The sequence below is a fragment of the Staurois parvus genome, unplaced genomic scaffold (assembly GCF_062004578.1).
Source record: "Staurois parvus isolate SC_StPar_1 unplaced genomic scaffold, SC_StPar_1.0 ptg000794l, whole genome shotgun sequence".
Taxonomy (NCBI): domain Eukaryota; kingdom Metazoa; phylum Chordata; class Amphibia; order Anura; family Ranidae; genus Staurois; species Staurois parvus.
Genome location: NW_028318590.1, coordinates 1073271 through 1144795, shown reverse-complemented (window position 1 = coordinate 1144795; position 71525 = coordinate 1073271). Strand labels below are relative to the sequence as shown.

Below are 71525 nucleotides of genomic sequence, written 5' to 3'. Positions count from 1 at the left end.
AGGAAAGAGAGGGAAAGGGAAAGAGAGGGAGAGGGAAAGGGAAGGAAAGGGAAGGAGAGGGAAAGGGAAGGAGAGGGAGAGGGAAAGAGAGGGAGAGGGAAAGAGAGGGAGAGGGAAGGAGAGGGAAAGGGAAAGAGAGGGAGAGGGAAAGAGAGGGAGAGGGAAAGAGAGGGAAAGGGAAAGAGAGGGAGAGGGAAAGAAAGGGAAAGAGAGGGAGAGGGAAAGAAAGGGAAAGAGAGGGAGAGGGAAAGAAAGTAAGAGGGAAAGAGAGGGAGAGGGAAAGGGAAAGAGAGGGAGAGGGAAAGAAAGGGAGAGGGAAAGGGAAAGAGAGGGAAAGGGAAAGAGAGGGAGAGGGAGAGGGAAAGAGAGGGAGAGGGAAAGAAAGGGAGAGGGAAAGAAAGGGAGAGGGAAAGGGAAAGAAAGGGAGAGGGAAAGGGAAAGAGAGGGACAGGGAAAGGGAAAGAGAGGGAGAGGGAAAGAAAGGGAGAGGGAAAGAAAGGGAGAGGGAAAGGGAAAGAGAGGGAGAGGGAGAGGGAAAGGGAGGGAGAGGGAGAGGGAAAGGGAAAGAGAGGGAGAGGGAAAGGGAAAGAGAGGGAGAGGGAAAGAGAGGGAGAGGGAAAGAGAGGGAGAGGGAAAGGGAAAGAGAGGGAGAGGGAGAGGGAAAGGGAAAGAGAGGGAAAGGGAAAGAGAGGGAGAGGGAAAGAGAGGGAGAGGGAGAGGGAAAGAGAGGGAGAGGGAAAGGGAAAGAAAGGGACAGGGAAAGGGAAAGAGAGGGAAAGAAAGGGACAGGGAAAGGGAAAGAGAGGGACAGGGAAAGGGAAAGAGAGGGAAAGGGAAAGGGAAAGAGAGGGAAAGGGAAAGAGAGGGACAGGGAAAGGGAAAGAGAGGGAGAGGGAAAGAAAGGGAGAGGGAAAGGGAAAGAGAGGGAGAGGGAAAGGGAGGGAGAGGGAGAGGGAAAGGGAAAGAGAGGGAGAGGGAAAGGGAAAGAGAGGGAGAGGGAAAGGGAAATAGAGGGACAGGGAAAGGGAAAGAGAGGGACAGGGAAAGGGAAAGAGAGGGAGAGGGAAAGGGAAAGAGAGGGACAGGGAAAGGGAAAGAGAGGGAGAGGGAGAGGGAAAGAAAGGGAGAGGGAAAGGGAAAGAGAGGGACAGGGAAAGGGAAAGAGAGGGAAAGAAAGGGAGAGGAAAGGGAAAGAGAGGGAGAGGGAAAGGGAAAGAGAGGGAAAGGGAAAGAAAGGGAGAGGGAAAGAAAAAGAGGGAGAAGGAAAGAGACTGGGAGTGTGGGTGGGGCAGACACAGGAGGAGAGGGCTGGGGGAGGAGGAGGGGCTCCCCTTCACTTCTTCATATAACTGACATATGCCACAGCGATGTACAGAGAGCACTAATCCATTTACATTAGTCTGTGTATCAGAGGAGGTCAACTTTATCCTCATCAGTCACACACTATTCTACATTTGTAGACCCGACATGCTCCACAGCTTTGTATAGACAACACGGCCCCGGCTGTATCAGTTCCTCACCTGGGGAGCTTACACTCTAAAGTTCTCAACACAGTTGCACAGTATTATCATTATCCACAGAACTATACAGACAACACTGCACCAGTTGCATCAAATCCTTGCCCCAGAGGAGCTTCCACTCTAAAGAGCCACCAGAGTATCTCGCAATGATTAATCCTGATATGACTCTTAATATGATGACTAATAAAATATAAATATTGACTAATAATATTAGTGAAAATACAAAATTTAAGGTGTGATCGCTTCTATTGATTTTTTTTATTTCTGATCTTTTTAGGTTTACACTGGAGCTAACACTTATAGCCACATAAGAGTGCATGCTCCTCTGCCTCACAAACATGCGGGACCATCTTTGGTGGCTTTCCAGCTGAGTAAGACAAAGGATGATAAATTGTTTTCTTTCTAAGATGAGATGACGACGACAGTGAATTACATCCCGGGTGATCCTTCTGTATCCGACTCCGTCCTGTCATCCTCTTCATGTCTGCTCTCTGCAGTTCCATCATCACAGTGTCCTGGGAGTTCCAAGAACTACATTGGCACATTTATATCTGATATGTCTTTTCATTGTTAATCTCAAGTAAAATTCTCTGTTATGTGTATGTGGGGCTGGATTCACTTATCGGAAAAGGCAGGCTTGGGCCTATAGGTTTTATATCTTTATATAGGTCAATCGGGCCAAGCTGGCCCAAACAAACTATTTCCATTTGTAACTGCTACCGCTTTAATGCCCCAATCTGTTATCCAAGCCCACTGGCCAAAATGTTTGCAGGTGCTGCTTGAGTTGAATATTAGGACTACAACAAAATGGCGCCTGTCTGCACACTGCCTCAGCATATAGTGAACTCCTCTTAGTAAAATAGAGCTTGGTCTCCTACCAATGAGAGAACCCGCCCTAACATGTTTCGCCCAGTAGGGACTTAATCATGGCAGCCATTACTAAGACATATGGCTGCTGTCAGTGCTGTATAAACTACATATGCATCAGCTACATACATTATACAGTGTTTTGTTCCAATGGTGGATTTCTTGTCCTTCACCTGGAACAAAATAGAACATCAGTCATTCCCAGGAAGCCTTGTATTTTTTATGAATGAATAGAAGGCTTCCTCTGGCTAAGATGGAGATCTGTGACACCATCCACCCACCTCTCCAACTCAGCCAATCAGAGGAAGCCTTATATTTAGAAAAATAAAAGGCTTCCTCTAAATGGCTGAGCTGTGCTCAGTCTGACTTGCTTTTTTCCAGAATACGGGAGTCCCCATATCGCTGCCAGAACACAATTCTGTATAATGTACAATATGTAGCTGATGCTACATTTGTACAGTGGGAACATTTCTTCGTCATGGAAATAGTCTTTGGAACCACAACGAGCAATATAACATAAATGGAGGTTTTATGCTACCAACGTAATGTGTCCCTCCATATGTACCCGAACACATATGACCCTAAATGTGAGAACCACCTGGTACAGCGAATCTTTATTATGGTCCCGCAGTAGGACCCTTTTACATGTTCTGCCTCAGGTCCCCATTCTACCCTAGCATTAGAATCTCCCTTTACATCAGAGCTCCTCTTTACAGTACATCGGAATCTGCAGGGTTTGTCTTACAGTGCAAGGGGGAACTCTGCGGACCCTAATGTAAGGGGGAACTCTGCGGACCGTGATGCAAGGGGGAACTCTGTGGACCCTGATGCAAGGGGGAACTCTGCGGACACTGATGCAAGGGGGAACTCTGCGGACACTGATGTAAGGGGGAACTCTGCGGACACTGCTGCAAGGGGGAACTCTGCGGACACTGCTGCAAGGGAGAACTCTGCGGACACTGCTGCAAGGGGGAACTCTGCGGACACTGATGCAAGGGGGAACTCTGCAGACACTGATGTAAGGGGGAACTCTACAGACACTGATGCAAGGGGGAACTCTGCGGACCCTGACATAAGGGGGAACTCTTTGGACACTGATGCAATGGGGAACCAACGTAATGTGTCCATGCATATGTACCCGAACACATGTGACTCTAAATGTGAGAACCACTTGGTACTGCGAATCTTTATTATGGTCCCGCAGTAGGACCCTTTTACATGTTCTACCTCAGGTCCTCATTCTACCCTAGCATTAGAATCTCCCTTTACATCAGAGCTCCTCTTTACAGTACATCAGAATCTGCAGGGTTTGTCTTACAGTACAAGGGGGAACTCTGCGGACCCTGACGGAAGGGGGAACTCTGCGGACACTGACGCAAGGGGGAACTCTGCGGACACTGACGCAAGGGGGAACTCTGCGGACACTGACGCAAGGGGGAACTCTGCGGACACTGACGCAAGGGGGAACTCTGTGGACCCTAACGTAAGGGGGAACTCTTCGGACACTGATGCAATGGGAGAACTCTGTGGACCCTGACGTAAAAGGGATCTCTGTGGACCCTGACGTAAAAGGGATCTCTGTGGACCCTAACATAAAGGGCAATGTTGCGGTATTGATGCAAAGGGGAACTCTGATGTAAGAGGTTCTCTGGTTGAAGTCTGAAAAGTTTCCCTTTGCATTATAAGGGTGGACTCTGCTGAATCTGATGTAAGGGGGGAATTCTGTAAACTTGGGTGTAAGGGGGGGCTCATACATCAGAGTTCCCCTTTTACACCAGAGTCTGCACAGTGACTGCACTAAGATAAAGGGGTTCACTGATGGAAGAGGGGAGTAAGGACACTGATAAAAGGGGGGAGCTTTATATCAGTTTCCCCCTTACTTTAGGGTTTCCACTTGCCCCTAACATCAGTGACCCCTCATAGTGTGACTGACTGCCCTACAGAGCTGTCTTACACTGCCCTCCTGTGGCTTTGGTCCTGCTCTCCCGTGCATCCTCCATGCAGTCTCTTTCGCACACACCTGCCCCTAAGCTTCCTCCTCCCTCCCCCCGCGCACCTGACCAGCGGCAACCCACCCACTCAAGGTGAGCCCAGCTGAGCTCAGATGATTACTAATCGGTCAGCTCTGGAACTGCGCATGCACATTTATGGAGCCAGCCAACTAGTAATCAGCTGACCTCGGCTTGGGGGGGGGTGTTTGGGTTCGCTGGGCAGTCCACTGCTCAGGTGCGTAAAGAGGGGGTGCAGGGGGGGAAGGAAGCTCAGGGACAGGTGTAATTTTAATGGGCATTTTTCTGCTGTTTACTGATAGCAAAAAAGTACCCATTTTTACTGGCAACACTGCTTGGGGCCCCCCAGTAGTGGAACACCAGGGCCTGGTCACAAGTGCAACCTTTTGCAACCCTGGTAGTTCTGCCAGTGGTTCCTAACTCTAAACTGTCTGAGCTCCAAACTTTATTGCGCTTCTTCTTCCCCCTTACATAACTGAGTAAATTTTTCCTTTTTTAAAATTAGTGTAGTGCTACCCCGAAGGAGTCGCTGGTAATAGCTGGTTCTTCCCAAATAATACAGAGGTTGCCCATCCCTACAAGTACCAATCCATGCACACCAGCTCCAATAACTCAGGCTCGAGGATGTCTTTTTGAAATGTATTGCTTGAAGAACTTTACACAGGAGAAGGGTTAGGGCATGGGGTACTGCACAGTGACAGGAGGACAATCTTCTCTAGGTTCACACACCAGGTTTCTCCTGAGGATGGAAATGGCAAGTTCTCCGAGACCCCTATGTGAGCTGTCTCTGTCTAAGCTACCTCTGGCACTAACAACCCAAAAGCGCTCAGTCACCAGTACAGGGTCATTACTTGCAAGTCCTCAGGACAGCTGCCCCCTTCCAGTTTCCTCTGACATGGTCCAGTGAGGGAGACAATTCTTTTCGAGAAGATCACTCCAGGTCCTCAGCTCTGCCACAGCTGAGACCTCAAAGAGCAGCCCCTTGGTCCACAGGCTGCCTCCTACGGCAGCAGTCCTAGAGGCTTTGGAATCTTCCTTTCCAAAGAAAGAGCAATCTCCTCAGGGCTCCAGGCTATTTATCGCCTCCTCAGCCACCTTCTGGATACTCCTTTCCAGGAATTGGCTAGGGCGTGATAAATATCCAGGCTGATCATTTAAATCTCACTCACCGTGTTCTGGAAACTTCTTCTAGAGGCAGGTGGAGCAATCCACCTCCCAGCCTGTGAAACCCAGAACAAATAATCACTGCTCCCTTGACTACAGAAGGACCCAGAAATTAAATTTGCCTAGCATTCTACTCTAGGAGGGTGATACATTAGTCACACTTCCTGCTTTTCTTGCTAAGGCCTCTCCTGCTACCTCCTGGGAAGTCCACGGGGTCCGCACAGTGGCTAAATGGTTAGCACTTCTGCCTGACAGCACTAGGGTTGATGCTTCGAATCCCAACCACGGCATCACCTGCCTGGAGGCTGCATGTTCTCCCTGTGCCTGCGTGGGTTTCTGCCAGATACTCCGGTTTCCTCTTGCACTCCAAAGACATGCTGGTAGGTTAATTGGAACCTGTCTAAATTGGCCCTAGTATGTGTATGTATGAATGTGAGTTAGGGACCTTAGATTGTACAACCCCTGAGGGTTAGGGACCTTAGATTGTACACCCCTTGAGGGTTAGGGACCTTAGATTGTACGCCCCTTGAGGGTTAGGGACCTTAGATTGTACACCCCTTGAGGGTTAGGGACCTTATATTGTACACCCCTTGAGGGTTAGGGACCTTAGATTGTACACCCCTTGAGGGTTAGGGACCTTAGATTGTACACCCCTTGAGGGTTAGGGACCTTATATTGTACACCCCTTGAGGGTTAGGGACCTTTGACTGTACGCCTCTTGAGGTTTAGGGACTGCTGTGACTGTACAATATATATGTAAAGTGCTGAGTAAATTGACGGCGATATATAAGTACCTGAAATAAATAAATACTACCAGAAAGTGTTTTGCTAAATGGCAAATGCGCAGTATGTGTCAGGAATGGACTTGCCAATAGTGGTGGGACTCACCTGCCTTGTGGGCTGCAGTACCAGGGCTGGCCAGCGGGTGCTCTCAACAACCAGAGGTTCACTTCGGCAATTAGCCATCGCCTGGGGCTGATTGCAGGTGTATTTAAGGGATGGCCAGACCTGCAGTCTGTGCCTTGGTGTGTGTTTTTCCATGGGCCCCTGTATCTTGTAACCTGCATTCCTGTTCCTGTTTCTGCCTGACTTGTTGCCGACCCTGCCTGATCCTGACCTCTGCTGACTTCTCCTGTTTGATCCCTGGCTTGTGACCCCGACCATTCTCTGCCTGACCCCCTGTACCTACCTGTCCGTTAGTTGCTGTACCCGGCTCGTGACCTGACTACTCTCCGCCTGCTCCTCCTGTACCTACCTGCCCGATAGTTATGGACCTGGCCTGCCTGACTACGTTGTGCTCTATATGTGTATGTACCTGTGTATCTGTACCAGTTTAGGTTTGGGTTTGTTTCACCTTGTTGTATGTATTTGTGTTAGCTTGGGGTTTGGTGCACTGCGTTTATATTTGTATTGTTAGTCTTAATAAATTGTATTATTTACCATATCTGAAGCCTACGTTTCCCTGTGTCAGTCCACACACTTCTGGTCATACCCGCATCCCTGACAGTATGAGTTTCCCTGCATGTGCAGATGTGCCTTAGGTCTGTAGGACCTGGCCAAGACCTGAAGCACACCTGAGCACACACGGGGGGGTACCATGCATGCATACACATGGTGCCGGTGTCTACAAAGTCCTAGATACCAGAACTCAGCAGCCTGTGCGTCTATGCAGGAATTTCCTGTGCATGTACTGCAGACCTCTGATGGATCCCAGAGGCTGGTGGCAAAGCTGTGCATGCATGGGATAAGTAAAGATGGTAGGGCATAGGAGAAGCTGCAGGACAAGAACACTGTGGGAGTGCAGATCTGCTTTAGGATCAGGTATGCATTGGGAGGTAGCCATAAAAGGTGACGCTTGCACATAAGTGTGATGGCCCAGTATAGGTATTGGAGAAAGTTTCACGTCATGGGGATCAAGTTTCCGGCTTTGTGGCCCTCTAGGACTGGGTTGTCCTGAAGCCACTGCAAAAGAATGTATTTTTTTGTAATACATTCAGAAGTGCAGCAATGCACTAGAAGCCTAACACCACTTAAAAAGACCCTAGTCCAGGAGTCTCCAAACTTTTCAAACAAAGGGCCAGTATATGGTCCTTCAGACTTTAGGAGGGCTGGCTTAGGGCCAGTGAGGATAGACAATATCCTGGCCCCAGCATCAGTGAGAATAAACATGGCCGCAAGGTTGTTGGTCAATAGGAGGAGTAGTGCCCTATCATTGGTATTAGTGGGAAGAATTGTACAGCATCATTGGTTCTAGTGGGAAGCAGGGGCGGACTGACAACTCATGGGGCCCCCAGGCAATAGGGGATCATGGGGCCTCTGTGTCCTCACCCACACTCAAACCACACCCAAAAAAGCCTATGAATGGTACTAGGGACATCTCATGGGGCTGCCTACTGACCCTGGGCCCTCGGACAGTGCCCGAGTGCCCGAATGGTCGGTCCGCCCCTGGTTTCATTGGTTTCAGTGGAAGAAGTGCTGCCCCATTGTTGGTCTCAGTGGGAGGACTATGGCCCAAACGGTCGGATAAAGAGTAGCAAAGGGCCATATCCGGCCCTCGGGCCATAGTTTGGAGACCTCTGCCCTAGACCATTTACTTCAAAAACAAAAACCCATGGGTCATTCTGTCAGAGCAAAAACCACAGCCTATATACAGTCATTTATTGATGGTGACTTATTCAGTGGCAGCAGTGCCTCTTTACTTCAGGACCGCCCACCCGCAATGTACTGCGGATGGGCGGCCCGCACAGGGTACGTTGCTGCCTGTTTCCAGGTACAAGGTGCAGAACTTGTCAGCAGATCCCAGCCAATGATTCATGGCTGGGACCTGCTGATCAGCTGTGTCCAATTACGGCCCAGAGCCCTGTGTTGACAAACAACACAGGGCTCTGAACAGAGGGAATGATTGCTTTGTTTCTTTTCACTACAAAGCAGGGAGAAGAAACGATTGGATATTTAGTAAAAAGCAGCACATATTGCACACATTAACACTAGTTAGGCACACAATTAGCCCCTTGATTGCCCTTAGATGCTAACCCCCTTCCCAGCCAGTGTCATTACTGCAGTGACAGTGTATATTATTAACACTGATCACTGTATTAATTTCACTGGTGATATCAGTGGCAGTTAGTTCCCACAAAGTGTCAGTATCAGATTGCCCGCCACACATCACAGTCCCACTATAAGTTGCTGATTTACACCATTACTAGTATAAAAAGAAGAATAAATACAAATTCCAGTATATATACGATAATTTGTAGTCGCTATAACTTTCTCGCAAGCCAATTAATATACACCTATTTGGATTTTTTTTTATACTAAAGACATGTATTAGAATCACGTTGTCCTAAATGTATGGAGAAATTTGACTTTTTCTATTTTTTTCTTGAATGAATGTTTTATGGCAGAAAATATTGGGGGTTTAATTTGCAGCCTTTTTTTGTTTATATAATAAAAAATAAAAAAATAACCAGTGGTGCTCAAATACCACCCAAAGAAAGCTCTATTTGTGTGAAAAAAATTATATAAATTTAATTTGGGTACAGTGTTGATGTCATCATGGGTAAAGACGTCATCTATGCAGTTCAGTTTTGGGCACCATTTTGCAAGCAGGGTGCTTACTTCCAGTATGTGTGACCAGCACATGCAGTTGAGCTCTCGCCCACAAACAGAGCCTAGGTGCCACCCATTGGTTCCTGTGCTCAAGCTCACACCTTGTGCATGCATGCAGACCATAGGCCTCTCTGACTCATCCTCCTGGTCACCAGTCCTGGAACCATATCACCTGGGGCACCTCTCATGAACGGCCCTGCGATTTGCTGTGGTCCAGGTTAGGGCTTGGGGAATCCACTCAGAATCCACTTGGAATCCATGTTACATGGGGGCATGATACCTGAGGGGGGTCTTCTCTCCAAATGGGTGATTCCTGTCCCATGACCACCACCCACTCCTAAGCCAACCAGGCTTTCACAGTCTCATACCCTTTAATCCTTCTTCAAACTTTAGGTTAGCTCACAACATTCATTAAATACATGTAAGCAGGTTGAAATTAGTTAGACAGGTGCCGTCTGGAGGGTTAATGCCTTTCCCCTGTTCTTTAGTTTTTGAGTGAAATCTCTAAGCTCGACCCACTGAGCCTGTGATATAAAAGAGGGCCAGTGGTCTGCAGAAGAGATCATGTAGATGATGGAGATAATTTTCACCGAGGAGAGCTGAGAGCCCAGAGCCCTTAAGAAAGAACCGCGTAACGGAGAGGACCAGGGAGCCACACCCAGGAGGAGTACAAGGATGCCACTGTCTGCCACCAAGATGTGAGTTCGATAGACCTTGGGGTTCACCCTGAAGACACCAGCTGCTAGAGAAGCCTCTGATGGACTCGGTAATTACATGGACTCTAGGGCTTTGGTAGAAGGCTAGAGTCAGTGGGTGGATGGAAAATTTGCCTTTTTCCTGGTCTGAAGTTACTCAAAGGGGCGTAATGTAAGTAACTGGCACATATTTGCACTTAGTCTACAGTTTAGGTCACTAGCACATGTATGAAGAGTCAGCACGCTAAGAGTCATTCTAGTGCAAGTTATACATGTGGTCGCCATGAGAAACGAAGGTACAGTCAGGAAGCAACCTGTCGTAAATGTGTACCTGTTATACAGTTGCAAGAAAAAGTATGTGAACCCCTTGGGATTACGTGAAGTTTTGCATGAATTGGGCATAAAATGTGCTCTGAACGTCATCTAAGTCACAACAATAGAAGAACACAGTCTGCTGAACATAATACTACACAAACATTAGATGTTGCCATGGTTTAATTGCACATAACATGTAAACATTCACAGTGCAGGGAGGAAAAAGTATGCGAGGCCCTAGCTTAATGACTTCTCCCAGAGCTAATTGGAGCCAGGAGTGAGCCAACCTTGACTCCAATCAGTGTGATGATATTGGATGTGTTGCTGACAGCTGTCCTGCCCTTAAAAAACACACACCTGTTTTGGGTTTACTGGTTTCAAGAAGCACTGTCTGATGTGAACCATGCCTCGCAGAAAAGAGCTCTCAGAAGACCTACGATCAAGAATTGTTGACTTGCATGAAGCTGGAAAGGGTTACAAAAGTATCTCCAAAAGCCTTGCTGTTCATGTGTCCACGGTAAGACAGACTGTCTACAAATGGAGAAAGTTTAGCACTGTTGCTACTCTCCCTAGGCGTGGTCGTCCTGTAAAAATGACTGCAAAAGCACAGCGCTGCATGAATGCTGCATGAGGTAAAGAAGAATCCCAGAGTGTCAGCTAAAGACCTACAGAAATCTCTGGCACATGCTAACATTTTTGTTGACACATCTACAATAAGGAAAACATTAAACAAGAATGGAGTACATGGGAGGACACCACGGAGGAAGCCATTGCTGTCCAAAAAGAATATTGCAGCACGTTTGAAGTTTGCAAAAGAGCACCTGGATGTTCCACAGCACTACTGGCACAATATACTGTGGACAGATGAAACCAAGATTGAGTTGTTTGGGAAGAACACACAACACTATGTGTGGAGAAAAAAAGGCACAGCACACCAACATCAAAACCTCATCCCCACTGTAAAACATGGAGGGGGGAGCATCATGGTTTGGGGCTGCTTTGCTGCCTCAGGGCCTGGACAGATTGTTGTCATTGATGGGAAAATGAATTCCAGAGTTTATCAAGACATTTTGCAGGAAAACGTACGACCATCTGTCCGCCAACTGAAGCTCCACACAGGATGGGTGATGCAACAGGACAATGACCCAAAGCATACAAGTAATTCAACAAAACAATGGCTGCAACAGCACAGAATACGCCTTCTGGAGTGGCCCAGTCAGAGTCCTGACCTCAACCCCATTGAAATGCTGTGGCATGACCTTAAGAGAGCGATTCACACCAGACATCCCAAGAATGTTGCTACACTGAAACAGTTTTGTGAAGAGGAGTGGTCCAAAATGACTCCAGATCGTTGTGCAGGTCTGATCTGCAACTACAGGAAACGTTTGGTTGAGGTTATTGCTGCCAAAGGAGGGTCAACCAGTTATTAAGTCCAAAGGTTCACATACTTTTTCCTCCCTGCACTGTGAATGTTTACATGTTATGTGCAATTAAACCATGGCAACATCTAATGTTTGTGTAGTATTATGTTCAGCAGACTGTGTTCTTCTATTGCTGTGACTTAGATGACGTTCAGAGCACATTTTATGCCCAATTCATGCAAAACTCCACGTTATCCCAAGGGGTTCACATGCTTTTTCTTGCAACTGTAGGTGGAATTGCCTCTAGACACAAGGGAGATGTTGTTGGGGAAACCAAAAATAAGGGGAAAGATGTTGTCCCAACGCGTTTCACATATAGTTTCTTCAGGGGTTCAGGGGGTACAGGTAGCTGTAGCTGTGAAAAAACAATCCAATAATATACAGATCACATCACTGACAAAGAGCCGGTATTTTCTCGGGCCCCCTGTTCCCAGGGCCCATGACTGTGTAAGCAGCACCATGCTCTCCGACACACCCGGGCTGAGGAGGGGATAGTTATTGGAATATATGGAATACTACGAGAACCAAAGAAAGAGAAAATGGCAGTAATCACATCAAGTATGTGAAACAGTTGTAAATGAATGTATACAATTGGTATTAATCCAGTGAATGACCCCCAATCCTTATACTGGCAAAGGTGCTATCTAGGGGGCGATGCTGGGACAACGGTTTGGCAGTCTTTGTCAACCTCTCCCTTAGGCTCCTATCACACCAATGCCTTTTTTTAGTGCTTTTTGCAGAAACGCACTACAGTCCAAGTAACATGGTTTCCTATGGAACACGTTCACATCTGCGCTTTTTTGAGCAGCTACATTTTAGGAAAGGGTTGGGGGCTTTTTTAAAAGCAAAAAGCAACATTTTTGCTACAATAGAGTTCAATGGAGAAGCTGCTGAAATGTATGGTAGTACATCTTTGCTGTGTTTTGCACTTTTATTCTGCCTAGCAACAAAAATAATTCCACTTTATTAAAACAAAAGAAAAAGCTGAACAAAACACAGGAAAAAATCAGGAAAAATGCGTTTAGAAAAGCGAAAAACAAAATGCAAAAAGCACTGGAGAAAGCATCAAACGTAAAATACATATATGTGAACCAAGCCTTACTGGCCAGTACTCGGGGCCTAAATCTGGCACTGGAGAGCTCAGAAGTAAGGGTAGATCTAGACGTACATCTACATCCCCCTGGCCCCTGAAGCCCATTCCGTGTTCGGATCGCACTGACAGGAAGAGATTTGACGCCTCCGTGCCACTTCTTTTAACCCCATTTTTGCCAACAAATGCCTTGCAACTGCGTGCAATGCGGGCGTTTGCATTGCTTCCCCATTGACTTCAATGTGTAGCCCCTGACAATCGCTACAAGTTGGATTAACTTTGCAGTGGGGGCAAAATGAAACATCACGGCCGGTACATGTAAACACCCCCATCCCCTGCTAAATGTAGCTCAATAGGGGCGGGTGGTAGGTGGCAAAAATGTGGCTCAACCACTCATTTTTGCCAACTGCAAGTCTAAACGAGGCTCAGGTCCCTCTGAACTCGGGTCTAGGTGTCTGAATGGTGTCCCCAGTAAGCAATACTGTTCCTTTAAGTAGGGTGTAGTAGGGTATGGCCAGCAGTGCCTCCTATGGTGATGACCTGTCTGCTCCCACCCCATGTCCAGGGCTCAGCGATATCAACCCTGAAAGGGCTGAACCATCGCAGGTTGCAGGGTGGTTGTGGGCGCGGTTCCCATTCACCTGAATGGCTCACATTTGGCAATAGTATTACTACGAATGTGGGGGCGGTAATTTTTGCTGCATCATATGGCACCTACATCATGTTTTCCTTTAGGTGGGCGGTCAGGAAAAGAAGGATGTAATACCAGAGACCTCAGATTTACCTCCAGAGATCCATAGGTTCCTCATACCATTCCACTGATTTTCTTAGCACAGACTTTGATTTGTATGACGTCATTTCCAATGCCTAGTATCAGTTTTCTCCTGAGAATGGCCCATCACATGCAGGGTGTAGTCATTATTGAACACACCCCCCCCCACCCTCTTTGTGGAATGGTACAGCCCACAGGTATATAAGCCCAGGTACTGGGTGATATGTATTAGTCTACTGAGAACTTTACAAAGATGAGTGAGACTGCACAAGCATTAACTGGGGGACTGAGTGAGCCCAGGGCACCTACTATAGAAGATCAGGCCATCCTTGATGAGGTAAGTGGTTGGGGATCCAAAACTAAGGACTGGTTCATGTCAGGTGTGAAGATCTGCATTGGGACCCTGAGAAGCCATTGACCTGTGTCATGTTTACACCATACAAGTGTGTTCATTAAACTGCATTACATTGTCAGCTTGGAGTTGCATGAATTGTGTGTTGAGAGCTTTGCAATGCATTGTAACAATGTGATCCAGTCTGCATGTTATGTGCACCTGCTGGTATCAATGGGCCCCATGAGGGAGCTCCAATGGGCCCCATGAGGGAGCTCCAATGGGCCCCATGAGGGAGCTCCAATGGGCCCCATGAGGGAGCTCCAATGGGCCCCATGAGGGAGCTCCAATGGGCCCCATGAGGGAGCTCCAATGTACTCTTTATTAGCTTGACATTGTGAATTAGTCTTGTAGTCACCTATAGTTTACAATGGCAGAAACTGCAATTCCCAAAGGCTGCCAATGTATGGTGGACATGGATGGTCCTTTTTAATAAGATTCTTGGGACCTCCTCCTTCTCCAGATCCCTGAAATGTAAACCACAATGGAAGTGGAATGATCTAACCTGGTGCAACTGTGCATGCCAACCAATCAGCTTCCATCTTCAGCTTGTTCAGTTGAGTCTTGACAATGAATGTTGGATGCTGATTGGTTACTATTAGTGAAGGGCTAAACACCCCCAACTGTAGCTTGGTTCATGGTTGACCTTGTGAACCTAATGAAAGTTTGAATTTCAGAGGGAACAATTTACTAAGTGGTATCTTACTGCCTCTGAGTATGGGGGAAGATGGTATGCAGCTACTACTAAAATACCACGGGAGTTGTAATAAGTCATGTGGCATTTTAGTAGTGAAAACATATATTTTTTTTTCAGCTAAATGTAAATTGCTCTTCAGGTGTGGTATGGAATTTTAGGGGAACCCCCATGCTAATTTTTTTTTCTTGTGGGTCTGTCTGGGCCATTCCAAACCTAAATTATTATTTTTTTTTTTTACTTTTTCAGGTGGAAGAACAGTATGAGGACCAGTCTGGGACAAGCCCTGAGGAATTTAGGGTTGTCCTCGTCAGTACTCAGGTTGTTGCTGGAATAAATTACTTTTTCAAGGTAAAGTTTTGGGTATTATGAAACTTTGTCAGTTTAAGGCATAATATGCTAATGTCCCACTGTCCCTGATTCAGAGGGTGGAACATAATTTCCTCTGTAGTGCCACCATTTTCAGTGGTCCAGGGCTTTATATTTTAGACAGGAACCCAGGAAAGGTGGTGGGGGGGGGGGGAGGGGTACACTACTCCACCTGCAGAAGTGAGTGAATTTCTTCTGCTAGAAAGAGAACTGGGGGCAGAAAAGTGATGCCTGGTGGAGGCTTCATCCTAGTATAACCACTTTGACCCGAGAACATCATGACATCCTACAGGTGGGAAATGGGTTAATATATTGGAAATATCCAATGTCTGTCTTGCCCCTGGGGGAACAGAAGCAGAGGCACATGTTCTGGTGCCCTACAGGCAAAATGGATGCAGGACACGTGGCGATTTACTACAACTGGTGGTCTGGTGCAGCTGTGTATAGTAACCAATCAGCTTCCAGGATTTCAGTTCGATTGAACAAGTTGAAGCTGATTGTTGCAGCTGTGCATGGCAGCCAGATTCTGTGTGCACCCAGGGGCGGATTGACCATTTGGAAACTCGGGCACTGCCTGAGGGCCTGCAGTCAGTAGGGGGCCCCATGAGATGCCCCTGGTACACTTTTTTTAATAGGCTTTTCTGAGTTTGGGCAAGGACACATGGGCCCCATGCTCCCCCTATTGCCCGGGGGCCCCATGAGTTGTCAGTCTACCCCTGTGTGCACCAGTCTTGCTAAATCTCCCCCATTGCACAGCCTCAGCACCTGCAGCTGGCAAACTCTAAATGCTTCTATTCAGTATAGGGGAGAAAATGGCAGTTGGCTAGAATTCAGCAGGAGAAGACTTTGCCTGGTTGCTATATTCTCCCCTGGAGTCTAGCAGAAGCATTTGGTCTCCTGGCTGTCACTTCTCCCCTCTGCACCCCCCAGCAATGCCCCCCCCCCATATGCCACTCAGTGCAAATCTCATGATTCAGACTGTTAGCCAGGGAAAGTTCAACTAGTTTTGAATCCAAAGATATATAATTTTTTTTTTTAGCTTAACAAATCTGATGTGGTGGATTGGTTTCCTTTTAGGCTTTTTTTTTTTTTTTTTTTTTTTTTTTTTTTTACCTGGTGATCTAGCCAGCAAGTCTGGCTCCCCCCTATACAGGAGGTGTCACTAGTGAAAACAGAGGGGGGGGGGGGGGGGGGGGAGTCTTAACTAATGCAGCAGTCACATCTTAAGGATTGGTAAACTGCAATATATTTTTGGGTTTTGTATTTAACTCCAGACATAGTATTGTGATCCTGTATTCTGAAACATCTCTCTGGGCAGACTGACTGGCATTCTATATGAAAACCACAATGTGATCCAGATGTTCTCCCACTTGGCTGGATCATGACATCCACCATATAGTGCACAATTGCCCCCGCTGCCTCCAGCTCCAGTGCTCTCCCTAGGACACGTCCCACCACCTCATGTCTGGATATGGTTGCAGAGGAGAGCACTGGAGCTGGAGGCAAACTAGTGCTGCCCCCATACTCCTAACCCCCCCCATCCCACACTGCTGCCCCAACTTCACCCCATCAGATGACACCACCCCCTCGCCCCCTCCATCACTACTGATTGGCCCCTACAATGAATGCTCCACACCTCCATTAGGTTTTGGTCCCTTCTCTTCACTCCACTAACATTATGGTCCCCTTATTCTTTACCCCCCCTCGATCTGAGCTACTGTCTTCTGCCCCACACTCCTCCCTCTGCTGCAGTCACCCACACTGCAGTCTTCCACTCTCATCTCATACTTCTACCACCCCAGTTGCACCCACACCCCCACCACCTGGACTACAAATGGCTGACATATTCCAGTTCTGACCAGAACACTGATAGTCATCAGTCTGTACCAGAGGAGCTTACACTCCAATGTCCCCCCCACAGGCACACAATTATACACTTCTATAGTTCTGATATATACCACAGTGCTGTATAGAGAACACTGATTGTCAGATGACTGCACCAGAGGAGCTTACACTCTAATGTCTGCAACAGTCATACACTATTAATGCTTCTGCTTTTATAGCCTCAGAGCTTACACTCTATTGTATCCCCAGAGTTGCACTTTCACTTTTATAGCTGACCTATTCCACAGCGCTGTACAGACAACATTCCAGCAGTTGTCAGTCCTTGCCCCACAGGAGCTTGCAATCTAAAGTCGCCCCCCAGATATCTTGGAACTGTTCTTCTGGTAGAACACTGAATAATATAACTCTAATATCAATGAAAACACAAAATTAAAGGTGGAATTAACTTTTCTACTCTTTCCAGGTGGACATTGGAGAGGACGCTTATATCCACGCTCGAGTCTTCCTATCTATGCCTGATACAGGGGAGGTACCCACTTTGGTGTCTTTCCAGACTGATAAGAAAAAGGACGATAAACTGGAATATTTCTAGGATGGAGAAGAGAACCATGTAGTGGTCACGTGATCAGGAATGCCACCTCCCATCTTTTTCCAAAAACTCCAAGGACCAGCAAGAAGGAACTAAAGAACCTGAAAATACAGATCTGATCTTCCAGAAATGCACAACATTTGTGGATGAAGATGTTCTGAATTCACACCTCAACTCTAATGGTGGCTATAACATTGATCTGTATCCATTTGTAAAATTCTGTTCAGTGTTTAACTTTTTGTAATGACAACTCTGAAAAGTACAATAAACCTTTTGACAAAGTTTGTTGCCTAAATTTGCCGATACATGTAAGGCCGCACTGCACATTCATGCACCTTAAACTGAGTTCTCTACTTTATTCTGGTCCCCCCCTTGCATAAGTGAAATGTTCATTTTTATCACCTTTAGTGCTGCCAAAAGTGCTCCTGCTTTTCTTGCCTAGGCTCCCACTACAGGGCCATAGATGAGAGTATATCACCAGTCCTCCTGTATGGGGCCCAGGCCAGAAGGGAGGGTCCAGGCAGCTGGGTGAATCAGATGTGAGCAGGGAGGGTGACTTTGGGGAAATTACTGGCACTGATCCCCTGTTGGCTGTCTGCAGCAGATGAAAACTGGATTCTTTATTACCTGCTGACTTTCTGCTACTGCAGAGCAACACTAGATTAGTTCCAGTAATTCACGGGTGTCAAACTGGTGGCCCTCCAGCTGTTGCCAAACTACAAGACCCATGAGGCATTGCAAGATTGATAGTTATAAGCATGACTCCCAACAGCTGGAGTCACCAGTGTGACACCCCTGCTAGTAGTTGAACCCCCCCCCCCCCCCCCAACCGCTGTTCTGGTAAATGTCATTTGCCAGCACTGAGTACTGATCACTCACTGTGTTCATTTATAACTGAAGCACATTTAAATGTTTGAGGGAGGCCCTGTCAGGTAGGTTGTATGGGGCCCCATGGTTTCTAACAGCAGCCCTGCCCACTACCACCTGGGAAGCCCACATCCAGGAGGTAGTCTTTCTGCCGAGGGATGCATGTATATGGGAGGGAATAACCATGCATACACAGGTGTCCCAGATTCTGGTGCCCAGAGGTATGTGACCAAGCCGGGTCCCAAGGCTTGTGGCACATGTGCAGGATATGTAATGATGGGACTGGCAGCCTCAAGCTGCTATGTGATCTTGCATGGCTTCCTGTGGGTCAAACATGAAGACCACTTTAACTGATACCTACAAGTGAGCTTATGAGGCTTAAATCCAACAGATTAAAAAAAAAAAATACATCAGGGGCCTATATAGCTAATAGAAAAGATAGATGCAGGATACCCTCATATCCGATGCCAAATTGTTGCGGACTCCACCCAATGTAGAAAAATAGGTGTGATCACGACACTCCTAAGAAATTCATAGAGGAAGGATAGATTCCCCCTTAAGTTTCAAATGGGACCATACAGCTTAGTTGTGGCTTTATTGAAAAACATGTATAGTCAAATGTGAGCTAAAACACCAACAGTCACCTCGCAGAAGTTACTTGCCAACCACAGATAGCCGAAAGACTGCTACACTGCGGCCGGCCATATGACATCCTCCCAGAATGTGCTCTCCTGTACGCCCCTAGGGGCACACACCTGGCAATCTGTGTCCTACGGACACAGCTGATTTGGTAAAAGGCCAAACACAGCAGCCTTTTACCACGTGATCAGCCGTGTCCAATGACACGCTGATCACCAGGAAATTCAATTGCCGGTTCTCGGCTACACTCTCCTCGCGCTGTCAGAGCGTGAGGAAAGTACTGCTGAGAACTGGCAGTTGTCAGAGCGGGGAGTGGCACCGATCATCAGGGCACTGATCATTGGTGCCCATCAGTGCAGTGCTGCCAGTCAGTGCCACTTATCAGTGCTGCCTCATCAACACACATCAGCGAAGGAGAAAAATTACCTGTTTGAAAAATTTTATACTAGAAACTTTTTTTTTTTTTCAAATTTTTTTGCACCTTTTTTGTTAGCGCAAAAAGTAAAGCGCCCAGTGGCGATTAAATACCACCAAACAAAAGCTATTTGTGAGTTAATTATAATTTCATATGGGTACAATCTTGCATGACCGCGCAATTGTCAAAGTGCGACAGCGCTGAAAGCTGAAAATTGGCCTGGTAAGGAAGGGGGTATAAGTGCCCTGTAGGCGAGGGGTTAAAAGGACAATGTAGTCCACCTAAGCAGCTGCTCACTTGGCCACATTCATACATGAAAGGGGGGGGGGGGGGATAGCATCCAAAGTACTAGTGAGATTGTTCACTTGTATAGTTTGTTGATGTTTGACAGAGAAATCATGCAGAACACTTTTTTTTTTCATTACTTAATACACCAATTTTTCATTTACTATCAGTTTCCATGACTAATTTTTCAAATTATCCTTCTCACCCTTCAGTCACCTACTAATCCTTTACTTTTTTGTCTTTCCTTTCCTCTTCCTATGTTCCACTGTTACTCTAGATAACAGATAATTACTGTTCTCAGCTCTTCCTCTTTTACATTCCGATCAGTTCTATATATGTCATGGGTATCTTAACCACTTGCCATCTGCCTGCTGTTTATAAATGGCAGGGAGGTGGCACTCCAGGGGCGGGTTGTCGTTCATAAATGGCACCCGCCATTTCTAGCTGTGCGCGCTCCCTGGGACCGTGCAGCACCAAGATCTGGTGCCCGCTGTGTCCTCTGGACACAGTGAAACACCGATCGTTGGACGGGACCTCTCCCGATCATGTGATCACTGATTGGCCAGTCAGTGATCACATGCAAAGTAGTAAGCAAGATGTCACTTGTGACATCATTGCTTACTACGTGTGAAATCTGTGAATGATCACAGAGGTCACATGGTACAGGGCTATTCACAACAAGCCTTGTACCATGTGACAAGCTGTGACCAATCACAGCTCACTCATTAGTATCTCAATGGACAGACAGAGAGAAGGAGAAATGATTTTTACATAGTTTATGGGTGTAAAAGCAATCACTGTTAAAAAAAAAAAAAATCTTCATCACCCCCCACAAGTAGTATAGTGTCACCATGGTGACACCGTACTGCTAGGGTGACAGTATGTAAAAAAAAAACAAAAAAACAAATAATATAAAGTTTAAAAATTATAATTTTTGGTTATGAACTAATTTTGCTTTTTTTTTTTTTAATAAAAAGATAATGGAATACATTCCGGCCAAGATTTATGATGAAATATTTATTTGCAAAATTTTATAAGAAACACTTTTTTTCAAATTTTTTTTGGAATTTTTCATTTACATAGCAAAAAAAAATAAAAATCCCAGCGGTGAATAAATACCACCAAAATAAAGTTTTATCTGTCTCAAAAAAATGATAAAAAATTCATATGGGTACAGTGTTGCATGACCGCGCAATTGTCATTCAAAGTGTGATAGTGCTGAAAGCTGAAAATTGGCCTGGACAGGAAGGTGGGGGAAAGTGTCCGGACAGGAAGGTGGGGGAAAGTGTCCGGACTGGAAGGGGGGGGAAAGTGTCCGGACTGGAAGGGGGGGAAAGTGTCCGGACTGGAAGTGGTTAAAGACCTTCCATCTATCCTGTATTTTCTTCAGTCTTATCCTCATGTTATACACCGTGTTCCAAATTATTATACAAATGATATTTTTCTCATTTCCCTCAATAATTGATGTAAATAACAGTCGGCATAATTCTCAGGTTACAACTAGAAGAGGACAATTCACATTTTATTGAACAAACCTCCTAATGATAACAGGATTTTTGTTCCAAATTATTCCGCACAGTAAGTTTCAAAACACTTTATAGGTTGTAAAAAACTGAAAATCGTCATTTGTTGTGTTTGCAGCATATTTACTGAAATCAAAAGCTATTTCAATTAAACTTTTAACAACATTGTAACTTTGTAAACATTTGAAGCGGTCACGTTACATTGTAACATAGGAGCCCTTATCTGATAGCAGATCACAAGTCTGGCATCCATTGATCTTGGGAGTTTTTGGACAGTTTCTGCTTGAATTTGTTTGCAAGATGTCAGAATAGCCTCCCAGAGCTGCTGTTTGGATGTAAACTGCCTCCCACCCTCATAGATCTTTTGCTTGAGGATGCTCCAAAGGTTCTCAATAGGATTGAGGTCAGGGGAGGATGGAGGCCACACCATGATTTTCTCTCCTTTTATCCCCATAGCAGCCATTGATGCAGAGGTATTCTTTGCAGCATGAGATGGTGCATTGTCATGCATGAAGATGATTTTATTACGGAAAGCAGAGTTCTTCCTTCTGTACCAGGGAAGAAAGTGGTCAGTCATAAACTCCACATACTTTGCAGAGGTCATCTTTATGCCTTCGGGGACCCTAAAGAGGCCAACCAGCTCTGTTCCCATGATTCCGGCCCAAAACATGACTCCACCACCGCCTTGCTGATGTCGCAGCCTTGTTGGAACAGGGTGGCCGTCCACCAACCATCCACTAGTCCATCCATCTGGACCATCCAGGGATGAAGGGCACTCATCAGTGAACAGGACTGTTTGAAAATTAATTTTTCTGCCCAATGCAGCCATTTCTGCTTGTGAGCATTGGTTAGTGGTGGCCGAATAGAAGGTTTATGCACAGTTGCAGGACTCTGGAGGACTCTACACCTTGATGTCTGTGGGACTCCAGAGGCACCAGCAGCTTCAAATATCTGTTTGCTGCTATGTAATGGGATTTTAGCAGCTGCTCTCTTGATCCAATGCATGAATCTGGCAGAAATCTTCCTCAATGTGCCTTTATCTGCACCAACCCGTCTGTGCTCTGAATCAGCCACAAATCTCTTCATAGTGCGATGATCACGCTTACGTTTTCGTGAAATATCGAATGTTTTCATACCTCGTCCAAGGCATCGAACTATTTCACTCTTTTCGGCAGCAGAGAGATCCTTTTTCTTCCCCATATTGCTGGAAAATGGTGCTCTGCTTAATAATGTGGAACGTCGTCCTTTAGTAGTTTTTCCTTAAATTGGGCTCATCGGCCAATCTAATTATCACAGGTGTCCCAGATTGTTTTCAGTGATCAAAAGAGCCCTGACACACAATGCCATCCATGAGTTACACTGAAAAACAAAATATTTAATCTTTGTGACACGTAAATAGAATTTGCATAATAATTTGGAACAGGGTGTAGTTCCATCTTATATATACAGTTGCAAGAAAAAGTATGTGAACCCCTTGGGATTACGTGGAGTTTTGCATGAATTGGGCATAAAATGTGCTCTGAGCGTCATCTAAGTCACAACAATAGAAGAACACAGTCTGCTGAACATAATACTACACAAACATTAGATGTTGCCATGGTTTAATTGCACATAACATGTAAACATTCACAGTGCAGGGAGGGAAAAGTATGTGAACCTTTGGACTTAATAACTGGTCGACCCTCCTTTGGCAGCAATAACCTCAACCAAACGTTTCCTGTAGTTGCAGATCAGACCTGCACAATGATCCTGGAGTAATTTTGGACCACTCCTCCTCACAAAACTGTTTCAGTGTAGCAATATTCTTGGGATGTCTGGTGTGAATCGCTCTCTTAAGGTCATGCCACAGCATTTCAATGGGGTTGAGGTCAGGACTCTGACTGGGCCACTCCAGAAGGCGTATTCTGTGCTGTTGCCGCCATTGTTTTGTTGAATTACTTGTATGCTTTGGGTCATTGTCCTGTTGCATCACCCATCCTCTGCGGAGCTTCAGTTGGCAGACAGATGGTCGTACGTTTTCCTGCAAAATGTCTTGATAAACTCTGGAATTCATTTTCCCATCAATGACAACAATCCGTCCAGGCCCTGAGGCAGCAAAGCAGCCCCAAACCATGATGCTCCCTCCGCCATGTTTTACAGTGGGGATGAGGTTTTGATGTTGGTGTGCTGTGCCTTTTTTTCTCCACACATAGTGTTGTGTGTTCTTCCCAAACAACTCAATCTTGGTTTCATCTGTCCACAGTATATTTTGCCAGTAGTGCTGTGGAACATCCAGGTGCTCTTTTGCAAACTTCAAACGTGCTGCAATATTCTTTTTGGACAGCAATGGCTTCTTCCGTGGTGTCCTCCCATGTACTCCATTCTTGTTTAATGTTTTCCTTATTGTAGATGTGTCAACAAAAATGTTAGCATGTGCCAGAGATTTCTGTAGGTCTTTAGCTGACACTCTGGGATTCTTATTTACCTCATGCAGCATTCTGCGCTGTGCTCTTGCAGTCATTTTTACAGGACGACCACGCCTAGGGAGAGTAGCAACAGTGCTAAACTTTCTCCATTTGTAGACAGTCTGTCTTACCATGGACACATGAACATCAAGGCTTTTAGAGATACTTTTGTAACCCTTTCCAGCTTCATGCAAGTCAACAATTCTTGATCGTAGGTCTTCTGAGAGCTCTTTTCTGCGAGGCATGGTTTACATCAGACAGTGCTTCTTGAAACCAGTAAACCCAAAACAGGTGTGTGTTTTTTAAGGGCAGGACAGCTGTCAGCAACACATCCAATATCATCACACTGATTGGAGTCAAGGTTGGCTCACTCCTGGCTCCAATTAGCTCTGGGAGAAGTCATTAAGCTAGGGCCTCACATACTTTTTCCTCCCTGCTCTGTGAATGTTTACATGTTATGTGCAATTAAACCATGGCAACATCTAATGTTTGTGTAGTATTATGTTCAGCAGACTGTGTTCTTCTATTGTTGTGACTTAGATGACGTTCAGAGCACATTTTATGCCCAATTCATGCAAAACTCCACGTAATCCCAAGGGGTTCACATACTTTTTCTTGCAACTGTATCCTCTATTTATCCATTCCTCTATTTTTGGAATTTCCTGTTTCTGATACAATCTAGGGATCACATCTTTAGCTGCATTTAATAAATAAAATATTGTATTTAAGTCAGAATTATGGAATAAACAAACCCAAGGATCTTTCAATACACTAATCCCTGTCATCTCCTGTATTTGTATTACTCCTTTGCAAAATTCTTGTATTTTAGGAGACTCCCACCAAATATGTGCCGTTGTTCCTTTCATCCCATAACCCCTCCAACATAAAAGTGAATTCTATAATCGTAAATTATGTGCCACACTTGAGGTAATATAGCACCTCGCTAAACATTTATAATTCACTTCTATTCTATTCATATCCACCTAATTTAAATATTTTTTTTTTCCTGTTCATTTAATTTTGTTCCAGGTTTCTTTTCCTGCTTATCTATAAATGGTGGCAGGACAGTTCCAGATAACTGATGATTTTATATATACGAGAGGTAACTTGCTTTCGCATAGTATCCAGATGAAAGAGTTTTTCAATTGGATACATATCCTTCTGCGTTCTTAGTGGCTGCTGGAGCAATGCAACAAAATGTCTTAATTGATAGTAACGCCACTCATCCAACATAGAAAATATTTCTGTCTTATCCTTTAAATCTAATAAAGAACACAAATCCCCCATTATCAGTGTCTAGGGGCGGACTGACGATTTGGAAACTCGGGCATTGCCCGAGGGCCCGGGGTCAATAGGGGGCCCCATGAGATGCCCCTGGTACCTTTTTCATAGGCTTTTTTGTGTTTGGGCAAGGACAGAGGGGCCCCATGATCTCCTATTGCCCGGGGGCCCCATGAGTTGTCAGTCCGCCCCTGTCAGTTTCTTTTAGATGTGCCTTTCTATCCTTTTATCTGCTATATTTTCTTTTCCCTGAGGGAAAAAAAAATTCTGTTCACCCAGGTGGTATTAATAAGTTGTACTCCCAACCCTTTTGTTTGTGAATTCTGTCCCATACCCTAAAAACATACCGTGTTAAAATACTTGTGTTTTCAGACAAATTTTGATGGTGTTGTGGAAGCCAAATATTCATATCTAATTGTATCCCGCTCAGTATATTTTCTATCTTTATCCAACTTTTCCTCCCTGGGTTGTAAATCCAGTCTACTATTCATAGAATCATCACAGAACAATAGTATCTTCTAAAATCCAGTACATTTAGTTCCCCATTCTCTCTCTACATAGTAGTTCATATTTAGCTCTTGGTTTTTTATTCACACATATATATTTGAGTATAATTTTTTTTTATGGTCTGGAAAAAAATTACCTTGGAAGATATATTGGGAGCATGTGAAATTTATACAAAATCTTTGGGACTATCACCATCTTGACCATGTTCATACATCCTATCCACGAGAGTAATCCTATTGATAGTCTCCTCAGTTCTTCCTTCATCTATCAATGGGATGTAATTTTTCTGGTATATATTCTTTAAGGAAGGAGTTAACTTTATACCTAAATAGTTCCATTCCTTTTCTTTCCATACAAAGGGGAAGGTTTTCTGCGAAGTCTGTTTATCGTTCTTCAAAATGTTTATATGTTATATCAGATTTCATAGGGTTAATTTTCAATTTCATTAGCTGTCTATATTGTTTTAAGTTTTTCATTAGATTGGGTAATGTCACTCTGTGATTTATAATATAGAACAACATATCGGCATATGCTGCAAATTTATGTTCTTCATTTCCTATCCTAATTCCCTTTATATCTATATTCCTTCGTACAGTCGCTAAAAGCGGTTCCAAAGATATAACAAAAAGTAGCAGCGAAAGTGAGCACCCCTGCCTTGTTCCATTGTACATTTTGAAGAACTGTGACAATGAGCCATTTACTTTCACCGCTGCTGATGGGGAACTATATAATTTTTTTATCCATTGCAACATTCTGGGTCCAATTCCTAATGCTTCCAGTGTGTCAAACATAAATCCCCAGTCTACTCTACCGAAGGCTTTTTCTGCATCAATCGACAACACTAACACTGACTGGTTCTCTTTCTTATTCTTTTGAAAGAGGAGCAGTCAGTGTTAGTGTTGTCGATTGATGCAGATAATCCATTGTCCCTTCCCTCCCTCCCTCCCTCCCTCCCTGGGACAAAGCCCACCTGGTCTAAGTGAATCCAATCCGGCATCAACTCTTTCATCCTATTTGCCAGAACCTTTGCGTATACTTTTGTGTCTATATTTAATAGCGATATTGGTCTATAACTGGGACACAGGGATGGGTCTTTTCCCTCTTTTGGTATTACTGTGATGTATGCCTGCAGTGACTCTTCTCTCATTTCCATCCCCTCACCAAAAGCATTCATATAGTTGCACATCTTAGGTACAAGTTTTTCCTTCAATTTCATATAATATCTCAGGGTATATACGTCTGGCCCAGGGCTCTTTCCAGTGGGTGAACTCTTTAATGCGGCATATATTTCCTCCTGCGATATTATTTTATCTAAGGCTGCTCTCCTCAAATCTAGGCAATCCAGCTTCCATTAGATAAACCTGTTTTTTTTTCTCCCTCGGATTCTTTCAGGTTCTTGGATTTTATTTCACATAGTTTACTATAATATTTTTGAAACTTTGTGGCGATTTTAGTGGTTGAAAAGACCATTTCTCCCTTCTCATCTTTCATTTTCTCTTCATAATTTCTTGACTTCCTTTCCCTTAACCTTCTCATTAAATATTTCCCTGGTCTATTCGCCCTCCGATATCTTTCTTTTGCGAACATATTAAAACTTTTCTCATTTTCCTGTTCCATTAAGTCTTTTAACTCTTCTCTTTTTTGGATTATCTTCTGTTCTACCTCTAATTCTATTTTCTTCTTGTGTACTTGTTCTAAATCAAATAATTCCTCTGTTAGTGACACTATTTTCTTTCCCCGGTCCTTCTTTTTTTCAGCCGGCCCCCATTGATATCAGGATTCCCCTAATGTATGCCTTATGTGTTTCCCAGACAGTTGCAACAGATACCCCTTCAGTCTCATTGAGTGAAAAATATACAGTTGCAAGAAAAAGTATGTGAACCCCTTGGGATTACGTGGAGTTTTGCATGAATTGGGCATAAAATGTGCTCTGAACGTCATCTAAGTCACAACAATAGAAGAACACAGTCTGCTGAACATAATACTACACAAACATTAGATGTTGCCATGGTTTAATTGCACATAACATGTAAACATTCACAGTGCAGGGAGGAAAAAGTATGTGAGGTCCTAGCTTAATGACTTCTCCCAGAGCTAATTGGAGCCAGGAGTGAGCCAACCTTGACTCCAATCAGTGTGATGATATTGGATGTGTTGCTGACAGCTGTCCTGCCCTTAAAAAACACACACCTGTTTTGGGTTTACTGGTTTCAAGAAGCACTCTCTGATGTGAACCATGCCTCGCAGAAAAGAGCTCTCAGAAGACCTACGATCAAGAATTGTTGACTTGAATGAAGCTGGAAAGGGTTACAAAAGTAACTTTATTCTTTATTCTCTTCTCCATCTCTACTTCCTGTATAAACGTCTCATTCAATCTCCACATACTAGTTCTATTCCCTTGTCAGCTTTAGTCTCATGGTGACAGGTGCATGCTCTGATAATGACCTCACCTCAATATTGGATTATAACACTGACTCCAAGAGATTGATTTACTAAAGCATTTTGTCTGCAAATGGTCGCAGTTCCTTGCATGACCGACTACTTTTAGGCAGAGAAGAAATTTACAAAGGACTCAGTCCATAAATAGACACAATCGGAATTTACTTATGGCCACAAAACTTAGCGACCGTCTAAATGAGTTCACCTCTTAGAACCAGGTGAACAGCAGAGAAAAATCTTTTTAATGACATGATCTCAAGCAATTTATACTTCCTATATATATTGGACATTTTTAAGAATAAATTCAGTTTTAAAACAATTCTAGATTTGTCTGTATAAAGTGATATATGTCAAAAAATCCAAACAGGCATTGACTTCATCTAGTTCAGACAGCTCAGCAGTGACACGACTGAGCATGCTCAGTCCAGGAAAACTGAAAACTGCCTTCACTCTGTTGATTTTTTTTAAAGTGTGATAGTAAATGCCTGTTAGCAAGCCTGGAAATGTCATTGAAAAGAGTCAACCTCTTTCTGTTAAAAGGTTGGTCATTAACAGACTAACATATATATATATAAATAAAAAACAATATACATCAATACTTGTAACTATATAACTGTCACTATACACAGAAACACCAACATAGACATTCTCAGAACTTTTTAATTTCCTGTGTAATTTTATTTTGCTGTTTTTTTTTTTTTGCTTCTTATACAATATTTTTTTTCCACGATTTTATTAAATAATGCTAGTGCCGTGTTTTATTTTTTTTTTTTTAGCATTTATTCTCTGCAGTATATATACTCATGTATATACTGCCATGTGCATTGATCATGTCCAAGGACTTAGACTTTTCAAATATATGAACTAAATGGTAGAAAAACTGCACTTGGTGCTCAGCATCTAACAGAAATCCAAATCCAAACTCCCCCCGCTGTCTTCACCAACCACACCCAATGCCAGTGCTGAAGCACAATTAAAAGGAATCCAAATTCATATTTTCTTATAATATCTACTTATATTTCTTAATTCTTGAATCATGCTGCTGGGTTTACTTCTGGCCAATGAACTGAACTTTTGTTCTTCTGCCTCTGGAGCATGGAATGTCCTTCTACAAATGTGATGATGCAATTCCCATCTGGGAGCTGGTTCTGAGACCATTTGTGTATGATAACCAATTTTTATGCACATTTATGGCCCCACATATGCAGATAGATTTTCTTTTATGTGCAATATATTTATGAAAACCATTTGACTTAGTTCCTCAGAGTGCAACTAGGGAACTTTAAAAAACCAAAGGCCCAGGGTGACGTGTTAAACACTCTACCTAGCCACCAGTTGAATTACATTTTTCTTGAAATTCAGTCTTAGAGCTGTTAACCCTTTGAGGACCGTAAGGTTTTGGAACGCCAAAAGAATAATTTTTTTTGTTTTTAAAGTTCGTACACTTCAGTTGCTGTAACTAAGCCATTTCATGAAATAATTGGCAAAAAGCTCGATCCATTTGTTGTTTGTTGATAAGAACTAGTATTTTGACTCAAACCAAAAAAAAAAAAAAAGAGTTTTAAGCTCTTAATCAGATGATACACGCAATTACAAACACGGGACAAATACGTCCCTTGGTCCTAAAGGGTTGTTTTTTGTTTTTTTTGGTGGGGGGAGGGGGTATTTTTATTTAACACCTTGCAAATGTGAAGAATAAAATGTTTATTTTGTAGATTTGTATGGATGTTAATACATTGCACATGAGAAAAAAAAAGGTTTGATTCAACAAATACATAAATAGTTCATATTCTACATTTATTTGGACAGCAGTAACACAAGTCTGTACATTCATTGGCTTGTGTAAAAAGAAACAGTGTTTATGGGGCGACTTTTCACACAGCACTTTCCAAGAGGGTTAGAAGGGCCCTGCCCATAGGAGCTTACAGTCTAAAAGGCATCACAACTTACCTTTCACAGTGTACAGCTGGGAAGAAAATAAGGCGAATATTAACCCGGCAACACATTTTACAAGGTACAACAAATCTCACCACCCTACCCAACCACCCCATCAATTTGTTGTTAGGTGCAAGACTCTCAAACAAAACCAGGTATAAAGAAAAAAAAAACTCAGAACCAAACTCAAAAACACCAAGTAGAGGTGTCAATTGTGCATATTTTATTCGCACAACTGACCACTTCTGCCTCCCAACTGAAGAGGAGGAGGCACCACTGCTGGCTATGTTTTCCAGAACCTTCTCCAGAGCAGAGAGGAAGGCGCACATGGCATGGCTTTTTCGGACCATCGGCAGACTTTCAGGATGTCCATTGCAGGTTTTGCTTAGGGCAAGAAGCAATTATACACCTCTATGAGCTCATCCCTACCCTGAAGGAGCTTACATTCAAACTAGTGCCAATGAACCTATCAGAATGTCTTTGGAGTGTCGGAGGAAACCCACACAGGAACAGGGAGAACATGCAAACCTCTGGCACGTGGTAGCATGGGTGGGATTTGAACCAAAGACCCTAGAGCTGTTAGGTAGGAGCGTTAACCACTAAGCCACTATGCTGCCAATGACATTAATTGGAATCTATAGAAGTACCACGATTCAAGAATTAAGATATATAAGTAGATAGTATAAGAAAATATGAATTCTATATTAAAAATTATTTGTCATATAACAGAAATATAACTGTAATGATTACATATATATTTACCATTAGAATATATAGTCCGGTCCATAAATATTGGGACATCGACACAATTCTAACATTTTTGGCTCTTTACACCACCACAATGGATTTGAAATGAAACGAACAAGATGTGCTTTAACTGCAGACTGTCAGCTTTAATTTGAGGGTATTTACATCCAAATCAGGTGAACAGTGTAGGAATTACAACAGTTTGCATATGTGCCTCCCACTTGTTAAGGGACCAAACGTAATGGGACAATTGGCTTCTCAGCTGTTCCATGGCCAGGTGTGTGTTATTCCCTCATTATCCCAATTACAATGAGCAGATAAAAGGTCCAGAGTTCATTTCAAGTGTGCTATTTGTATATGGAATCTGTTGCTGTCAACTCTCAAGATGAGATCCAAAGAGCTGTCACTATCAGTGAAGCAAGCCAATGGGACAGATTAATAATCATAAATCAAACTTTCACTTTTTAATTATTGGTTGCAAATCCTTTGCAGTCAATTACAGCCTGAAGTGTGGAACGCATAGACATCACCAGACGCTGGGTTTCATCCCTGGTGATGCTCTGCCAGGCCTCTACTGCAACTGTCTTCAGTTCCTGCTTGTTCTTGGGGCATTTTCCCTTCAGTTTTGTCTTCAGCAAGTGAAATGCATGCTCAATCGGATTCAGGTCAGGTGATTGACTTGGCCATTGCATAACATTCCACTTCTTTCCCTTAAAAAACTCTTTTGCAGTCTGCTTTGGGTCATTGTCCATCTGCACTGTGAAGCGTCCAATGAGTTGTGAAGCATTTGGCTGAATATGAGCAGATAATATTCCCGAAACACTTCACAATTCATCCGGCTGCTTTTGTCAGCAGTCACATCATCAATAAATACAAGAGAAGCAGTTCCATTGGCAGCCATACATGCCCACGCCATGACACTACCACCACCATGCTTCACTGATGAGGTGGTATGCTTAGGATCATGAGCAGTTCCTTTCCTTCTCCATACTCTTCTCTTCCCATCACTCTGGTACAAGTTGATGTTGGTCTCATCTGTCCATAGGATGTTGTTCCAGAACTGTGAAGGCTTTTTTAGATGTCGTTTGGCAAACTCTAATCTGGCCTTCCTGTTTTTGAGGCTCACCAATGGTTTCCATCTTGTGGTGAACCCTCTGTATTCACTCTGGTGAAGTCTTCTCTTGATTGGTGACTTTGACACACATACACCTACCTCCTGGAGAGTGTTCTTGATCTGGCCAACTGTTGTGAAGGGTGTTTTCTGCACCAGGGAAAGAATTCTTTGGTCATCCACCACAGTTGTTTTCCGTGGTCTTCCGGGTCTTTTGGTGTTGCTGAGCTCACCGGTCCGTTCCTTCTTTTTAAGAATGTTCCAAACAGTTGTTTTGGCCACACCTAATGTTTTTGCTATCTCTCTGATGGGTTTGTTTTATTTTTTCAGCCTAATGATGGCTTCACTGATAGTGACAGCTCTGGATCTCATCTTGAGAGTTGACAGCAACAGATTCCAAATGCAAATAGCACACTTGAAATGAACTCTGGACCTTTTATCTGCTCATTGTAATTGGGATAATGAGGGGATAACACACACCTGGCCATGGAACAGCTGAGAAGCCAATTGTCCCATTACTTTTGGTCCCTTAACAAGTGGGAGGCACATATGCGAACTGTTGTAATTCCTACACCGTTCACCTGATTTGGATGTAAATACCTTCAAATTAAGGCTGACAGTCTACAGTTAAAGCACATCTTGTTTGTTTCATTTCAAATCCATTGTGGTGGTGTATAGAGTCAAAAATGTTAGAATTGTGTTGATTGTCCCAATATTTATGGACCTGACTGTAATATGTATTACTCTGTAACATTCATTAAAAAAGCATTTATTAGCAGAACATGAAAAAACACTACAAAACAAGAAAGAGAATTAATAATAGAATTAGCATTAACAGAAAGCAAACAACAAATCACACCTGACAATTGTTTCTAGAAAGAAATGGGGAAAACGGGAAATGGGATCTTTGCTCCTCTGCGCCCTCCAGGGACCAAGGTTAGAATTGCCTATTTTGTATACATGACGATTCCAATTCAACATTTACTAATAGACATTTTCCTATGTGAAGACGGTTTTCTGTTCACCACGGCAAGGTCTTAATTGTTTAAATTAGGTGAAGTTTGGTGTCTCACTTCTATTGCTTCACCTTAATCTTAGTAAATCAGCCCCTATTTGTCCAGGTCAGAATTGCGCAATGAAATCACGTCTCTTGGTTCTTCTTGACATTTCCTGTTGAGCGTTTTTAGGGGCAACCTGCTGTGATGGATTTTCTTGGCTGATGGCTGATATCTCCATCAAGATACTTTCTGCATAATACCGATTAGATTCCTGGAAAGATCTGCCCCAATACAAAGTATTAGTAAGACTTCATCTATGCAGTTCAGTTTTGGGCACCATTTTGCAAGCAGGGTGCTTATTTCCAGTATGTGTGACCAGTACATGCAGTTGAGCTCTCGCCCACAAACAGAGCCTCAGTGCCACCCATTGGTTCCTGCGCTCAAACTCACACCTTGTGCATACATGCAGACCATAGGTCTCTCTGGCTCATCCTCCTGGTCACCAGTCCTGGAACCATATCACTTTGGGCACCTCTCATAGAAGGCCCTATCATTTATTGTGGTCAAGGTTAGGGCTCAGGGAATCCACCTAAACACCCAGAATGCATGTTATATGGGGGCCCCGGTCACCTGGTGCATGATACCTGAGGGGGGTCTTCTCTCCAAGTGGGTGATTCCTGTCCCCCTAACCACCACCCACTCCTGAGCCAACCAGGCATTCACAGTCTCATACCCTTTAAAACTTCTTCAAACTTTAGGTTAACTCACAACATTCATTAAATACAGTTAGACAGGTGCTGTCCCGGACAGGAAGATTAGGGGTTAGTGCCTTTCCTGGTTCTTTTAGTTTTTGAGTGATATCTCTAAGCCCGACTCACTGAGCCTGTGATATAAAAGAGTGCCAGTGGTCCGAAGAAGAGATCATGTAGATGATGATGATGATTTTCCCCAAAGAGAGCTGAGAGCCCAGAGCCCATAAGAAAGAGCCCCGTAAGGGAGAGGACCAGGGAGCAGCACCCAGGAGGAGTACAAGGATGCTACCATCTGCCACCAAAATGTGAGTTCGATAGAACTTGGGGTTCACCCTGAAGACACCAGCTGCTGGAGAAGCCTCTGATGGACTCGGTAATTACATGGACTCCACCTTTACAGATATGCCGGGAAAGCACATAGCCTGAGAAGGATTAGAAATTAGGGACTGTGTCATGTTGGATTCTGTACTTTCTGCACTTTATTCAGTAAAGCATTGAAAATTTGCCATTTGCCTGGTCTGAAGTTACTCAAAGAGGTGTAATGCAAGTAACCGGCACAACTTTGCACTTAGTCTACAGTTTAGGTCACTAGCACATGTATGAAGAGTCAGCACGCTAAGAGTCATTCTAGTGCAAGTTATACATGTGGTCGCCATGAGAAACAAAGGTACAGTCAACAAGCAGCCTGTCGTAAATGTGTACCTGTTATAGGTGGAATTGTCTCTAACAAGGGAGATGTTGTTGGCTCTCCCTACACTGCATTCCATCTCCCACACCAACCAGAACAGAATGGAACTGCAGAGGTCCCCATCTTGTATAGAGATTCAGAAGTTCAAGAGTTAAAGTCCGGTTGGAGCCTACGCTTTGTGCAAGGTGGGGTTCCATGCTGCTACCGGGACTGGTAGTGGGAAAACACTGGACAGGTGGCTGTGGTCAGTGTTCAGCATAGCCTGCCTAATTGCAAGCTACAGTGGGAAGATGTACATTTACATGGGGACCCAAGTGAAAACAGTTGTGCAAGTGTACATGGTGTATGTTCATCTCTAAAAGTAAAGGCCTGTCTTAAGGTCAGGTATTTCCTGAGGGCAACCTCAGCCTTGTCCCAGGGCGTTGGTGAAAACGGCACTAAAGCAAAGGTACCCCATATGTGTGGAGTAGAGAGAGAGAGACCCTGTACAAGGTGCCTAGCATAGCTCAGAAGAACCCATCCCAGAATAGGCCTCTCATTTTTTTTTTTTTTTTTTTAAGTCCGCAAACGTGCAACTATATCGAAAAAACCCGTAAGTGTCCGCAAAAAAGTGCAAGTGCAAACACACCACACGAAAAACGTGCACTTAGGGGTGTGCTGTGTCCTACCCCTAAAGGGGCTTGGACCGCTGTCCCTGATCCCCCGGGGCACAAAGCTCCTGACGGGGACTAGGTTCCCACTTGGTCCTCCTGACCAAAAGGCCGGGTGGACCACCGTTCCCTATGCCAAGCCGAAGCCGGACATTCAGTACTAGGCAAGGGGACTCTCCCGAAGAAGAGTCCTCTAGGGATCAGGGGAGGAAGGAACCGTATGGCCACACATCCTCCCCCTAGACTTCAGGGTAGGCCCAAGGACCCACACCCTCCATCCGTGAAAGCACACTTAAGAAAGCAAAAAGTGACAATACGTGGGAGTGTAATAAATTAAATAAGGAAAGTAAGTAAAATAAAAAAATAAAAAAAAAGGTACCGTGCCGAAATGTGCACAGACCAGGCCCTGAGGCCCGTAGCAAAAATTGCCCTGGACTTAGCCAAAAGGCCTGGTCCTTAGGGCGCTGTGCAAAAAAGAGTGTAAAAACAGTGACCATGTGTCATTTTCACACCGTGGGGTCCCACACCCAAGTGTTACTAGTGACACCCCTGAGCGCGTCTCCTCAGGGGGCACTGAGTTTGCGGACTTTTTGCCTCCTCAGCCCCAGGCCAGACCAAGGTAGCATGCTCAGATCAGGAGGTACTGGGTCTTTCCGGTCTCCCCAGAGGAATTACTCCCAAGGCCCCAGAACGAATCATGGCGCTCCCTGGTTTCTGTCCCTCCGGTACTAGCCTTCCGGACCCCCATCATACCAGTGAGGGTACTATACAACAACCATCCCCGTAAACTAGAATGGTCGGGAGCACCCCCACTGGACACTGATAAGAACAGATACTACACTTGATCTTAGCCAAAAGGCCGAGAAGCGATAGGCCTCTCATGTGAACCTTGCTTGGCACCTATAGAAGAGTGAAACATGGAGGACATGAAAAATGACCACCTCCCTACCCTTACATATGGTTTTGCCCTCACTGAGACAATCATGAAGCAATGATTTTCTTTGCTTGAAACTTTACCTAAATACTTGGAAAGGTTAACAAGGTACAACAGTCCACAATATGGCAGTTCTTCACTGTAATTAACATACACAAGGATCCACAATCTCAGTATTAAAACTGCAATAGACCACATTTCCATATCCCGGGCTTCTGGTACAATGGCCCACTATCTGCAGGAGGGGTACTGTGGTGCTTACTTACAATTCAGGCCTTATGTCTCCACTCATACCCAATCCTTCTCCCAGGCACCTGGGGGAGCTTCCCTCCTTACAGGCACATTCATCTCTCCTCCCTAATGATTAACAGAGACCTAGATTGGATCCTCCCTTCACTATGTAGCACTACCCCCTTAGGAGTCACTAGAAGATTTGGGTCCCCCTAAGTCCTGCACAGCCAGACATCACACATCCTCACACAGGCTTGCATCCAAAGTCAGCGATCAGTCCTTGAACTTTGGATTTGTTGTTTTATTTAGGGGATTTGAACTGGGATAGGGTCAGGGGTGTACAGGATGCCCAACGAAACTGATGAACTGAGGACAACATCCTGGAACTATTTACAAGCCTTCGCTGCAACACAGTCCCTGTTGGAGAACTAGCCAGCGTCTCCTTAGTGTACCACCACAGATCTTAGATAAACTCCTCTTCTTCAACCAGGAATCTGGAGGTATCCCTGAACAGGGGATCTGATGTCTGTTACTGTAAAAGGACTACTCACTCAAATCCTCTTCTGTACCGCTGATGGGTTAGTGGCTGCTTTTAGCTGGGCCGATCCTTCCCTGCTGTACAGGTGGCTCTTGCTCTGGGGGCCAGTGAAACTCTGAGCTTTCCTCCTTTCCAGCTCTAGGCCTGCAGGTAGGCCCGATCCCAGTGGGCCTCCTCGCAGCCTCCTGCCTTCAGCCTCACATCTTCCTCACTGTCTTCCACCACAACTCTCCCTCAGCTAAACAGGCTTCAACACGTTTAAGGGTGTCCCAGCCCCTTTCTGAGGCTTCTGTTGGGGATTGGCTAGGATCCCTCAAGAATGCAAGCCAGCCACTCCTCAGATCTACCCACTGCCTCTAGGCCTTCCTGCAAAGCCCTAGAGCAGGGGGAAATTCCAGAGGGGCTGGCTTGCAGAGCCTCTCAGCTCCTGACCACAATTTGACCTGCTGGCTATTACACCCAGGCTGCTACTCCACCCTCCTCTCTATCAATCAGGACTCTAGCTCCCCCTAGCTAACTAGGAGGGCACTACAACTATATAAAGGAAGAGGGGCGATCCAATCCCAAAAGCATGCCTTAAAAGGGGAGTGGTCACTGTTAGAAGAACCCTCACTAAACCCCTTCTTACAAGTTAACAAAAAGGATGTTGCAAAACTTCAGTGCAGAGAAGAGCACTTAAAGTGGTTGTAAAGGCTCACCTGCATGTATTCTATACTTACCTGAGCCCGATCTCGATCCAGCGATGTGCACCAGAGCCTCGGCTGTCCCGGGTCTCTCTATTCTCATTGGCTGAGACAGCCGTTGGCTCCCGCTACTGTCAATCACAGCCAGTGAGCCAATGAGGAGAGAGTGGACGGTGAGGCCAAGCCGCATCTGTGTGTGAATGGACACAAAAAGCTGCGGCTCTGGAGTGAGCCTGCTTGGATGCCTCCATAGCAAGCAACTTGGCAGGAGGGAGGAGCCAGGAGCACTGGCGGGGGACCCGAGAAGAGGAGGATCAAAACCACTGCACAGAGCAGGTCAGTATAATATATTTGGTATTTTTTTTAAATCTGCCTTTCCAATCACTTTAAACTCATAAGGGGCCTGGAGGAGCTCAGCTATGAGGAAAGATGATTGGTACTGAACAGGGGCGGACTGACCATTTGGAAACTCGGGCACTGCCCGACGGCCCGGGGTCAGTAGGGGGCCCCATGAGATGCCCCTGGTACCTTTTTCATAGGCTTTTTTGAGTTTAGGCAAGGACACAGGGGCCCCATGATCCCCGATTGCCCGGGGGCCCCATGAGTTGTCAGTCGGCCCCTGGTACTGAATCTAAAACCAAATAACAATAGACCCATTGGACTCACTCAGCTCCTAATCCCAAGAATGCATATAGTGTGAACAACAGTGGGATTTTCTAACGGTGCTGAAAACCTCCCTTCAGAAACACAACTCATAACAATGTTTGTAAAACAAAAACTTTCATTACAAAGTTATTAAAATACCTTGGGGGGCCTGAACCCCAAAAACATTTATTTGTAAGATAAGCGGCTCAGCCACCCCTGTCAGCATCATTTCCTCCACATAGACTGATCATATCATGAGAAACCAAGTCACAACATGACATATAGATGGTGGGGGGGGGACCACAAATATGGGAAAAGATGTTGTCCCAACGCGTTTCACATATAGCTTCTTCAGGGGTTCAGGGGGTGCAGGTAGCTGTAGCTGCAAAGAAACAATCCAATAATATACAGATCACATCACTGACAAAGAGCCGGTATTTTCTCGGGCCCCCTGTTCCCAGGGCCCATGACTGTGTAAGCAGCACCATGCTCTCCGACACACCCGGGCTGAGGAGGGGATAGTTATTGGAACAATATATGGAATACTACGAGAACCAAAGAAAGAGAAAATGGCAGTAATCACATCAAGTATGTGAAACAGTTGTAAATGAATGTATACAATTGGTATTAATCCAGTGAATGACCCCCAATCCTTATACTGGGGAAGGTGCTATCTAGGGGGCGATGCTGGGACAACGGTTTGGCAGTCTTTGTCAACCTCTCCCTTACCCCAGGTTCACACCTAAGCTGCGATTTTTCCTTTTACAGACACGCAGTACAGTCCATGTAACATGATTTCCTATGGGACACGTTCACCCGGTGCGTTTTTTGGACAGGGTCAAGGACTTTTTTGAATGCAAAAACTTCAATGCTGCAGAAAAGCATGTATTGCGTTATTGCTGCATTTTTTTGTGCGTTTTGCGTCTAAAATCTGTCTGGCAACAAGAAAAATGTACCCCCCCCACAAAATGCATGTGCAAAAATGCAAAATGCATGTGCAAAAATGCAAAATGCAATGCAGAAACACCTCAGATGCAACCTGCATGGGTGTGAACCTAGACTTAGGCTTCGTTCTCACCAATGTTCTCATGTTTTTTAGTGATTTTTTGCAGAAACGCACTACAGTCCACGTAACATGGTTTCCTATGGAACACATCCACATCTATGCTTTTTTGAGCTGCTGCATTTTTGGAAAGGATCAGGGACTTTTTTTTCTATTAAAGGAAAAAGCAGCATTTTTGCTACAATAGTGTTCAATGAAGAAGCTGCTGAAATGCATGGTAGTGTGTTTTTGCCATGTTTTGCGTTTTGCATTTTCATTCTGCCCAGCAACAACAAAAAAATTCCACTTTAAAAAAAAAAAAAGAGCTGAACAAACCGCAAAACGTGGCAAAAATGCAGTAAAAACGCATGTGGGAAAAATGCAAAACAAAATGCAAAAAGCACTGAAGAAAGCATCAAACACAAAATGCATATATGTGAACCAAGCCTTACTGGCCAGTACTCGGGGGCCTAAATCTGGCACTGGAGTGCTCAGAAGTAAGGGTAGATCTAGACGTCCATCTACATCCCCCTGGCCCCTGAAGCCTGTTCCGTGTTCGGATCGCACTGACAGGCAACGAGGAAGCGATTTGACACCTCCCACAGGGGCGGACTGACCATTCGAGCACCCGGGCACTGCCCAATGGCCCGGGGTCAGTAGGGGGCCCCATGAGATGCCGCTGGTACCTTTCATTAGCTTTTTCATAGGCTTTTTTGGGTTTGGGCGAGGACACAGGGGCCCAGGGGCGGACTGACAACTCATGGGGCCCCCGGGCAATAGGGGATCATGGGGCCCCTGTGTCTTTGCCCAAACTCAAAAAAGCCTATGAAAAAGGTTCCAGGGACATCTCATGGGGCCCCCTACTGACCCCGGACCCTCGGGAAATGCCCGAGTTTCCAAATGGTCAGTCCATCCCTGCAGGGGCCCCATGATCCCCTATTGCCCGGGGGCCCCATGAGTTGTCAGTCCGGCCCTGCGCCTCCGTGCCACTTAACTCCATTTTTGCCAACAAATGCCTTGCAACTGCGTGCAATGTGGGCGTTTGCAGTGCTTCCCTATAGACTTCAATGTGTAGCCCCTGACAATTGCTACAAGTTGGGTCAACTTTGCAGTGGGGGCAAAATGAAACATCACGGCCAGTACATGTAAACCCCCCCATCCACTGCTAAATGTAGCTCAATAGGGGTGGGTTGTAGGCGGCAAAAATGTGGCTCAACCACTACTTTTTGCCACCCTCCAACTATGAGTCTAAACAAGGCTCAGGTCCCTCTGAACTCGGGTCTAGGTGTCTGAATGGTGTCCCCAGTAAGCAATACTGTTCCTTTAAGTAGGGTGTAGTAGGGTATGGCCAGCAGTGCCTCCTATGGTGATGACCTGTCTGCTCCCACCCCATGTCCAGGGCTCAGCGATATCAGCTGCAGATATCTGATTTAACCCTGAAAGGGCTGAACCATCGCAGGTTGCAGGGTGGTTGTGGGCGCAGTTCCCATTCACCTGAATGGCTCACATTTGGCAATAGTATTACTACAAATGCAGGGGGGGGGGGCAGTAATTTTTGCTGCATCATATGGCACCTGCATCATGTTTTCCTTTAGGTGGGCGGTCAGGAAAAGAAGGATGTAATACCAGAGACCTCAGATTTACCTCCAGGGATCCATAGGTTCCTCATACCATTCCACAGACTTTGATTTGTATGACGTCATTTCCAATGCCTAGTATCAGTTTTCTCCTGAGAATGACCCATCACATGCAAGGTGTAGTCATTATTGGACACCCCCACCCTCTCTGTGGAATGGTACAGCCCACAGGTATATAAGCCCAGGTACTGGGTGATATGTTTCAGTCTACTGAGAACTTTACAAAGATGGTTGAGCCTGCACAGCCAACAACTGGGGGAATAAATGAGCCTGGGGCACCTACCGCAGAAGATCAGGCCATCCTTGATGAGGTAAGTGGTTGGGGATCCAATCCTAAGGACTGGCTCATGCCAGGTGTGATGATCTGCATTGGGACCCTGAGAAGCCATTGACCTGTGTCATGTTTACACCATACAAGTGTGTTCATTAAACTGCATTACATTGTTGGCTTAGAGTTGCATGAATTTAATTTATTTTGTCTAATGCAAAGAACTTTGTAATGCATTGTAACAATGTAATCCAGTCTGCATGTTGTGCACCTGCTGGTATAAATGAGCCCAATGAGGGAGCTCAAATGTACTCTTTATTAGCTTGACATTGTTTGTTAGTCTTGTAGTCCCCTATAGTTTACAATGGCAGAAGCTGCAATGGACATGGATGGTCCTTTTTAATAGATTCTTGAGACCCCCTCCTTCCCTGGATCCCTGAAATGTCCACCATAATGAAGTGTAATGATCAAACCTGGTGCAGCTGCACATGCCAACCAATCAGCTTCCATCTTCAGCTTGTTCAGTTGAATGTTAGATGCTGATTGGCTTCTATTGGTGATGGGCTGAGCAAGCAATTGAACAGATGGACCTAATAGAGGCCAGTGAGTGTATATGCAGCCTCTGGTTTGTACTTTACTGCTCCTCCTCACAATGAGTCTATGGGGCCTGGCCTTATGCACCCTATCCGTAATATGTAATCAGGTGCTGGAACTGAAGTGACTAAAATAGGTTTTTGATGGGTTTTTCACATGCTTGTTCTAAAATGTATTTTTTTTGGGGGGGGGGGGGTGTAAAATTGATTTGTAGATGAGCCACTAGAGGGGATGGAAACCACTTGGCCTTCAATCACTCTGCCTTGTTGCACAATGGCAATGAGGTGTTGGAGCCTCCAAGGGAGGACATTGTTTTCAATGAGTCAGCTGATTCATAACAGCCTGTAAGGGGCCATATTGTTATCAACTGGACACTGCAGTGTTTACTTTACAGCGCCATAATTGGTTATGTAATGTATTGCAGGCTGTGAGATCCGATAGACACTGTCTGCTCAATGCTGGAGAGAACCTCGTAACTTGAGGTTGGGCCAGTTGCATGATGAGTGCAATTATAAAGCCCAGCTCTCTACAACCGTTAACAGAACGGACAAAGTAAAGCACAACCAGATGCTGCATATGACTACCACCATAATTCAACACCTTTTTATAACATTTGATATCAAATATAATAGAACCTAAAAGGACAAATTTTAGTGGACATCCTTCACTAAATCGAAGCACCATACAGCCATGCATACTGATATAAAGAATCTTACAATCACTAGGTAAGCCTTTTGTCTTGCCTTCAATCCTTTCCATTTTCTGGTTGGGTGAAGCACTGGTGATGTAGCTCCTGGCCTCACAGCTGCATCCTGGGGATTTCCTGCCATGTTCTAAATGGGGTTCCAGGAAGCAGATGGATCCATCTGCCCTTAATAAGCAATGTCCACTGAGAATGATGGGGGGGGGGGGGGGGGAGAAAAATGCTGTGCAAAGCTTACAATTATCTATAGCAGAGGTCCAGAGAACTTCCTAGGCAAAGAGCCAGTTTACTGTCCTTCAGACTTTGGAGGGGCTAGACTGTGACCAATGGGAGTAGAGGATGCCCCAGCATTGGTTGGCATAAACTGTTCCCAATCATTTTTGAATGGAGGAAACTGTCCATTTGTTGGTATCAATAGGAGTGGTGCCCAATTGATGGGTGTCAGTTAATGGAATAGTGCCCCAAGGACCAGATAAAGGCAAGCCAATGGCCACATCCAGCCCCTGGCCTGCAATGACTGCTTAGTCTGATCCTCTGCAGCAAGGACTACTATAGCTGGTACTGAGTGCAGGTCTATATCTGGGCCATTCCCAACCTGAACTTTCCTCTTTTTCAGGTGAAAGCTCAGTATGAGCAACAGTCCGGGACAAACCCTGATGAATTTAAGGCGATCCTCGTCAGTACTCAAGTTGTTGCCGGAACACATTACTTTATCAAGGTAATGCTTTGGGTTTTATGGAACATTGTCAGTTTAAGGCGTAACACACTAATGTCCCACTAGTCACTGTCAGTTTATAGCTCTGGCTGAACCTTACACTCCACCTGCTGAAGTGAATCTTTCTTCTGCTAGAAAGAGAATTGGGGGCAGAAAAGTGGTGCCTGGTGCAGGCTTCGTCCTAGTATAACCACTTTGACCCGAGAACATCATATGACATCCTACAGGTGGGAAATGGGTTAATATATCGGAAATATCCAAAGTCTGTCTTGCCCCTGGGGAACAGAAGCAGAGGCACGTGTTCTGGTGCCCTACAGGCAAAATGGATGTAGGACACATGGGGAGATTTACTACAACTGGTGGTCTGGTGCAGCTGTGTATAGTAACCAATCCGCTTCCAGGATTTATCAGTTTAATTGAACAAGTTGAAACTGATTGGTGCAGCTGTGCATGGCAGCCAGATTTTGTGCACCGGTTTTAGTAAATCTCCCCCACTGCACAGCCTCAGCACCTGCAGCCGGCAAACTCTAAATGCTTCACCTCTATTCAGCACAGGGGAGAAAATGGTAGTTGGCTAGAATTCAGCAGTAAAGATTGTTCCTAAAGACTTTGACTGGCTCCTATATTCTCCCTTAGAATCTAGCAGGAGCATTTGGTCTCCCCTCTGCACCCCCCAGCACTGCCCCCAATATGCCACTCAGTGCAAATCTCATGATTCAGACTGTTAGCCAGGGAAATTTCAACTAGTTTTGAATCCAAAGAGATGGATATATCTTTTATAGCTTACCAAATAATCTAATGTGGTGGCTGGATTGGTATGAAAACAACAATGTGATCCAGATGTTCTCCCACTTGGCTGGATCATGACAACCACCATATAGTGCACAATTGCCCCCGCTGCCTCCAGCTCCAGTGCTCTCCCTAGGACACGTCCCACCTCCTCCTGTCTGGATACGGTTGCAGAGGAAAGCACTGAAGATGGAGGAAAACTAGTGCTGCCCCAACTTCACCCCCATCAGATGACACTACCCCCTCACCCCCTCCATCTAACACTACTGCCTGGCCCCTACAATCATTGTTCCACGCCTCCATTAGATTTGTCCCTTTTCACTCCACCAACTAACCTTGTTCTTCACCCCCCCCCCATCCTGAGCTACTGTTGTGTGCTCCACACCCCTCTCTCCTGCTGCAGTTGCCCACACTGCAGTCTTCCACTCTCTAATCTCATACTTCTGCCCCCCCCCCCATTCCTCAGTCTACCACCCCAGTTGCAGCCATCACACCGCCTGATTTCTGCTTTCCACCCCCCTCCTGGACTACAAATGGCTCTGATATATTCCTCAGTACTGACCAGAACACTGATCCAGTCATGAGTCTATCGGAGGAGCTTACGCTCCAATGTATATATGTAAATGTTTAATTTTGTTTGGAGTGCAAATTTGCTTATTAAAAATCTTACAATGTCCACAGTTCACTATTATACATTTCTATAGCTCTGACATCTACCACAGTGCTGTATAGAGAACACTGACAGTCAGATGACTGCACCAGAGGAGCTTACACTCTAATGTCTGCAACAGTCATACACTAATGCTTCTGACTTTATATCCTCAGAGCTTACTCTATTGTATCCCCCAGAGTTGCACACTTTAATTTTTATAGCTGACCTATTCCACAGCGCTGTACAGACAACATTCCAGCAGTTGTCAGTCCTTGCCCCACAGGAGCTTGCAATCTAAAGTTACCCCCAGATATCTTGGAACTGTTCTTCTGGTAGAACATTTAATATAACTCTATCTGTGAAAACACAAAATTAATGGTGGAATTTAACTTTTCTTCTCTTTCCAGGTGAACACTGGAGAGAACGCTTATATCCATGCTAGAGTCTTCCTACCTATGCCTGGTACAGGGGGGGGACCAACTTTGGTGTCTTTCCAGCCTGGTAAGGCAAAGGATGATCAACTGGAATATTTCTAGGATGGAGAAGAGAACCATGTAGTGGTCGCATGATCAGGAATGCCACCCCCACTTTTTTCAAAAACTCCTTCGACAAGCAAGAAGGAACTAAAGAACCTGAAAATACAGATCTGATCTTCCAGAAATGCACAACATTTGTGGACGGAGATGTCCTGACTTTACACCTCAACTCTAATGGTGGCTATAACATTGATCTGTATCCATCTGTAAAATCCTGTTCAGTGTTTAACTTGCTTGTTGTAATGAGCACTCTGAAAAGTACAATAAAAACAATTTTTGGAAAATTTGTTACCTAAATTTGCCAATACATGTAAGGCGGCACTGCACATTCATGCACCCTAAACTGAGTTCTCCCCTTTATTTTGGTTCCCCCTTGCATAAGTGAAATGCTAATTTTTATCACCTTTAGTGCTACCAAAAGGTGGTCCTGCTTTTCTTGCCTAGGCTCCCACTACAGGGCCATGGATAAGGGGAGATCAGTCCTGTATGGGGCCCTGGCCAGCCCGGAGGGCCCAGGCATCTGGGTTAATCAGATGTGGGCAGGGTGGGTGACTGCAGGGGAATTACTGGAACTGATCCGCTGTTGGCTCTCTGCAGCAGATGAAAGCTGGCTTCTTTATTGCCTGCTGGCTTTCAGCTGCTGCGGAGAACCAACAGGGTTCAGACCCAGTAATTCAAAGGTATCAAACTGGTGGCCCTCCAGCTGTTGCAAAACTACAAGACCCATGAGGCATTGCGAGATGGTTACAAGCATGACTCCTAAAGGTAGAGACATGATGGGACTTGTAGTTTCCCAACAGCTGGCGAACCACCCACCAGTTTGACAACCCTGCTAGTAGTTGCCGCCCCCTGCTGGTCTGGTAAATGTCACATTTGCCAGCACTGAGTGATCAGTACTGATCACTCATTGTTCGTTCATAACTGAAGCATAATATGTTTAGAGGAGAGAGGCCTTGTCAAGTTGGTTGTATGGGGCCCTGTGACCTCTAATAACCCTGCCCATGTCAACATCCAGGAGGTAGGTTTTTTGCTGAGGGATGCATGCACATGGAAGGGAATAAATATGCATACACAGGTGTTCCAGATAACAGTATTCAGAGGTATGTGACCAAGGCTAGTGGCACATGTGCAGGCTATATAAAGATGGGACTGGGTTCCCTGAGCTGCCATGTGCTTTTCCATGACTCCTTGTGGGTCACGCTGCCTCTAAAGTGGAAGTGAAGTCCACTTTTTTTTTTTTTTTATCTTGTACCTACAGGTGAGCTTGAGGCTTAAATTAAACAGATAAAAGATGTCAGGGGCCTCTATAGCCAATAGAAAATGATAGATGCAGGATAACCTGTGATCACATCAGATGCAAAATTGTTGTTGGTTCCACCCAATGTAAAAATAGGTGTGGTCACCGACACTCAGTCAATTCATAGAGGGCAAGGATAAAGAGATTCTAGTCCCCCCACATTAAAAGGAAATTTCAAATGGGACCATATGGCTTAAAGTGGCTTTATTGACAGGTGAACAGTCACCTCACACAATTAAAGACTTAGTCTAGTCATCCAAGCAGCTGCCGACTCGGCCACATTCATACAAAATACATCGCTTTCATTTGGAATCTTTACCATTTCCTTTACAAATTTTCCACATTACCCTTCTCACCCTTTGTTACCTCCTATTTCCTTTATTTTGTCTTTCTCTTCTGCACTATTCGGTCCTACCATCTTACTCTTCTGTCCCTTAACTAGATATTTATTACTGCCCTTGGCACTTCCTTTCACGTTCTGATCAGTTCTATATAATCTCTCGGATATCTGAAAGTCCATCCCATATTCTTATTTTTCAATCTTATCCTCCATGATTTTAGCTTTTTTTTTTTTTTTTTTTGTTTTTTTTTTTTTTGTTTTTTCCTTCTCTCCTCCACTCTATTTATCCAGTCTTATTTCCAGGGTTTTGTTTCTGCTAGAATCTAGGGGTCCCACCTTTTAGCCGCATTAAATAAAATAATTGTATTCTGTCAATTACAGAATATATACATTCTTCCTTTCATCCTCCAACATAAGGGAATTCTCAAATTGTAAATGATGTGCCACACTAGGGGAAATATATTACCTCGCTAAACATTTATAATTCATTTCTACTATAATTATATCCATGCACTAATTTAAATATGTTCCTTTTTTTTTTTTTCCTGTTCATTTAATTTTGTTCCTTTTTCTGCTTATCCATAAATGGTGGCAGGACAGTTCCAGATAACTGATTTTATATATGAGAGGTAACTTGCTTTTGCATAGTATCCAGACTAAAGAGTTTATCAATTGGATACATGTCCTGCTGAGTTCTTAGTGGCTGTGGGAGCATTGCAACAAAATGACTTAATTGATAGTAACACCACTCATCCAACATAGAAAATTTCTGTCTTTTCCTTTAAACCTAATGAACACAAATCCCCATTTACTGTTAATGGCTTTAAGATGTGCATTTCTGTCCTTTATCCATTTACCTGCTATTTTCTTTCCCCGGGGGAAAAATGGTTTCCCCCCAAATGGTATTAACAATGAATTGTACTCCCACCCCTTTTTGTTTGTGATTTCTGTCCCATATCCTAAAAACATACCCTGTTAAAATACTTGTCGTCAGACAAATTTTGATGCTCTTGTGGAAGCCAAATATTCTCATCTAATTGTATCCCGCTCAGTGTATTTTCTATCTTTATCCAACTTTTCCTCTCTGGGTTGTAAATCCAGTCTATTGTGGAATCATCACAGAACAATATCTCTCAAAATCCAGTATATTTAGTCCCCTACTAATTCTGTCTCTACATAGTAGTTCAAATTTAGCGCTTGGTTTTATATATATATGATATAGTGGGGCAAAAAGGTATTTAGTCAGCCACCAATTGTACAAGTTCTCCCACTTACAAAGATGAGAGAGGCCTGTAATTGGCATCATAGGGAGACCTCAACTATGAGAGACAAAATGAGAAAACAAATCCAGACAATCACATTGGCTGATCTGGAAAGAATTTATTTGCAGATTATGGTGGAAAATAAGTATTTGGTGAATATGAAAAGTTTATGTCAATACTTTGTTATATATCCTTTGTTGGCAATGACAGAGGTCAGACGTTTCCTGTAAGTCTTCACAAGGTTGGCACACACAGTTGCTGGTATGTTGGCCCACCCTCCATGCAGATCTCCTCTAGAGCAGTGATGTTTTGGGGCTGTCGCTGGGCAACACAGACTTTCAACTCCCTCCAAAGGTTTTCTATGGGGTTGAGATCTGGAGACTGGCTAGGACACTCCAGGACCTTGAAATGCTTCTTACGAAGCCACTCCTTCGTTGCCCGGGCGGTATGTTTGGGATTATTGTCATGTTGGAAGACCCAGCCACGTTTCATCTTCAATGCCCTTGCTGATGGAAGGAGGTTTGCACTCAAAATCTCACGATACATGGCCCCATTCATTCTGTCCTGTACATGGATCAGTTGTCCTGGTCCCTTTGCGGAGAAACATCCCCAAAGCATGATGTTGCCACCCCCATGCTTCACAGTAGGTATGGTGTTCTTTGGATGCAACTCAGCATTCTCTCTCCTCCAAACACGACGAGTTGTGTTTCTACCAAACAGTTCTATTTTGGTTTCATCTGACCATATGACATTCTCCCAATCCTCTTCTGGATCATCCAAATGCTCTCTAGCAAACTTCAGACGGGCCCGGACATGTACTGGCTTAAGCAGGGGGACACGTCTGGCACTGCAGGATCTGAGTCCCTGGCGGCGTAGTGTGTTACTGATGGTAGCCTTTGTTACATTGGTCCCAGCTCTCTGCAGGTCATTCTCTAGGTCCCCCCGTGTGGTCCTGGGATTTTTGCTCACCGTTCTTGTGATCATTTTGACCCCACGGGGTGAGATCTTGCGTGGAGCCCCAGATCGAGGGAGATTATCAGTGGTCTTGTATGTCTTCCATTTTCTAATTATTGCTCCCACAGTTGATTTGTTCGCACCAAGCTTCTTGCCTATTGCAGATTCAGTCTTCCCAGCCTGGTGCAGGTCTACCATTTTGTTTCTGGTGTCCTTCGACAGCTCTTTAGTCTTCACCATAGTGGAGTTTGGAGTGTGACTGTTTGAGGTTGTGGACAGGTGTCTTTTATACTGATAACAAGTTCAAACAGGTGCCATTGATACAGGTAATTAGTGCAGGACAGGGGAGCCTCTTAAAGAAGAAGGTACAGGTCTGTGAGAGCCAGAAATCTTGCTGGTTTGTAGGTGACCAAATACTTATTTTCCACCATAATTTGCAAATAAATTCTTTCCAAATCAGCCAATGTGATTGTCTGGATTTGTTTTCTCATTTTGTCTCTCATAGTTGAGGTCTCCCTATGATGCCAATTACAGGCCTCTCTCATCTTTTTAAGTGGGAGAACTTGTACAATTGGTGGCTCACTAAATACTTTTTTGCCCCACTGTATACTGATCTGAAAAAATTGCCCCGGAAGATATATTGGGAGCATGTGAAATTTCTACAAAATCTTTGGGACTCTCACCATCTTGACCATGTTTATACATCCTATCCACGAGTGTGATCCTATTGATAGTCTCCTCAGTACTTTCTTCAACTCATTTATCAATAGGATGGAATTCTTCTGGTATATATTCTTTAAGGAAGGAGTTAATTTTATATCTAAATAGTTGTTACTTTTCTTTCCATACAAAGGGGAAGGTTTTCTGTAAAGTCTGTTAATCTTTCTTCAAAACATTTTTTAATATCTCAGATTTCGTAGGGTTAATTTTCAAATGCGTTAGCTCTCCATATTAAGTTTTTCATTAGATTGAGTAATGTCACTCTGGGATTTATATTATAGAATAACATATCAGCATATGCCGCAACTTTTTGTTCCTCTTCTCCTGCCCCAATTCCCTTTTAGAATTGTTTCTAGAAAGAAATGGGAAAAGTTTAGAATTGCCTATTTTGTAAACACAACTATTCCAATTCGACATTTACTAACACACATTTTCCTATGTGAAGACGTTTTTCTGTTCATCACGGCAAGGTCTTAATTGTTTCAATTAGGTGAAGTTTGGTGTCTCACTTCTATTGCTTCACCTTACCCTTAGTAAATCAGCCCCTATTTGTCCAGGTCAGAATTGCGCAATGAACTTGTGTCTCTTGGTTCTCCTTGACATCTCCGGTTGAGCGTTCTTGAGGGACAACCTGCTGTGATCGATTTTCTTGGCTGATGGCTGATATCTCCATCAAGATACTTTCTGCATAATACCGATTAGATTTCTGGAAAGATCTTCCCCCACACAAAGCATTAGTAAGACTTCATCTATGTTCAGTTTTGGGCACCATTTTACAAGCAGGGTGCTTATTTCCAATATGTGTGACCAGCACATGCAGTTGAGCTCTCGCCCACAAACAGAGCCTCAGTGCCACCCATTGGTTCCTGCGCTCAAGCTCACACCTTGTGCATGAATGCAGACCATAGGCCTCTCTGCCTCATCCTCCTTGTCACCAGTACTGGAACCATATAACCTGGGGCACCTCTCATGTACGGCCCTGCGATTTACTGTGGTCCAGGTTAGGGCTCGGGGAATCCATCCGAACACCCGAAATCCATGTTACATGGTGGACCCGGTCACCAGGCACGATACCTGAGGGTGGGTCTTGTCTCCAAGAGGGTGATTCCTGTCCCCCTAACCACCACCCACTCCTGAGCCAACCAGGCGTTCACAGTCTCATACCCTTTAATGCTTCTTCAAACTTTAGGTTAACTCACAACATTCATTAAATACATGTAAGCAGGTTGAAATTAGTTACACAGGTGCTGTCCCATATGGGAGGGTTAGGGGTTAATGCCTTTCCCAGTTCTTTTAGTTTTTGAGTGATATCACTGAGCCCGACCCACTGAGCCTGTGATATAAAAGAGTGCCAGTGGTCCGAAGAAGAGATCATGTAGATGATGATGATTTTCCCTGAGGAGAGCTGAGAGCCCATAAGAAAGAACCCCATAAGGGGGAGGACCAGAAAGCCACACCCAGGAGGAGTACAAGGATGCCACTGCCTGCCACCAAGATGTGAGTTTGATAGAACTTGGGGTTCACCCTGAAGACACCAGCTGCTGGAAAAGCCTATGATGGACTCGGTAATTACATGGACTTTACAGGTATGCCGGGACAGCACATAGCCTGAGTAGGATTAGGAATTAGGGACTGTGTCATGTTGAACTCTGTACTTTCTGCATTTTATTCAGTAAAGCATTGAAAATTTGCCTTTTGCCTGGTGTGAAGTTACTCAAAGGGGTGTAATGCAAGTAACTGGCACAACTTTGCACTTAGTCTATAGTTTATGTCACTAACACATGTATGAAGAGTCAGCACGCTAAGAGTCATTCTAGTGCAAGGTATACATGTGGTCACCATGAGAAACGAAGGTACAGTCAGCAAGCATCCATTTGTAAATGTGTACCTGTTATAGGTGGAATTGCCTCTAGACACAAGGGAGATGTTGTTGGCTCTCCCTACACTGCATTCCATCTCCCACAGCAACCAGAACAGAACTCCAGAGGTCCCCATCTTGTACAGAGGTTCACAAGCAGGGGCGGACTGACAACTCATGGGGTCTCCGGGCAATAGGAAATCATTGGGCCCCTGTGTCCTCTCCCACACTCAAACCACACCCAAAAAAGCCTATGAAAGGTACCAGGGGCATCCCATGGGGCCCCCTATTGACCCCCGGCCCTTGTGCAGTGCCCGAGTGGCTAAATGGTCAGTCCGCCCCTGTTCAGAAGTTCAAGAGTTAAAGTCAGGTTGGAGCCTGCGCTATGTGCAAGGTGCGGTTCCTTGATGCTACCGGGACTAGTAGAGGAAAAACACTGGACAGGTGGCTGTGGTCAGCGTTCAGCATGGCCTGCCTAATTGCAAGCTACAGTGGGAAGATGAACATTTACATGGGGACCCGAGAGTTAACTTGAAAACAGTTGTTGTGCAAGTGTACATGGTGTACATTCATCTCTATAAAAGTAAAGGCCTGTCTTAAGGTCAGGTATTTCCTGAGGGCAACCTCAGCCTTTTCTCAGGGTGTTGCTGAAATCGGCACTAAAGCAAAGGTACCCCATATGTGTGGAGTAGAGAGAGAGACCCTGTACAAGGTGCCTAGCGTAGCTCAGAAGAACCCACCCCGGAGTAGGCTTCTCATGTGATCTTTGCTTGGCATCCAATGAAGAGGGAAACATGGAGGACATGACAAACAACCATCTCCCTACCCTTACATATGGTTTTGTCCTCACTGAGACAATGATGAAGCAAGGATTTTCTTTGCTTGAAACTTTACCTAAATACTTGGAAAGGTCAACAAGGTACAACAGTCCACAATATGGCAGTTCTTCACTGTAATTAACATACACAAGGATCCACAATCTCAGTATTAAAATTACAATAAAACGACTTTCCATATCCCGGGGTTCTGGTACAATGGCCCACTATCTGCAGGAGGGGTACTGTGGTTCTTACAATTCAGGCCTTATGTCTGCACTCCTCCCCAATCCTTCCCCCAGGCTCCCAGGGAAGCTACCCTCCTTACAGGCACATTCTTCTCTCCTCCCTGATGATCTACCAAGTCGGTAGAAGATTTGGGTCCCCCTTAAGTCCTACACAGCCAGACATCACACCTCTTCACACAGGCTTGCATCCAGAGTCAGAGATCAGTCCTTGAACTTTGGTTTTGTTGTTTTATTTAGGGGATTTGAACTGGGATAGGGTTAGGGGTGTACAGGATGCCCAAGGAAATTGATGAACTGAGGACAACATCCTGGAACTATTTACAAGTCTTCACTGCAACACAGTCTCTGTTGGAGAGCTAGCCAGCATCTCCTTAATGTACCACCACAGATCCTAGATGAACTTCTTCTCTTCCCCCAGCAATCTGGAGGTATCCCTGAACAGGGGATCTGGTGTCTGTTACTGTAAAAGTGGACAGTCCCAAATCGGCAGTGAATTTGGTTGCTCCTTCCCCTATCTGCCCAGGGGGTGCAGGTCTACTCACTGAGGTCTTCTCCTGTACCGCTGATGGGCCTTTTAGCTGGGCCGCTCTTTCTCTGCTGTACAGGTGGTCCTCGCTCTGGGGGCCAGTGAAACTCTGAGTCTCCTTTCCAGCTCCAGGCCTGCAGGTAGGCCCCATCCCACTGGGCCTCCTCACAGCCTCCTGCCTTCAGCCTCACATTTTTCCTACTGTCTTGTACGCAGGCTCCAACACTTTTAAGATTGTCCCAGCCTCTTGGCTAGGATCCCTCAAGAGTGCAAGCCAGACACTCCCCAGATCCACCCACTACCCCTAGGCCTTCCTGAAAAGCCCCAGAGCAGGGGGAAATTTCAGAGGGGTTGGCCTGCAGAGCCTCTCAGCTCCTGACCACAATTTGACCTTCTGGCTAGAAGAAGCTGGAGAAGCTGCTGGAATGCATGGTAGTGCATTTTTGCCACGTTGTTGCTGCATTTTTGCTGAGTTTTGCATACTTATCTGCCCAGCAACAAAAAATTCCACTTTAACAAAAAAAAAGAGCTGAACAAAACGCAGCAATAATGCAGCAAAAATGCGTGTAGAAAAACACAAAACAAAATGCAAAAAGCACTGGAGAAAGCATCAAACGCAAAATGCATATATGTGAACCAAGCCTTACTGGCCAGTACTCGGGGCCTAAATCTGGCACTGGAGAGCTCAGAAGTAAGGGTAGATCTAGACGTACATCTACATCTCCCTGGCCCCTGAAGCCTGTTCCGTGTTCGGATCGCACTGGCAGGCAACGAGGAAGAGATTTGACGCCTCTGTGCCACTTGTTTTTACCCCATTTTTATCAACAAATGCCTTGCAACTGCGTGCAATGCAGGGCTCTGCAGTGCTTCCCCAATAACTTGAATGTGTAGTCCCTGACAATCGCTACAAGTTGGGTCAACTTTGCAGTGGGGGCAAAATGAAACATCACGGCCGGTACATGTAAACACCCCCATCCGCTGCTAATTGTAGCTCAATAGGGGCAGCTGGTAGGTGGCAAAAATGTGGCTCAACCACCAATTTTTACCACCCTCCAACCGTAAGTCTAAACGAGGCTTAGGTCCCTCTGAACTCGGGTCTAGGTGTCTGAATGGTGTCCCCAGTAAGCAATACTGTTCCTTTAAGTAGGGTGTAGTAGGGTATGGCCAGCAGTGCCTCCTATGGTGATGACCTGTCTGCTCCCACCCCATGTCCAGGGCTCAGCGATATCAGCTGCAGATGTCTGATTTAACCCTGAAAGGGCTGAACCATCGTAGGTTGCAGGGTGGTTGTGGGCGCGGTTCCCATTCACCTGAATGGCTCATGTTTGGCAATAGTATTACTACAAATGTGGGGGGGTGGACATTTTTTTGCTGTATCATGCTTTCCTTTAGGTGGGCGGTCAGGAAAAGAAGGATGTAATACCAGAGATCTAAGATTTACCTCCAGGGATCCATAGGTTCCTCATACCATTCCACTGATTTTCTCAGCACAGACTTTGATTTGTATGACGTCATTTCCAATGTCTAGTATCAGTTTTCTCCTGAGAATGGCCCATCACATGCAGGGTGTAGTCATTACTGGACACCGCCACCCTCTCTGTGGAATGGTACAGCCCACAGGTATATAAGCCCAGGTACTGGGTGATCTGTATTATCTACTGAGAACTTTACAAAGATGGCTGAGGCTGCACAAGCAACAGTTGGGGGACTGAGCAAGCCCAGGGAACCTACTGCAGAAGATCAGGCCATCCTTGATGAGGTAAGTGGTTGGGGATCCAATCCTAAGGACTGGTTCATGCCAGGTGTGATGATCTGCATTGGGACCCTGAGAGGCCATTGACCTGTGTCATGTTTACACCATACAAGTGTGTTCATTAAACTGCATTACATTGTCAGCTTAGAGTTGCATGAATCTCATAGTTTATTTTTTTTTATGTAAAGTAAACTCTGCAATGCATTGTAACAATGTAATCCAGTCTGCATGTTGTGCACCTGCTGGTATAAATGGGCCCCATGAGGGAGCTCCAATGGGCCCCATAAGGGAGCTCCAATGTACTCTTATTAGCTTGACATTGTGAATTGGTCTTGTAGTCCCCTATAGTTTACAATGGCAGAAGCTGCAATTCCCAAAAGCTGCCAATGTATGGTGGACATGGATGGTCCTTTAATAAGAAACTTCTTGAGACCCCCTCCTTCTCCAGATCCCTGGAATGTAAACCACAATAAAGTGAAATGATCAAACCTGGTGCAGCTGTGCATGGCAACCAATCGGCTTCCATCTTCAGCTTGTTCAGTTGAATGTTAGATGCTTATTGGCTGCTATTAGTTAAAGGCTGAACCCTAGAGATGGGTTGTGTGGATATCCCAGTAGATCAGCAGTTTTGAAATGCTCAGACCTGCTTGTCTAGCACCACTAACCCATGCCAAGTTCAGGCACTTAAATCCCCTTTCTTCCCCATTCTGATGCTGTTTGACCTTCACGTTGTCTTCACCACATCTATGTACCTAAATACATTGAGTTGCTGCAATGTGATTGGCTGGTTAGCAATTTGTGTTAATAAGCAATTGAACAGATGGACCTAATAGAGGCCAGGGAGTGTATATGCAGCCTCTGGTTTGTACTTTACTGCTCCTTCTCACAATGAGTCTATGGGGCCTGGCCTTATACACCCTATCCATAATATGTAATCAGGTGCGGGAACTGAAGTGACTAAAATAGTTTTTTGGTTTTTTTTTTTTGGGGGGGGGGCGGCATAAAACTGATTTGTAGATGAGCCACTAGAGGAGGAGGAAAACACTTGGCCTTCAATCACTCTGCCTTGTTGCACAATGGCAATTGAGGTATCAGAGCTTCCAAGGGAGGACATTGTTTTTGTGAGTCAGCTGATTCATAAAGGGCCATATTGTTGTCCAATGGACACTGCAGTGTTTACTCCACAGCGCCATCATTGGTCATGTAATGTATTGCAGGCGGTGTGATCCAATAGAAGTTCTGTTTGCTTAATGCTGGAGAGAGGACCTCCTAATTTGAGGCCGGGGCAGTTGCATGACGAGTGCAATTATAAAGCACCGCTCTGTCTGTTAACAAATGTACAGAGTAAAGCCCAACCAGATGCTGCATATGACTACCTCCATAATTCAACAGCTTTTTATAACATTTGATATCAAATATAATTTAACAAGGACAAATTAAAGTGGACATCCTCCACTAAACGGCTGCACCATACAGCCATGTATACTGATATAAAGAATCTTACAATCGCTAGGTAAGCCTTTTTTGTCTTGCTTTCAATCATTTCCATTTTCTGGTTGGGTGAGGCACTGGTGATGTAGCTCCTGGCCTCACAGCTGCATCCTGGGTATTTCCTGCCATGTTCTAGGTGGGGTTCCAGGAAGGAGATGGATCCATCTGCCCTTAATAAGTGTCCACTGAGAATGATGGGGGGGTGAAGTAAAATGGTGTGCAAAGAATACAAAGCTTGCTATTATCTATAGCATAGGTCTTAACGTCCTATGTGAAGGGCCAGTTTACTGTCCTTCAGACTCTGGAGGGGCTTGACTGTGACCATTGGAAGTAAAAAATGCCCCAGCGTTGGTGAGCATAAACAATTCCCAATCATTTCTTTGAATGGAAGAAACTGTCCATTTGTTGGTATCAATAGGGGAATGGTGACCAATTGATGGGTGTCAGTTGATTGCATTGTGCCCCAAGGACCAGATAAAGGCAAGCCAATGGCCACATCCGGCCCCTGGCCTGCAGTGACTGCTTAGTCTGATACTCTGCAGCAAGGACTATTACAGCTGGTACTGAGTGCAGGTCTATATCTGGGCCATTCCCAACCTGAACTTTCTTCTTTTTCAGGTGAAAGCTCAGTATGAGCAACAGTCCGGGACAAACCCCACAGAATTTAAGGCGATCCTCGTCAGTACTCAGGTTGTTGCCGGAACAAATTACTTTTTCAAGGTAATGCTTTGGGTTTTATGGAACATTGTCAGGTTAAGGCGTAACACACTAATTTCCCACTAGTCGCTGTCAGTTTATAGCTCTGGCTGAACCTTACACTCCACCTGCAGAAGTGAATGAATTTCTTCTGCTAGAAAGAGAATTGGGGGCAGAAAATTGATGCCTGGTGCAGGCTTCATCCTAGTATAACCACTTTGACCCGAGGACATCATGACATCCTACAGGTGGGAAATGGGTTAATATATCGGAAATATCCAATATCTGTCTTGCCACTGGGGAACAGAAGCAGAGGCACATGTTCTGGTGCCCTACAGGCAAAATGGATGTAGGACACATGGAGAGATTTACTACAACTGGTGGTCTGGTGCAGCTGTGTATAGTAACCAATCAGTTTAATTGAACCTGATTGGTGCAACTGTGCATGGCAGCCAGATTCTGTGTCCACCAGTTTTAGTAAATCTCCCCCACTGCACAGCCTCAGCACCTGCAGCCGGCAAACTCTAAATGCTTCTCCTCTATTCAGCGCAGGGGAGAAAATGGCAGTTTGCTAGAATTCAGCAGGGAAGACTGTTCCTAAAAGACTTTGACTGACTGGCTGCTATATTCTCCCCTGGAGTCTAGCAGGAGCATTTGGTTTCCTGGCTGTCACTTCTCCCCTCAGCACTGCCCCCCAATTAGCCACTCAGTGTAACAGTGTTGTCGGCCAGGGAATGTTAAACCAGTTTCCTATTTCACCTGGTGATCTAGCCAGTCTGTCCCCCCCCCCCCCCCCGATCCAGATGTTCTTTCGCTTGGCTGGATCATGACGACCACCATATAGTGCACAATTGCACCTACTGCCTCCAGCTCCAGTGCTCTCCCTAGGACACGTCCCCCCACCTCCTGCTGTCTGATCTGTCTGGATATGGTTGCAGAGGAGAGCACTAGAGCTGGAGGGAAAACTAGTGCTGCCCCCATACTCCTAACCCCCCCATCCCACACTGCTGCCCCAACTATACCCCCATCAGATGACACTACTCCCATCTAACACTACTGCCTGGCCCCTACAATCATTGCTCCACACTCTTCACTCCACCAACTAACATTGTGGTCCCCTTCTTCTTCACCCCTCCATCCTGAGCTACTGTCCTCTGCCCTACACCCCTCTCCCCTGCTGCAGTCGCAAACACTGCAGTCTTCCACTCTCTAATCTCTTACTTCCGCCCCCCCATTCCAGTCTATGTTCCCAGTTGCAGCACCCACACCACCTGATTTCTGCTTTCCACCACACCCCCACCCTCCCTGGACTATAAATGGCTGACATATTCCAGTACTGACCAGAACACTGATCCAGTCATATCAGTCTCTACCAGAGGAGCTTACACTCCAATGTCCCCCCACAGTTGCACACTATTATACATTTCTATAGCTCTGACACATACCACAGTGCTGTATAGAGAACACTGACAGTCAGATGACTGCACCAGAGGAGCTTACACTCTAATGTCTGCATCAGTCATACACTATTAATGCTTCTGACTTTATATCCTCAGAGCTAACACTCTATTGTATCCCCCAGAGTTGCACACTTTCATTTTTATAGCTGACCTATTCCACAGCGCTGTACAGACAACATTCCAGCAGTTGTCAGTCCTTGCCCCACAGGAGCTTGCAATCTAAAGTTACCCCCAGATGTCTTGGAACTGTTCTTCTGGTAGAACACTTAATAATATAACTCCTAATATCAGTGAAAACCCAAAATTAAAGGTGGAATTAACTTTTTTTTTTTTTCTGCTCTTTCCAGGTGAACACTGGAGAGGACACTTATATCCACGCTCGAGTCTTCGTACCTCTGCCTGGTACAGGGGAGGGACCGAAATTGGTGTCTTTCCAGACTGATAAGGATAAGGACGATGAACTGGAATATTTCTAGGATGGAGATGAGAACCATGTAGTGGTCACATGATCAGGAATGCCACCTCCCATCTTTTTCATAAACTCCAATGACCAGCAAGAAGGAACTAAAGAACCTGAAAGTACAGATCTGATCTTCCAGAAATGCACAACATTGGTGGACGGAGATGTCCTGACTTCACACCTCAACTCTAATGGTGGCTGTAACATTGATCTGTATCCATTTGTAAAATCCTGTTCAGTGTAACTTGCTTGTTGTAATAACTCTGGAAAGTACAATAAATGTTTGGAAAAGGTTTGTTACCTAAAATTTGCCAATACATGTAAGGCTGCGCTGCACATCCATGCACCTTAAACTGAGTTCTCCCCTTTATTCTGGGCCCCCCCCCCTTTGCATAAGTGAAATGCTAATTTTTACCACCTTAGTGCTGCCAAAAAGTGCTCCTACTTTTCTTGCCTAGGCTCCCACTACAGGGCCGTGAATAAAGGGATATCACCAGTCCTCCTGTATGAGGCCCAGGCCAGCAAGGAGGGTGCAGGCAGCTGGGTGAATCGGAGGAGGCAGGGAGGGTGACTTTGGGGAAACTACTGGAACTGATCCCCTGTTGGCTCTCTGCAGCAGATGAAAGCTGGCTTCTTTATTGCCTGCTGAATTTCAGCTACTGCAGAGAGCAACACTGGATTAGTTCCAGTAATTCACAGATGTTAAACTAGTGGCCCTCCAGGTGGCATGACCCCCAACAGCTGGAGAGCCACCAGTTTGATACCCCTTCTAGTAGTTGAACCCACCCCCCCTGCCTGCTGTTCTGGTAAACCTAATTTGCAGCACTGAGTGATCAGTACTAATCACTCACTCAGTTCATTCATAACTGAAGCATAATAAAATGGTGGTTTGAGGGAGGCCCTGTCAGGTTGGTTGTATGGGGCCCCGTGGTTTCTAACAGAAGCCCTGCCCACCACCACCTGGGAAGCCCACATCCAGGAGGTAGTCTTTTTCTGCTGATGGCTGCATGCACATGGGAAGGAATAACCATGCATATACAGGTGTCCCAGATTCTGGTACCCAGAGGTATGGGACCTAGCTGGGTCCCAATGCTTGTGGCACATGTGCAGGATATGTAATGATGGTACTGGATGCCTTGAGCTGCCATGTGCTTTTGCATGGCTTCCTGTGGGTCACAAATGAAGGCCACTTTAACGTGTACCTACAGGTGAGCTTATGAGGCTTAAATCCAACACGTAAAGAAAATGCATCAGGGGCCTATATAGCCAATAGAAAATGATAGATGCAGGATAACCTGTGCTCATATCTACTGCCAAATTGTTGCTGACTCCACCCAATGTGGAAAAATAGGTGTGGTCACCAACACTCGTAAGCAATTCATAGAGAACAAGGATAGAGATTTTGCGCCCCCCCCCCCCCCCCCATTAAAGTTTCAAATGGGACCATGCAGCTTAGACATTGGCTTTATTGAAAAATATGTATAGTAAAATGTACAAAAGTGAGCTAAAACACGAACAATCACCTCACAGTATTAAAAAGACAATGTAGTCCAGTCACTCAAGCAGCTGCTCACTCAGCCACATTCATACCGGGGGTGGGGGTGGATTGTTCACTTGTATAGTTCATTGATGTTTGCTAACAGAGAAATCCTGCAGAACACAATTTGGGTTTTTTTTTTCTCCATTAAATACACCACTTTTTTTTCATTTTACTATCACTTTCCATTACTAATTTTCCAAATTATCCGTCTCACCCTTCAGTCACCTACTATTCCCTTACTTTGTTTCTTTTGTCTTTCCTTTCTTCTTCCTATGTTCCACTGTTACTCTTCTGTCCCTTTTAACTAGATATTTATTACTGTCCTCAGCTCTTCCTTTTACATTCCGATCAGTTCTATATATCTCATGGGTATCTTAAGTCCTTCCATCTATCCTGTATTTTCTTGAATTTTTCAGTCTTAACCTCTCTATGATATAGTTCCTCCATCTTGTGTGTATGTGTATCCTCCACTCTATTTATCCAGTTTTTTTTTTTTTTTTTTTTTAAGCTCCATTTAATAAATAATACAATATTTTAAGTCAGAATTATAGAATAAACAAACCCAAGGATCTTTCAATACACTAATCCCTGTCATCTCCTGTATTTGTATTACTCCTTGCCAAAATTCTTTATTTTAGGAGACTCCCACCAAATATGTGCCGTTGTTCCTTTCATCCCATAACCCCTCCATGCATGATTAGAATTCACTTTTATGTTGATGTGCCACACTAGGGGTAGTATACCACCTCGCTAAAAATTTAGAATTCATTTCTACTGTATTCATATCCTCCGGACCATACACTAATTTAAATATTTTCTCTTTTTTCCTGTTCAATTTTGTTCCAATTTTTTTTTTTCCTGCTTATCCATAAACAGTGGCACACTGTCTGAGGGCCTGGGGTCAGTAGGGGGCCCCATGAGATGCCCCTGGTACCTTTTTTCATAGGCTTTTTTTGAGCTTGGGCAAGGACACAGGGGCCCCATGATCCCTTATTGCCCGGGGGCCCCAAGAGTTGTCAGTCTGCCCCTGATCCAGGTTAAAGAGATTTTCAATTGGATACATGTCCTTCTCTATTCTTAGTGGCTGCGGGAGCATTGCAACAAAATGTCCTAATTGATAGTAATGCCACTCATCCAACAAAATATTTCTGTCTTCTCCTTTTAAATCTAATAGAACAAAAATCCCCATTATCAGTGATTTTTTTTTTCTTTTAGATGTGCATTTCTTTAGCTGATATATATATAAATTTTTTTTTTCTTTTCCCTGGGGGGGAAAAAAAATTCTGTTCTCCCAGGTGGTATGAACAATGAATTTTTTACTCCCCTTTTTTTTTGTTTGTGAATTCTGTCCCATATCCTAAAAACATACCTTGTGTTTTCAGAAAATTTAGATGCTGTTGTGGAAGCCACATATTCTTATCTAATTGTATCCCGCTCAGTGTATTTTCTATCTTTATCAAACTTTTCCTCCCTGGGTTGTAAATAGTTTATTTGTGGAATCATCATAGAACAATATCTTCAATACAGTACATTTAGTTCCCCATTAATTCTCTCTACATACAGTAGGTCTATAACTGGGACACAGGGATGAGTCTTTTACCTCTTTTGGTATTACTGTGATGTATGCCTGTATTGACTCTTATCTCATTTCTATCACCTCACCCAAAGCATGCATATAGTTGCACATCTTAGGTACAAGTTGTTCCTTCAATTTCTTATATCTCAGGGTATACCCATCTGGCCCAGGGCTCTTTCCAGTGGGTGAATGCTTTAATGCAGCATATATTTCCTCCTGTGTGTGGGGGGGGGGTTCTCTCTAAGGCTGCTCTCCTCAAATCTAGGCAATACAGCTTCCATAGATAAACCAGGTTTTTTTTTTTTTCCTTCCCTTGGATTCTTTCAGGTTCTTTGATTTTATTTCACATGGTTTACTATAATATTTTTGAAACTTTGTGGTGATTTCAGTGGTTGAAAAGACCATTTCTCCCTTCTCATCTTTCATTTTCTCTAATTTCTTGACTTCCTTTCCCTTAACCTTCTTATTAAATATTTCCCTGGTCTATTCCCCCACCGATTATCTTTCTTTTGCCAACATATTAAAAACTTTTCTTGTTTCCTGTTCCAGTAAGTCTTCTAACTCTTCTCTTTTTTGGATTATCTTCTGTTCTACCTTCTATCTTCTTGTGTACTTGTTCTAAATCAAGTAATTCCTCTGTTAGTGGCCCTATTTTCTTTCCCCGGTCTTTTTTTTTTCTCTTCAGCCCGCCCCTATTGATATCAGGATTCCCCTAATGTATGCCTTATGTGCTTCCCAGACAGTTGCAATGGATACCCCTTCAGTCTCAATGAGTTAAAAATATAGTTCTAATTCCTTCTTTATTCTCTACTTCCTGTATAGGCGTCTCATTCACTCTCCACATACTAGTTCTATTCCTTTCCCATCTTTAATCTCCTGGTGACACGTGCATGGTCTGATAATGACCTCATCTCAATACTGGATTGTAACACTGACTCCAAGGGGTTGATTTACTAAAGCATCTTGTCTGAAAATGGTTGCAGTTCCTTGCATGACTGACTAATTTGTCTGCAAATGGTCACAAAACTTAGCAACCGTCTAAATGAGTTCAACTCTTAGAACCAGGTGAACAGCAGAAAAAAATCTTTTTAATGACATGATCTCAAGCAATTTATACTTCCTAAATATATGTTGAACATTTTTAAGAACGGTTTTAAAACAATTCCAGATTTTCCTGTATAAAGTGATATGTCAAAAAAATCCAAACAGGCATTGGCTTCATCTAGTTCAGATGGCTCAGTAGTAACACAACTGAGCATGCTCAGACCAGAAAAACTGAAAACTGCCTTTGTTGGCAAGCCTGGAAATGTTGTTGAAAAGAGTCAACCTGTTTCTGTTAAAGGTTGGTTATTAAGCGCCTCCCGCCTACCATATAGTAAAACGATGGACACAATGTGGTTCTTTCGTTCTGGGAGGACATCATATGACATTCTCCCCTTTTAACTGCACATGCGTGGTTCTCGGAGCGATCGGCGGTGCGCTGTGTCCGATCCACTTAAAGAGCCGACTATGTCCGATCACATGTCAACAGGGAAATGCTGGTTATCGACATTTCTTTCCCCACGAGCTGACAGCTCGAGAGGAGAGCCGGTAATCGGCATTCCTCGGAGGGGACATGTACACTGATCATCAGCGCACTGATGATTAGTGTGCCCTGATGATCTGTGTAGCCCCAGCAGTGCCAGCTCTCAGTGCTCATCCATGCCACCTGCCAGTGCCCATCAGTGCCACATTTCAGTGCCCATCTGAGCTGCCTCTCAGGGCCCATCAGTAATGCCTATCAGTGTCCATCACTGCAGCCTCATTAGCGCACATCAGTGAAGGAGAAAAATCACTTATTTACAAAATTTTATAACAAAAACTAAAACTTTTTTTCAAAATTTTCAGTGGTTTTTGATTTTAGTAAGCAATAAAAAAAACCCCGAGGTGATTAAATACCACCAAAATAAAGCTCTCTGTCACAAAAAAATTATAAAAATTTAATACGGGTACAGAGTTGCATGACCGCACAATTGTCATTCAAAGTGCAACACCTCTGGAAATTGGCCTGGGCAGGAAGGGGGTATAAGTGCCCAGTAGGCTAGTGGTTAAACAGACTAACATTTTTATTTATATATATCGTTATACATCAATACTTGTCACTATACACAGAAACAGGAACCTGCCTTTTAGTATATTAGCTTGAGTCCGATATGTGAGCCCCAGCCTAGCGAATCTCTTCATGTCCCGATGGGAGGAGGATGTGATATATGCCAGAGATTGGCCTGAATTAGTCATGTACAAAAGATATATAGATTACATCTTCCTCCTATGGGACGGAGAAGAAGATGCTTTGATTAACTTCTTCACAACGCTAAATAATCACGATTTGAATATTAATCTCACTTATACATATAGCCGACAAGAGATAAACTTCCTGGATCTCACATTGATTAATTATAATGGAAAGATAGTGACTAAGTCATTCTTTAAAGCCACTGACCGAAACAGCTACATTCCAACTAATAGCTGCCACCATCCAACCTGGCTGGGGAATATCCCGAAAGGCCAGTTCATGCGTATAAGGCGCAATTGAACAGAGGTAGAGACATATCGCACTCAAGCTACCGTATTTGCCGGCGTATAAGACGACTTTTCAACCCGTGAAAATCTTTTGAAAAGTCGGGGGTCGTCTTATACGCCGGTATACGGCGAGCCGGTGTCAGGGCGGCACTTTTTTGAGGGGCGGCGCCGCCCCCCCTCCTCCTCCAACGGACACCAAGTACAGGGGTGGGCAGAGGGGCTGCTGTACCTTACCTGGCTCCGGTCCCGATCCCACGACGATCCGGTCTAGGAAGCGCGGCTGCTCCTTCTTTCAGTTCGGCCGCTCGATGGTCCCGCCGCCCGCTTGGCTCCGCCTCCTCACCGGTGATTGGGCGCCAGCACTGGAAAGGCACACAGGCGACCAATCACCGGCGAGGAGGCAGAGCCGAACGGCCCCGCGAAAATCAAGCGGCCGAAATGAAAGAAGGAGCAGCCGCTCCTCTCCCCCACTGACACTAATGATGGGGCACTATTCCTCCTCCACACTGACACCAACGATGGGCCACTATTCCTCCTCCCCACTGACACCAACGATGGGGCACTATTCCTCCCCCACTGACACCAATGATGGGGCACTTTTCTCCCCACTGATACCAATGATGGGGCACTATTCCTCCCCCACTGACACCAATGATGGGGCACTATTCCTCCCCCACTGACACCAATGATGGGGCACTATTCCTCCCCCACTGACACCAACGATGGGGCACTATTCCTCCCCCACTGACACCAACGATGGGGCACTATTCCTCCCCCACTGATACCAATGATGGGGCACTATTCCTACCCCACTGACACCAACGATGGGGCACTATTCCTCCTCCCCACTGACACCAATGATGGGGCACTATTCCTCCTCCCCACTGACACCAATGATGGGGCGCGTTGGAAGAGGGGTAGTCTTATACGGCGAGTATAGCTCAAACCCTATATTTTAACAGGAAAAGTAGGGGGTCGTCTTATACGCCCAGTCGTCTTATACGCCGGCAAATACGGTAATATACTAAAAGGCAGGTTCCTTGAAAAGGGCTACAAAGAAGCCATGTTGGATAACACCTTACAAATGGTGGCTTAATTAGATAGGGATGAAATGCTCTCATACAAACCTAAATTTACACAAACGAAAGTATGTCCTTTCATAACTACCTTCTCTGCAATTTAGGCAAGTGGGGAGAATAATTAAGAAAAATTGGGATATCCTAAAAATGGACCCTCTTTTATCCCAATTACTGCCTAACAAACCAGAAGTCATATTTTGGAAAGCTTCTGCTATTAGACATCAAATAGCATCAAACGTTGTTGATCCCCCTACCAAGATAACATTTTTCAATGAACTAAAAGGGTTTCATCCATGCAATAAGTGCATCATGTGTAGGTGTAATAATATGAGAAAACGCAGATTGGATACATTTGATTCGTTTACGACGGGGAGATCTTATACTATTAAACAATTTATATCATGCCATAGTAGGTTTGTGTATATCTCCTTCAGTGTCCTTGCAATAAACAATATGTAGGCCGGACTACCAGACGCCTATGTGATCGCCTACGAGAACACGTTGCAAACATAAAGAAGGGTTACAGGCAACACTCTCTCTCCAACCACTACCGACTTTTTCATGATAAGGATCCTTCTTCTTTGAAATTTGTAGGCATAGAAGTGGTCTCATCATATTGGAGAGGTCTGAATAAAACTAGGGCTGTTTCACAGGCGGAAACTCGATGAGTTTATGAATTGGATACCTTGCACCCACGGGGTCACAATATTGAAGTTGACATTAATTGCTTCATAGCTAATAGCTAAATTAGCTACTTTGCCCCAACTCTAATGTGCCCTATTTTAATTAAATGAATTTTATATTTTGGATTCACATATATACTTTACAATTTTGTCTTATAGACTCATTTGATCTTATTATTTAATTATATTCTACATACTATATTCTAATGCAAATATTTATTATAATGTTTTTTATCCATAATGTTTTATCCATGATCTTATCTATTGGATGTATTATCCCCTATTATATGGATGATTATGGACTTAGGGTATTTGAAAAAAGATTTTATTATAGTTTTTATTAATGAAGCTTGTATATAATGTATTTACTTAGTGCCGAGTACCTTTATGCCGTGGACGATGTAATATCTTTTATTTCATAATTATATATCATGTATCCCCTTTACCACAAATGGTTAAATGCCTCTAACATATTTATTAGGAGGAGGGAGTTAGCTGGTATCTAGCGTCGGTCGGTGTTGATATCGCCGTAAGTTATTATTTACATTCTTCCCCTGGGGATTGGCACGGACCTTATGTGCCCCGTTATCATGTTTCAGCATGAACTGACGAGTGTCTGTGTACTCACACAGATCGCATTATAAGATCCACGGCAGAATGGAAGCTCACCTAGGCGCACGTGCGCCGTTTCCCCCCGCTCTTCGGGAACATGGCGGGGATCCATGTGCTCATGCACCGTTTCCCTCGCTTTTCCGGAAGATGGCGGAGATCATTGCGCGCATGCGCGGATACCGCCTTATAAGGATAGACGTCCAGTCGCACTGCTGTTGGCCTCCCCCTCTGATGAAGTGCTGTAGCACGAAAGGCCTCAGGAGGAGCCGACAGCACGTGTGACGTCATACACCGCCGCGACCACGAGGAGGTCCGGCGGCCATTTTCCTTGCTGGGTCAGTACACTATTCACTTCCATTAATGCTGGCAGTTTTTTACCTGTACATGTACCCATGGATTTTACTGCATGTGACCAATAAATAGTTTGAACCTACTACACTATTGGCACTCCCTCTTTGTCTTGACCCTCCATTGAGGGTTTCAGATCCACAGCAGCTGGTTTCCAGTTCATCCTATATCCAGAAGAGGGAGCCCATTCATCTAGGCCAGTGATGGTGAACCTATGGCACGCGTGCCAGAGCTGGCACGCAGAGCCATCTCAGTGGGCACGCCAGGAAGAAGAGCATGATGAGCGCGCATGGACCGGCCATCCAGATCTCGTCCACACTGGACCCCCATCAAACTACATTTTCCCACATGTCTCTGGGGCCAGGGTGGGCGTGGACGAGAGGAAACGGCTCCAATGCGGCTCTGGCACCAGGGGTGATGTACCCGGGGATTGGTGCGGAAGAGAGGAAGAGGCTCCCACACTGCTCCGGGGCCAGGGGCAACGTGTTCAGAGTGGATGGGAATGAGCTGCTGGGTTGGAAGCCACACCGACGCTGCCAGAGGTGAGATTAACTGCTTGCAGTGTCGCCTGTCAGTGCCCAGCAGTGTCGCCTGTCAGTGCCCAGCAGTGTCGCCCATCAGTGCTGCCCATCAGTGCCATCCATCAATGATGCCCAGCAGTGCCATCCATCAGTGCCCAGCAGTGTCGCCTGTCAGTGCTGCCCAGCAGTGCCACCTGTCAGTGCTGCCCAGCAGTGCCACATGTCAGTGCCCAGCAGTATCGCCCATCAGTGCTGCCCATCAGTGCCACCCATCAATGATGCCCAGCAGTGCCATCCATCAGTGCCCAGCAGTGTCACCCATCAGTGCCCAGCAGTGTCGCCTGTCAGTGCTGCCCAGCAGTGCCACCTGTCAGTGCTGCCCAGCAGTGCCACCTGTCAGTGCCCAGCAGTGTCGCCCATCAGTGCCACCCATCAATGATGCCCAGCAGTGTCCAGCAGTGTCATCCATCAGTGCCCAGCAGTGTCGCCTGTCAGTGCTGCCCAGCAGTGCCACCTGTCAGTGCTGCCCAGCAGTGCCACCTGTCAGTGCCCAGCAGTGTCGCCCATCAGTGCTGCCCATCAGTGCGACCCATCAATGATGCCCAGCAGTGCCACCGATCAGTGCCGTCTGTCAGTGCGTCCAGGTAGGCAAGTGGTTAATTGCAGTGTTGGCACTTTGAAATAAAAAAGTTGGTTTGTGTTGCAGTTTTGGGCACTCGGGCTCAAAAAGGTTCGCCATCACTGATCTAGGCTGTCCATTCACTGGTTAAGGGGGATCTCTGAGTTCTACTGTATATTACTACACCCAAGGCTGATGATTTACCTCTGAGGGAATATTAACCAGGCAACACATTTTACAAGGTACAACAAATCTCACCACCCTACCCAACCACCCCATCAATTTGTTGTTAGGTGCAAGACTCTCAAACAAAACCAGGTATAAAGAAAAAGAACTCCAAACCAAACACAAAGCACCAAGTAGAGGTGTCAGTTGTGCATATTTTATTCACACCAGGAGCACTTCTGCCTCCCAACTGAAGAGGAGGAGGCACCACTGCTGGCTATGTTTTCCAGAACCTTCTCCAGAGCAGAGAGGAGGGCGCACATGGCATGGCTTTTTTGGACCATCGGCAGACTTGCAGGATGTCTATTGCAGGTTTTGCTTAGGCCAAGAAGCAATTATACACCTCTATGAGCTCATCCCTACCCTGAAGGAGCTTACATTCATACTAGTGCCAATGAACCTATCAGAATGTCTTTGGAGTGTTGGAGGAAACCCACACAGGAACAGGGAGAACATGCAAACTCCTGGCATGTGGTAGCATGGGTAGGATTTGAACCAAAGACCCTAGAGTTGTTAGTTAGGAGCGTTAACCACTAAGCCACTATGCTGCCAATGACATTAATTGGAATCTATAGAAGTACCACGATTCAAGAATTAAGATATATAAGTAGATAGTATAAGAAAATATGAATTCTACATTAAAAATTATTTGTCATATAACAGAGATATAACTGTAACGATGAGATATATATTTACCATTAGAATATAATATGTATTACTCTGTAACATTCATTAAAAAATGAATTTATTAGCAGAACATGAAAAAACACTACAAAACAAGAAAGGGAATTAATAATAGAATTAGCATTAAAAGAAAGCAAACAACAAATCACACCTGACAATTGTTTCTAGAAAGAAATGGGGAAAACAGGAAATGGGATCTTTGCTGCTGCACCCTCCAGGGACCAAGGTTAGAATTGCCTATTTTGTATACACGACTATTCCAATTCGACATTTACTAATAGACATTTTCCTATGTGAAGACGTTGTTCATCACGGCAAGATCCTAATTGTTTCCATTAGGTGAAGTTTGGTGTCTCACTTCTCTTGGTTCTTCTTGACATCTCCGTTTGAGCGTTCTTGAGGGACAACCTGCTGTGATGGATTTTCTTGGCTGATTTCTCCATCAAGATACTTTCTGCATAATACCGATTAGATTCCTGGAAAGCTCTGCCTCCATGCAAAGCATTAGTAAGACTTCATCTATGCAGTTCAGATTTGGGCACCATTTTGCAAGCAGGGTGCTTATTTCCAGTATGTGTGACCAGCACATGCAGTTGAGCTCTCACCCACAAACAGAGCCTCAGTGCCACCCATTGGTTCCTGCGCTCACGCTCACACTTTGTGCATGCATGCAGACCATAGGCCTCTCGTTCACAAGTCCTGGAACCATATCACCTGGGGCACCTCTCACGTAAGGCCCTGTCATTTATTGTGGTAAAGGCTAGGGCTCAGGGAATCCATCCAAGCACCCGGAATGCATGTTAAATGGGGGCCCCTGGCGCAAGATACCTGAGGGGAGGTCTTGTCTCAAAGAGGGTGATTCCTGTCCCCCTAACTACCACCCACTCCTGAGCCAACCAGGCGTTCACAGTCTCATACCCTTTAATGCTTCTTCAAACTTTAGGTTAACTCACAACATTCATTAAATACATGTAAGCAGGTTGAAAGCAGTTAGAAAGGTGCTGTCCCGGACGGGAAGATTAGGGATTAATGCCTTTCCCGGTTCTTTTAGTTTTTGAGTGATATCTCTAAGCCCGACCCACTGAGCCTGTGATATAAAAGAGTGCCAGTGGTTTGAAGAAGAGATCATGTAGATGAGGATGATGATGATTTTTCCCAAGGAGAGATGAGAGCCCAGAGCCCATAAGAAAGAACCCCGTAAGGGAAAGGACCAGGGAGCAGAACCCAGGAGGAGTACAAGGATGCCACCATTTGCCACCAAGATGTGAGTTCGATCGATAGAACTTTGGGTTCACCCTGAAGACACCAGCTGCTGGAGAAGCCTCTGATGGACTCAGTAATTACATGGACTCCATCTTACAGGTATGCCGGGACAGTACATAGCCTGAGTAGGATTAGGAATTAGGGACTGTGTCTTTTTGGATTCTGTACTTTCTGCACTTTATTTAGTAAAGCATTGAACATTTGCCTTTTGCCTGGTGTGAAGTTACTCAAAGGGGTGTAATGCAAGTAACCGGCACAACTTTGCACTTAGTCTACAGTTTAGGTCACTAACATGTATGAAGAGTCAGCACGCTAAGAGTCATTTTAGTGCAAGGTATACATGTGGTCGCCATTAGAAACGAAGGTACAGTCAACAAGCAGCCTGTTGTAAAGGTGTACCTGTTATAGGTGGAATACCCTCTAGCCACAAGGGAGATGTTGTTGGCTCTCCCTACAATGCATTTCATTTCCCACAGCAACCAGAACAGGATGGAACGTCAGAGGTCCCCATCTTGTACAGAGGTTCAGAAGTTCAAGAGTTAGTCAGGTTGGAGCCTACGCTATGTGCAAGGTGCGGTTCCATCCTGCTACTGGGACTGGTAGTGGGAAAACACTGGACAGGTGTCTGTGGTCAGTGTTCAGCATGACCTGCCTAATTGCAGGCTACAGTGGGAAGATGTACATTTACATGGGGACCCGAGAGTTAACTTGAAAACAGTTGTTCTGCAAGTGTACATGGTGTACGTTCATCTCTAACAGTAAAGGCCTGTCTTAAGGTCAGGTATTTCCTGAGGGCAACCTCAGCGTTGTCCCCGGGCATTGGTGAAAACGGCACTAAAGCAAAGGTACTCCATATGTGTGGAGTAGAGAGAGAGAGACCCTGTACAAGATGCCTAGCGTAGCTCAGAGAACCCACCCCGGAGTAGGCCTCTCATGTGACTCTTGCTTGGCATCCAACGAAGAGGGAAACATGGAGGACATCACAAAGACCACCTCCCTACCCTTACATATGGTTTTGTCCTCGCTAAGACAATCATGAAGCAAGGAGTTTCTTTGCTTGAAACTGTACCTAAATACTTTGAAAATTAACAAGGTACAACAGTCCACAATATGGCAGTTCTTCACTGTAATTAACATACACAAGGATCCACAATCTCAGTATTAAAAGTGCAATAGAATGCATTTCCATATCCTGGGGTTGTGGTACAATGGCCCACTATCTGCAGGAAGGGTACTTTGGTGCTTACTTACAATTCAGGCCTTATGTCTCCACTTCTCCCCAATCCTTCCCCCCAGGCACCCGGGAGAGCTCCCCTCCTTACAAGCACATTCTTC

General features: G+C 44.8%; 3 protein-coding genes and 1 pseudogene across 3 annotated transcripts; 3 read left to right on the top strand and 1 right to left on the bottom strand.

The window, feature by feature from the left end:
• The first annotated feature begins 13715 nt into the window (after nucleotides 1-13715).
• On the top strand, nucleotides 13716-17544 carry LOC149444283 (leukocyte cysteine proteinase inhibitor 1-like). The gene is made up of 3 exons (XM_089654728.1): nucleotides 13716-13799; nucleotides 14797-14898; nucleotides 17225-17544. The coding sequence occupies exons 1-3, from the start codon at nucleotides 13716-13718 to the stop codon at nucleotides 17351-17353; spliced, it is 315 nt and encodes a 104-aa protein (XP_089510854.1). The 3' UTR covers nucleotides 17354-17544.
• Nucleotides 17545-35387: 17843 nt separating this feature from the next.
• Nucleotides 35388-35502, bottom strand: LOC149444282 (U2 spliceosomal RNA; annotated as a pseudogene).
• Nucleotides 35503-40568: 5066 nt separating this feature from the next.
• On the top strand, nucleotides 40569-44882 carry LOC149444281 (cystatin-A-like). The gene is made up of 3 exons (XM_089654730.1): nucleotides 40569-40652; nucleotides 42523-42624; nucleotides 44470-44882. The coding sequence occupies exons 1-3, from the start codon at nucleotides 40569-40571 to the stop codon at nucleotides 44596-44598; spliced, it is 315 nt and encodes a 104-aa protein (XP_089510856.1). The 3' UTR covers nucleotides 44599-44882.
• A 9411-nt stretch (nucleotides 44883-54293) lies between these two features.
• LOC149444280 (cystatin-A-like) lies at nucleotides 54294-58785 on the top strand. The gene is made up of 3 exons (XM_089654727.1): nucleotides 54294-54377; nucleotides 56481-56582; nucleotides 58366-58785. Exons 1-3 carry the CDS (start codon nucleotides 54294-54296, stop codon nucleotides 58492-58494), a joined length of 315 nt encoding a protein of 104 aa, XP_089510853.1. The 3' UTR covers nucleotides 58495-58785.
• Nucleotides 58786-71525: the final 12740 nt, after the last annotated feature.

What these genes read in the sequence shown, in the direction of transcription:
- LOC149444283 (XM_089654728.1), top strand. Translation starts at nt 13,716, where the DNA reads ATGAGTGAGACTGCACAAGCATTAACTGGGGGACTGAGTGAGCCCAGG. An exon ending in ATCAGGCCATCCTTGATGAG is followed by an intron (nt 13,800 to 14,796) that starts GTAAGTGGTTGG and finishes TTACTTTTTCAG; the next exon opens with GTGGAAGAACAGTATGAGGA. An exon ending in GAATAAATTACTTTTTCAAG is followed by an intron (nt 14,899 to 17,224) that starts GTAAAGTTTTGG and finishes TACTCTTTCCAG; the next exon opens with GTGGACATTGGAGAGGACGC.
- LOC149444281 (XM_089654730.1), top strand. Translation starts at nt 40,569, where the DNA reads ATGGTTGAGCCTGCACAGCCAACAACTGGGGGAATAAATGAGCCTGGG. An exon ending in ATCAGGCCATCCTTGATGAG is followed by an intron (nt 40,653 to 42,522) that starts GTAAGTGGTTGG and finishes CCTCTTTTTCAG; the next exon opens with GTGAAAGCTCAGTATGAGCA. An exon ending in GAACACATTACTTTATCAAG is followed by an intron (nt 42,625 to 44,469) that starts GTAATGCTTTGG and finishes TTCTCTTTCCAG; the next exon opens with GTGAACACTGGAGAGAACGC.
- LOC149444280 (XM_089654727.1), top strand. Translation starts at nt 54,294, where the DNA reads ATGGCTGAGGCTGCACAAGCAACAGTTGGGGGACTGAGCAAGCCCAGG. An exon ending in ATCAGGCCATCCTTGATGAG is followed by an intron (nt 54,378 to 56,480) that starts GTAAGTGGTTGG and finishes CTTCTTTTTCAG; the next exon opens with GTGAAAGCTCAGTATGAGCA. An exon ending in GAACAAATTACTTTTTCAAG is followed by an intron (nt 56,583 to 58,365) that starts GTAATGCTTTGG and finishes TGCTCTTTCCAG; the next exon opens with GTGAACACTGGAGAGGACAC.